This window comes from Pezoporus wallicus, unplaced genomic scaffold (assembly GCF_028554395.1).
Source record: "Pezoporus wallicus isolate ANWC-B61680 ecotype Strahan unplaced genomic scaffold, APGP_CSIRO_Pwel_v1 scaffold_7402, whole genome shotgun sequence".
Taxonomy (NCBI): domain Eukaryota; kingdom Metazoa; phylum Chordata; class Aves; order Psittaciformes; family Psittacidae; genus Pezoporus; species Pezoporus wallicus.
Genome location: NW_026641037.1, coordinates 5478890 through 5550978, shown reverse-complemented (window position 1 = coordinate 5550978; position 72089 = coordinate 5478890).

The window sequence follows — 72089 nt, the reverse complement described above, 5'->3', positions numbered from 1 at the left end:
TACTTGCACTTCAAGACTTTAAAGCCACTTTTATAATTTTGGGAGACCTGGTTCATTTTTCCCCTACTGCTTTAGAAAAAAAGTAACAGGACAAAGTGTCTTGATCCACAGCAACAAAGCAGAAGTTAAAAACAGAAGGCCTTTTCCAGTCTTAAGATTAATTGCATTTTCATAAAGGTTTTTATGCTCCATTCACCCTACATCCCTTTTCCTTACCCTTCTCATCCTGAGAGCTTTAATCGATGACTCATTCTTACTAATTTAGCCCTGCCAGCTTTCTTTTGGTGCATAATATTTCAATATTTGCTGTACTAGAAGAGAATCTTCACTAGCCAATTTGATTAGTCATAGCCTCATCTTTGCTTACCATGCTATTTTTCATATTTTTAGTCATCTGGAATGTATTCCTCACTCTGGTTCATGCTAAGTTGTTTTGTGTCAGAAGTCCTCAACAAGGCATACTTTATTTGTAAAATGCTGGAATAGCCTAGAATTAACCAAATGCTGCAAGCACTAAGCTATATGCTTTATTTGAACTTTACTAACAGCTTTAAAGCCAGCTGCACTAACTCCCTGAACTGTCCCTTTCAGTAAAATATACCTCAGAGAGCACAGACCTACTCCAGCAGCACATACAGGACCACAACAAGAGAAGCTCCACCATCCTATAAGTCGCCATTTCTCTACTACCATATCACCTACAAACTTAAGCCTCATGTGCTCCCTCAGATCTCCCCATCACTTTCAGAAAAAGTGCTCCTCACGATTCCCTTTCTCCCAGAGTACTCCATACCTGTTTCAGAACACACACACACTTTTTTATTTTTCTTTTTTTTTTTTATTGTAATGGTGAAGTTCCTTTTCTAAGAAAAATCTCAATTTGTAAATTTAACCTGCAAATTTCATTAAAAGGTTAGATGCTCATTCTAGTCATTACTGAAGATGTAACAATGATGAAAACACAATGTTAATCTCTGCAGTATAATGATACTCCCTCTCAATCCCCCCACCACCACCAAAAACATACCCACAAAAAAACAACAAAAATCCCACAAACTTAATAATGTTGTGTTATACAAAGAAAAAGTCACATACTGTTTACTTAGCCATTCCATTTTCAAGTTTCTGAGAAAAGGCTGCAAGGATAGAAGTATCTCACAAGTTTATTACATTTGTCAAATGGCAAAGTGTCACATCCCTAAGATAGTTGCACCTATTTTAATTGCTTGTTAGCTAAGCCAACCTGCCTTCAGCTGCAAAAAGATTTTTATTGCAATTAATATAGGCATGGTTACTTAAAGCCAAAAAAAAATATATATAAATTACCCTATCATCTTCATTTATAGAGTGTACTATCTCCTCAATTACAATATACCAGAGCGATCTGATCACAATTAATCTGAAAAGACTACTCATAGAAAAGGGCCCCGTTGTGATCTGATTGAAGTAGTCTAAAATCCTTGGGCCAAATTAAAATATCTCCTAAAGCATCAATTGAGTTAACATAGTTTTTATCTCTCTCCTTACCCTCCACTGCTTTTTTTTTTTTTTTTTACCCCAACACATTACTTTTTAAAAATAATTTTATCTTGGGTTTTGCCCTCCAAAAGATAAGCTGTCATTGAATAATACATTTACATACTAAAGCACAAAACATAGACTATTGCAAAATGTCTGGGAACTCACTATAATTTTCATATAGCCATTATTAAGTGAATAGAGACTACAAATCTTTGCACACTGAATTCTGAGTTGAGTTTTACTCCATATCCCACTGAATTCAGCAGGGTGTATTTGTGAATCAGTCATGATGAAGCTTGGCCCAAGGAGGTAAAGAATAAGGATTCAGTCCTGGTCTCACTGAAGTTAATGGCAAGGTTCTTCTTCAATTGGTTCAGGATTTCACGCTAGGTCATACGGCAGAATTTTAGCTTCTGTTTGAAGAGAAAATGAATTAACTGTCACATGCCAGACAGATGAACATGAAGCAAATTAATCTGTAACCAGAAAACAAGCCACAGGGAACACAGCCATCACACACAGCTCCATACATCACGAGACCTTCTGTTCAGTATGAAAGCTATGAAGGTGCCTCTTCCTCCTCCCAGTTCCATAATCTAGAAGCCTCCTTTGAACCAGCTTCAGGAGACATCTCTGCTGCCAACTTCTTTTCCATGAAGGAAATCCAAGTGAAGCACCTCCCTAATTTGTGATTAATTAGCAGGCTATCCTGCATACTCACAATACGTGTGACATGGAGAAGTGGGCTCGGGCATGGGTCCAACCCAAAGTGCAGGAAGCTGAGTGAAAAATTATCACCAGTAATAAAAACAGTTAGGGTAATGTAGCTTTTCAAAAAAGGAAAACATTTAATTTTCACTTTACATTTTTCTTCAAAACAAATGGGTATTTTGAACATGAATAAATACTAGAATGGGTTGAAAAATGAGCAAATCTTACCAAGAAACTTAAAAAAAAAGTTGTGCACTATTCAAACTTCGGAAAAAAAAAAGGGTCCAAAATTTGTCAATTCACTTTGGATGGCATTTCAAATAGTTTTAAATAGCTAACTCACATACCTCTGAATAGTCTGTCCTGGAATACTATAAATCAGAAACTGTTTCCAATACAGTTAACAAAGATGAAAATCACACTAAACCTGTATACCACTCTGGTAGGGCAATAAGCTTCTAAGAGTAGAGTGAATGCCACAGAATTAACTTTTATTTATGGGACTTCTAAAAGTGAAAACTAAAGTTCCACAACTGGCCATAAAGTATCAGTGAAACCTATCAATCAGCAGCATGTGGTGAAGGAGGCTGCAGAGCAAGCAATGCTCTGTGAGGCTTTATTTTCCTTGGTTTTCACATGTTGTTTTGCTCTTTCCTTTCCATGTGCATCAAAACTTGACCTATACTAGGCATTATTTAAATAGATGTAATTCCATTCTTTCGTTGTTGGCCTTAACATTCCTGCAAACTAAAGAAAATAAATGTGGAATCGGGGACATTATTATGACAACTCCCACATTCCATTAAATTCTCTCGGGAAAATATAAAGTGTGATAAGACAAATGGACTTGAGAAAATGGTCTAAAACCCAGAAAGTGACTAAAATAAATGGTACAGCAAATAGGCATCCTGTGAAACCCATCAGCATTTACAGGACAGCCCCCTCCAACCAGTATCAGGGGAAAGGTGAGCAGTCTCATATTGCTGATTCACCAGATATTTTATCCCTCTGCACACCATACGGGCAGTGAGAGTGGAAGGTGAGATCAGGCTTTAGTCAGCAGAAACCTGCCTTGCCACACCATGGCCTTCACTGTTTGGCAGTGGGTGCAGAGCTGGGAGCATAACAGGAGAGGACCCAGCTCTATCCCTTTGTCCTTGCTGAGACCACCCCACCTCTGGAAGATCCTACACCAGCAGCTGTAAACAGACATTATCTCCTTTGCAACTCTCAGGCAACACAAAGAGATCAAAAGTGGGGCAGGAAATCTGGCTGTGGGGCTCTTGTTCACGCTTAACATGTCATTTTCCTTGCTTTCTTTTTTCTTTTTTTTCTTTAAACTATGACAGGATTTTGAGGACTGGAGACACATCCAAATAGTGTCAGAAAAAGGAAAGGTTTTGATTACAGTTAGTTATCTGGCACTATCTATTTAGAAATATCTGAACAAATAGCTCCATTGTCAGATGCTCTAGTTCTGGCACAGTGAAGAAATACGATTAGATCTGGCTGCCCAGATGTCCCAACATTGAGAATAATATCTATAAGCACGAACTCATGCACTGCTGCTGTCATGTACTTCAACAGACTTATTTTGTTCTCATGGGCTATAATTGTAATAAAATTGAACCAGATTAATGGTTATAACTGGCCTCTCTTCTGTCATATATTATTTCAATAGAAACATGACTCCCCAGCTACAGACCTGAGTTCCTCTCCCCTTGCCAGCCTGCAGTCTCTGGTCATTCTACCCTTGCAGAACTATCCAGAAATAAAGGCTCCCAGTTCCTATTTCTTTCCACTTCTTTGATGGCACTTTTCCTACTGCCATATCTACTTATATCCATATAAACATACTTTTATATTATATATAAATATGCAAACCTATAAATTTCTTCATATTGTCATTTTTTTAATGCTTTCATTCCTTTTCATTTCTAGGAACACTGAGATGGCACAGCTCCTATCATATAGTTTTGGCTTTTTTCCAGTTACTTGTGTGCTGGTATTTTGTTTCACGCAAAGCTATGTGCACTGGTTATATTGGTGTTGTTGCATTTATGAAATTCTCACTTTTATTTACAAAAGCAAGTTCTTGAACATGACAAAGTAGATGATTTCCTTTTTTCTGATTTAAAGAAGATATCTTTCTCTAAAAAAAAAAACACTTTTTTTTTGTGTTTTTCTGAATAGCTATTTGAATGGCTATACTTTTTTATTCATTAAAAGCAGAGACAAACTCAAGACACATCATTGGGGTGTCTCATTTCTTCCTGTGCTATTTAGACCTGGTTTTCAGCTTGATGCACCCATCAGAAATGAGCACCAAGAAAGCAGTTTTGACAGTAGGTGAGTGAAGCTCTCCAGTAAAAAGTTTCAGGCAGATTGCTTTTTCCTGAAATGAATATGCAAAATGCTGCTTTTGCTTTCTCTTTAAAATTGTTCACAGGGGTCTCATTATTTGCACAGAGGTTTATATAATTGCACCCACTCGCACGATTTCAGAAACTGTTTTTTGTCTGCATGTATAAAAAAGAAGAAAATAAATATTTTAATCTTTTTTTTTTCTTAATGTCTAGCAAGAAAGTTCAATTACAGCCTCTCTACTTATAAAAATCATACAAAAGCTTCAAGTCTCAGCATGTTCCAGCAGTAAAGTGCAAACAATCTTGTGGTTACAAAGGCTACTTTGCTGAACCTCATTCTGTCTTCTCTCTCTCCCACCAGCTGAATAAATGAGAGACATATTTAGCAGCTTCAGTAGAAACTATTTTCTCATGCTCCCACTAAAAAATCAGGGCAAGAAATGACAGTAAGTCACAGGATAGGAGCAAAGTGTGTAGAGTAAGTAAATCAGAATTGATAACAGAGGATGATATAAAAGGGGGAGAGGGGAAATAAATCCAAACCCTAAATTCAGGCAGCAGATGAAAACTGAGCAGCATATATGGAGCAGGCAACGAGATGGCAGGGCATTAAAAAAAATATTACAATATCTTTAAGTCAGATTGTTTTCATTCATAATCATAATGGAGGAACAGACAGTAATGGCAATAATAGATATTTTTTAATTAGTTGAATTTTTCCATTATTCTGGATTTGACTTGATTAGGAAAAGCCACTTGTCATTAACAAAAGTTACTAAAATCTCACAGTAGAGCACTGTATTTCTTCTGATGTTTTGGTTCAGGTTCATATCTAAACAAGATAAACCTTTGCAAAGCACTCCCAAGTGCAGTCTGTGCCAGCAGCACCTTGCAGCTTCAGGAGGATGACCGAGTTTTATGGCAACCGCTTCAGGGTGTGCAGTTTCTGGAAGTCATTGGTTAACTTCCTATCAAACAGCTTTACACATTTGCAAGAATAAAAAGTCAAAACTAACATCACCCCAAAACAGCCCCCATCAACTGCTATCCAGATGGGTGCTGTTATTTGCTGTGTGGCCCAAGGAGTCTCCTCAGCCCCTCCCCAGCAGCAGATTGCTTTCTGGTACTTGCTCTTTCTGTTGGCAAGGAAGAAAATGAAATCTAGTATGTTTTGAATTAGAATGACTAAATTAGAATGACTGAAGTTTTCCCCCAAAACAGTGCATTTAAACATATACAGGTCTCACCCAAAAAATTATACAATTCAGGTTTCATTTCTATGACCTTTCCCACAGGCAATAAACTTCAGACACATGTCAGGGTGAGGTAGACTGTCCTAATTGCTCCACATACCCACAATTAATCTATAGCCTCACTACCCGGTTTTAATTTGCAGCAGAAGCTACCTCACCACATCAAAGATAGCGATTCACCTCTCCACTAATCAAAATTTGAAGAGCTACTACCAGTAGTAATTAGAGAGCTAAGGCCAATCATCATGCAATTCAGCATTAATTAAACAATATTATAACAGTTTCCATTCAACCGAGTGCACCGGGAATTTGGCCAGAAGGGGTATCATAGATTTTAACTACTTTTCCAGAAATCTTTTACTTCATGTAATTAAACCTCCTCAGTCCAATTCAACACCTTTTTGTTGTTATAAGATGAAGATGTGAACATTTGTTCTCATCTGGATGATTCTGTATTTTAATAAAGGAACTCAGCCCAGCTTTGTGCTTTTCAGCAATTATATAGCTACTCAAGGAAAAGGTGATATAATGGAAAATACATGCAGATGTTACAGATCAGACATCTATTACAGTCAGTTTGGGATTAAGGAAACTATTTCTTAAAAGCAGATGCACTATTTCTTAAAAGCAGTGTTGCTCTTCAGTAACTCTTTCCACTCTACACCATTTAAACAGGGTCCTATCTTAAACATGGGCCCATTTGTACCTGGGGAAAAAAACAGTGGTATAGTAGGGTCTAGCACTTTTTTCATGTTCCTTTGAAACTGGTTTGGGTAAAAGAGAGAAAGACCAAATCCTCAGCTTCAATAAACTGAGTCCACCTTGGGACACAACACTGGATCACAGCACCTTAAAATCTGGTTCTGGGGATGTAAATATGCAAAAGGCTAAGATAAAAATCCTATCATACATTTAAAAAGACATAACAATAATTCTGATTGTGAATAAAACACCATACTAAAGGTGGGAAAGAACTCAGCATCATAAAATGAGCCCTGTCTTTACTTGATCTATGTTTCCAAAAATCAGCATTGAGTTTGGCAAAAAGTATTATTAGAATTCTGTCTACTTGGGACCAAACCAGAGACAATGGGAGATGGTACAAACCCAGAGAGAGACATCAGGCTGATTTTATATACGGATGCTCATTCCTTCAGGTATCCACAAGGTACTACTCCATCAATGCCATACAGATAAGTGGGGAAAGTCAAAATCAAACCCCACAGGCATTCCATTTGGAGCACCTTCACATAGACTCATCCCTGGAGGTGCTGCTTGCATGGCATCCTGGTTAGCTGAACAAGGAGAGTACACAAATAACTAGCCAGCTAAGACAAAACAGTTGCATGATTAACACATAAGGACTTCAGGAGACCACAGCAGCTGCATCAGACCCAAGTTGAGCTCAGTTTGGGCTTAAGACGCCTTAAACAATGCATTGATTAAATCTACCAAATGCTTACTATAGCTGCATCTATGGAATGACAAATGTTTAGCTGTAAGTGACCCTGTTCTGCCCAGTCTTCTTTTTACAAACCCTACCTCTCTTGATACTTCGTATGCCTTAAAAGATGCCATAGATGATATGCATAGGGGCTCCAGGGTAGCTAGAAATGGCACTGATGCTAAAAGGAAGCTTTGCATCAACAGGGTACAGAGGGACATGATGTAATGAAACATGAGCTTCCAAGTCAATCTGCATGTCATGGTTTGTTTCCTAAAGAAAGAAAATGATGACAGCGCCCAGCTTCAAATGAAAATATTTTAATGGCATGACACACTGTACAAATGTTGTTGATGTGTAAAAAAGAAGAAACCTTGAGTAACTGTCAACAATAAACACAACACATTGTGCATCTGCCCAAGATAACAATTCACAGTGTTTTTGGGTTTTATCCCGTGTCCATTTGTCATTATTGTCCATTTCTAAGTTGGTGGCAGGTTGTTACATTGCATGATGTTATCCCTGCCGTCTCTTTCCTTTCTCCTAGGGTTATGCACAGTTTTCCCTCATTGTTTTTTAATGGAAAGTCTTTTATCATTTCTGGTAATGTAAGCAAATATCTTCCTAACACTGTCTTGTACTATTCATACTGGAACAGTAAGTGCCTTTTATCCAGTGTTGCCTTTTTTCACGTGGGCTGCACAATCTCTCTTGTTCCAGTTCTTTACATCAAATGACTCTGGATTTAATTAGGATGTACCTTAGTTTTGTTTTCTGACTGTAATCAACAATCGAAAGAATTTATTTACATTGTCTCTGATCTGTACTCCTAGGTTACTTGCATACTGTCTTACATGGTTAAATATGTTAGTGGAGACTGATACTTACAAGACTTTGAAGAAAGATTCAGTTCGATCTTTTGTTAGAAGCTTAGTATCATTTTCTCTCATTAACTAGCAAGACAATTTTGTTCTTGTGTCCTAGACTGCAAAACCATAAGAGATTGATGTGTTAACCTAATCCAACCTCCTGTACACTGTCCAGTACCAGATACTGGACTGCAACCACATTTTTTTAACTTCTTTGTACAATAAACAACTATATACACAACACTCATCTTCTTGTCTATACCCACCACATGCATGATTCAACAGCAGTACTATCCATGCTCAAAGCAATAAGGTTGCTTTTTTGATGCCTGCCTAACTAGAACACTAGAACGGCCATATAAAAGCAAATGATAACATATGCTTACATTTTGTTCTGCTTACAACCACTGACCTATGTCTCACAAGCTCCTGAAAATGCCCTGGGAGACCGGAAACCTATCCAAAGCTACACAACAAATAAACATTGAGATATATGATTATCAGTTCTGCTAGATTATCTGCCCCCACAGAGAGGTATATAGAGATAAATAAACTCATTCCCCATGATTTGCAAAAGTGACTGCCTGGTGGATGCCTATATTTCTGAGTGCCAAAAGGATTCTTGGTTTCTGGGAACAGCTGAGTGACTGCAGTGGGCAGGGAGCTCTCAGCCCCTTCTGTGATTCACTCTAATAACTCTGAATTTTATGCCTTTTGGGCCATATGTGGTGATGGAAGAATGTACATGTTAAAAATATAAATATAATAAAAAACACTGCAAAGTTACACTTTAGTTTGTTAAACAGTTGTTTGGTTTTTTTTATCGTCACACAAAGTGGGAGAGAGAAAAACTGAAGAGAAGGCTTAAATATAATGAAACTTTGAACTGCATGGATCAACATTTGTTACATAAGTAGGTTTTTCAAAATAAGTCATCCTGCACAATAACTATACAGAAGAGCTAAACCTCATTTCACAGGACCCCATCTGGTTTTCTGTATCCTTTTTGTGTTTTATGTTTTATTTCTTGCATCAATGAGTCATAAGATGCAAGGAATTAATTTGAAGCTTGAAAGTTAAAAGGAAAAGAAGACGATATGTGTAGTTCTGCAGCCTCAGATTCTTGTATCTAACTACATAACATATTTTATTTCCACAGGAGGTAGTTATGACAAATTAGAAGTCTGAAAATTTTCTGATGGTGTAAAGGCTCCAGCTGTCACTAGGGAGATAGTGATCAGATTTCATAGCTGCATGGTCCCATGGCACCACTAAGAGTTCCATATGGTCATCCAAATGTTTCAACTAAACCCACAAAAAAAAAAAAAAAAAAAAATTCCACCATGGTTTTCGTTTTTAGAAAAATAAAACTCTTTGTAGGAATTTTTCATAAAGTGCCACTGATAAACAAAACTTTCCTGCTTTGGTTGTCTGAAAAGAAAATCATTGTTAAGAGTCTTCTCTTTGTTTCAGGTGCAAATGGATAGAAATAGCAGCAGTACAGGACATGTGCCTGACCTCTAACTTTTTAATCTAGCACAACTTACATAACATGGAGTAGGCTGGTAAGTGGACATGCAATGAATAATTAAGTTGTGTATATGTACATTGTGATAAACAGTAATTTCTTCAAACCACTTCACGTTTGGAATAAAACCACCTCTTTTAAATAGTTAATGCTATTACTGTGGACAGAGACTCTTTCGTTCATGTCAAAGATGTCAGCATAAGGTTCACACAATAACAAATGACAAATGCATAATTTATTGATTCTTAAATGGCTATGTCCTTGGATGTGTTTCTTATAACTAATTTGCTTTGAGACACATCTGGCTCCTGAAGATAGCATCTGTTTTAAAGAAGGTCAGTGCTATATTTTAAAGTTAAAGGGAGAAGAACATAATCCTTTATCTGCTGTGCTCCTCTGCTCTTTTAGCCTGCAAATTCAGCTCTCACTCAATTCTGTCTACTGATTTTTATATCAAATAAAAAATGCAGGGAAAGAATGGATAGGTTTCAAGTGACTCCTTACGGTATGAACTGAACTATTTAAAAAAGGAGTTAAATTCCTTTTGTGCTGGTTTTGTTTTTCAGTAATACTTCTTTTCTACAAGTTTTAGTCAATCTATTTCAATAAATGGTGCTTGCTTGCCCAGAGCTTGTTTTATTCAGAAGGACTACTTATGAATGTGAGTCTAAGATCTTCTTGCATAAAATCTACAAACACTGAACACTGCAATGTTTATTTTGCTGTTAGGCCATGAACCATGACTTCTCCCCCAATTATTCTTGTACATACAAAGCACAGTCCTGAACATCTTTGTTATTTCTGCATGACATTTATGCACATACATGCTCTATGAGACTTCAATCCATACACTTTAGTTATTTCATCCACTTTTCACTGAATTTTAGCAATATTTATTTTTACCTACCTCCTGGCTGGAACAAGAAAATATAAATAAATGCTTAAAATCAGGTAGAAGTTTACATTTAAATAGGCAGACACAAGTACAAATGATTCAGAAACTGACATTTTAACCCTGTGATGAACAGCTAGGCACCTTTTGCTTTTGTATCTCACCTTGCACCACACACAAAATGTTTAATTATTTGAGGATTAATGGAGGTAGTTTATAATTAAGCTGAAGTATGAACTGATGTCATCATCTCAGTATGATGATATACATTTTTATGCCAAAGCACCTGTTGTTTTGGAAGGAAGCAGCTGATATCATTATCTACCCAGCCAGATAGCCTAGTTTCCTGCTGCTTAAAAAATTATCCTAAGGGTTACCTAAGTTGGGGTAATACAGCATTTACTTTTTCATGCCCAGAATAGGAGAGATTGCATAAAATTACTTTATTTGCAGTCAAAGGTAGAGAGGGAATGGGGGAGCAGGGGGCACATGATGCTAAAACAGTTAGTATTTATTTGCACGGAATACAAACTTTGCCATTTTTTCATGCATGAATATACATGCAAAATGATATATAGCAAATATGTAAGTAAATACATTATTGGACAAGAGTCCTTTATATAGCACAAAGGAAAACATCTTCTGCTTTGCTGTGAACATTTATCACTGTATGTTTGACTCTGACCACTGTATAGTAAAGGTTAACACCAGCTGGGACTTTCTCCTGTGTAGAGGTGGTCAGTTGCCACCCTGTCCCTTGTCCCTGATGTTATGAGGAAAAGAGGTTGCCAGGGCGATGTGGGAAGGGGGAAGCTGTGGTAGAGGTACTCTGTTACAGCGGGCACTTTACAGCCATGAGGTCATTGCACGATCTCATGCCAATACTATAAATTAAAGCTGCATGCATGAGGACTAGAGAGCATTGAATCCAGGATCCACAAACAGCCTCGGGAGATCCATGCCTCCACCCATCGAAGCAGTGCTCTGACAGAACATGGAATAAAGCCCAGAGTGTTTTTAATGTGCCTCCAACTATAAGGCTTTCTTCTGAATTGTGGCATTATGCCAGAGCTGTTTATTTGGGTTGTCATCAACCTGCACTTTCTATAAGGAAAGCTGAGATGCAACATTACAAATATATCCCCTGGGAATTTTTTGCTCTCTCCCCATGATAATTTTCTGGCTTCCTCAGACACATGATACCACATCCACCAAATTTTCCTCTTGCAATAATCTCTGGTATCTATTCTGAATGGGTGCAATATGATATATTTTCTAGGACTGGTCATCTACATACAAGCAATATTTGGAGAATCATAACAAATAAAATGTTTTGCTGGTTTTCTTCTTCCAATCCTTTTTCATATGTTTTGTCTTTTTTTCTTTAATTTCTCTTATGAACTACCTCTTTCTCCACTCAGCTCTCAGACACTCATGTTGAGTGTTTCTGCGCTTAGGTTCTTTCCAAGAATATTCCTACAGGTGTTTTTTTCATTGGTCTGATCCCATTTTAGAAGGAAGAAGTCTCTCATAGGAGGTAGATTTCCTATCCCTCCTCAGCTTCCCAGACCTCCTGTTGCTGGCAGATCATACCACTTCATAATATGAATAAAGAAACATTTGACAGAAAAATAAGCTGTGACTGAAAGAATCATGCAGCCTTTTTCCCCACATCTTATACTCAAATTTCTGTGGGACACTTTTCTGTTGATTTCTCCACAATGATCTTAGGGAAATAATGTTTCTTGAATGTAGCCTTTTGGGTCTTGCCAAGAGGGAGAGACAGCATGTTTCTGCTGTGTTTCTTAGCTTTGCACCCAATCTCTACTTTGAAGTTTTTTATTTCAACTTCCTGAACATTTCTGGGTCTTTCTTTCTTTCTCATGATCTATTATTATGCCCATAATTATGCTATGCACATTCAAGATAACAATAAGGGAGTATTTAAGTGATCATCAATAGATAACAATACAGATATTTTATTTCATAACACCTCACTGGAATTAACATGGGTTTTTTAGCACTAACAAGCATTATTAAGTTAGCACAAGTTTGGGGGCTTATATTTGCATTACTATCTGCAATACATCTACAAATAATCTAATACATACTACTATATGCAATACATCAATGAATGTTTTTAAGGTATTCTTACTGAGCTTCACATCAGATGAGAAATAAAGTGTAGTAGCTTCCTGTCAAAGGAATACTTATTATGGTGTTTTGTAATAAGGGTATGCCAGAGATCAAATTAGTACCCTAATGGGATGGAGTTCAGCATCGTGATCATCATGACATTGTGCACATTAGCTGTGTATGTGTGCAGGGGAGAAAGACACTTGTCTAGACATTTATAGATATTGAAAGCTACATCCATCAGTGTTGAATGAAGCTAATTCTTATCCTAATCTTCTTCTTCTCCCTTTCATATCATAAAACTGCCCTGCAAATTAGGTTTTCAGAAAGTTATTTAATAATACAGAAAGCTACACTGCCACACCAAATGTACAGTAATTGCCTGTGGGTATGCAATATGTTTACAGATGGTGCATTCTAAGCCTTGAATGTTATTTCTCTATTTGTTAGACTTCAAAGAAAGTAACGCTTGCTGGTTTTCATGATACCTGGCACCGGTATCTGACCAGCATAATGAAATGCTGACCATAGGTAAAAGTATAAATTTTTTTTTTTTTTTCTTCACAAACTGAAATTCACAGTTTCTCTGAAATTAGTTAGGATAAAAAGAAAAATGAGGTTTTAGAAGTTTGCATATATTTATGGAAATTAAAAATACTATTCTAAACAAGTTCATAACCACTAAGAATGTATATATTTCCATGATAATAAAAAAATTGGAATCCATCCTGCACATCCAAGAATTATAAAACTAGTTATCCCCAGTATAACAGCCATTCATTACAAATTTTTATCCAGTCATTTCAATCTACAAGTTGCATTCCCATTGAAATGTCTTTGTTGAAAATTACTTTGTTTTTAAAGAATGGACTTCAAAAGTAAAGCCAAAATAATATTAAAATTGAACCTTCATGTTGAGATAAAGGAAAAAAAAAAAGATATATTTTTAAGATGGTTTTGTATTGTTTGACCTTGGAATTATATGATGATCCCTTTGCAGTTTGGAACTCACAGCTTACACCACTGACTTTTTTAATTTCAGGATCACTAGCTGCATCAGTGATGATTACTTAAGAAATATTATGCTCTTCAAAATTTTCTGAAGATCTCCTCTAACACTGCAATTTCAGGGACATTTTGTGTATACTAATCTATAGCTCATATTCTTTGACAGAATTTCTAAAGGCCCACTCAAGAAAACTGTGACAGACAAAAATCCAGGTCTTTAATGTTTAACTGTTTGCTTCCTAAATGCTAAATTCACTGGATCAATGAAAGCTTTGTCTAAAACCTGCCTAAGAGACTCTTCAATTTAACACAAAACTGAGCAACTTTAGAGCGGTAAAAGTCTTCTACATAAAAATCTGTCTTAACCTAATTCTTTGAATTTGCTGTCTTCATAATTCTTTGTCTTTTTTACAGTAAAATGAACTTGTAACACAGAATGATCAACATATGGTCACTGACTTCTACTTCATTCTGGTCCATCACCAGTAGCAGATACTGGACCAGCTGCAACAACACAAAAGCATTCAATATAATGCTGGTCAAGTACAATAATTGCTCTTCTGTTTTCTCTTTTGAGGATGTTTGTTTTGCATTTTACTTTTATGAAGACAAAAAAGATACTTTTTGGACCTAATATCTACATTCTGGGAATGTCTGTACAAATATGCAATTCTGTCTGTACAAACATTTCTCTTCTTCTGAACTAAAAATAAAATTACTTTACATAAAAGCTTGGGAAAAATGTGAACCAAAGTGAATCATGTGCCATATTGCTCTTTGGAATATTAAGGCTAAATTCCCTGCTGACATAAACTGACGTAGGCTTGTTGAGTTCAATGGAGTTATGCTAGCCCACACTAGCAGGGAATTATGGAGCAGCTTGGTTTTGTTACATAAAATAGACCCATGTATACTAGATAATTAGGACTAGCAATTAAGCTATACATTGTGCATTATCTGATTCATGCAAATACAGGGACTGAATATACATGATCAGAGTTTAATTTTAGAATTTGTATTATAATATTCTGAAGAGACAAATAACACCTTGATTCTTTACAGTAATAGGAATGATTTTTCTTAAGTGGTGATAACACATCCAGAGAGGACTCCTGCATTTTTAACATTTATGCATCTCACACACTTTAAATGTCTCAAATGCTAAATAACTGTATAAAGTGAAAGCAATTTTCTGGTCAGTTCTCAGCAATTTCACATGTGTCTATCTTTTTGTACAACCAGGAAGTTAGATCTCTTCCCTGCTATGGAAGGGAATGAAAAAGGAGTCATGGCGAACAGAACCTGAGCTTGATGGATATCTATATAGTTTATACATAGGAAGCCAGGTTGGCACCTGTAGGCAAAGGAAGTACCATTAGAGAAACTGCTGCTTGCAGCACTTTGTTGGATCTTCACTGATGCCCTGACAGGAAGACCAGCAGATCAAAACATGACACAATATTGCCTCTGATAAAATGTGTATAACACTCTCTTCTCAATTTTACATAAAACCCTTTCTAAATATTTTAAGCCACCACAGAAAGGGTTGGCTACACAAAGAATATCCATCAACAACATATCTGCTACAGAGTAGGCTTCCAGACCAAGCTGCACAACTATTGTTGCTGTCTGGATAGAATATAAGCCAGCTAAAACTGATTTATTAGTGGCAATGAATACCCTGTAGCTATAGAGAAGCACTATTAAAGCATCAATATTATAACCATGCAGGTCTGCACTTCAGGCTGGAGTTGGTTTGCCAGGCTATGAAAGACAGACAAAAAAGACCCACCCCCCCACCAGGTCTTCACCTACTGCTTCTGACTTACTCTTTTCATTACATGTAGATAATCAAAAACAAATATAAGGAATATATCTTTTGGAATAAAACTGTTCATAGACACCCCCCCGGTTCACAGCAAACATCAGCACTGAGATCAGCAGTGCAAATACTGAAAGCTGATCACGTGTTGGCTGTCCAGATTCAGCCTGGATCATGACTTCTTTTTATCTTTCTCTTAGGGAAAAGAGGGGAGAAATATTAATTATAATAAAAGTATGAACCATGAGCAAGTGAGGGAGAAATAAGCTCTCTAAACCTAGTGAGCGCTCATGGTGGGGAACAGGGCAGTCTGGGAGGAACCAGCCAGCAGATGAAGAACTGGGATCACCTACCACCAAGAGGTCTTAAGAAGGGATCTGCTAGACAGGCAGACCACAGAGGAGATGCATTTTCTTCAGGGCCTAAAGGGGGCTGTGACATATCTATTTTACCTCCCAATGAAATACACCACTGAAAATTTTTGGACTGAGATCTAGATTAGAGAAAAGGATTCAGCCTGCAAAGATACTGTGGACAGTGCAAACATTTTTCAGACTGTTATTTTAATTTCAAACAGCTGATCTGAATTCCTTTGTTTTAAAATCTCCTTTCCTCTACCCTGCATTCAAAAAATCTACCATTAGAGGCTGAAAGCCTTTTTGGTGTCCTCACTGTAATGAAAGATACAATCGGCCTTACTTCACAGCTACACCTGGCTTGCCCTCATAACCATGTATCCCAGTAAATTCTTGGAAAGCAAAGAAAAATGAGCCTTCTCTTCCTGTCCTCAGCTTTCCCTATTGTGCATACCTGAATCCTTCAATCTTCTGATTGATAACTGTGTCTTTCCATGGCTATTTGAGATAATCATGTGGAAAATCAGTGCAAATGATGCATGTTTAATTGGGGCACTACCAGAAATCTTGCATATCTGTCAACCTCTCTGAGAGATATCTGAATCCATTTTGAAAGTCAACCAACAATTTGTGGCAGAGCCAAAGACACTCAGGCCTGTGCTAGTAAATAAGTGATATACTCAATGGCCAGAGAAAATGCGAGCCATTCAAATTGCTTCGACTTCTTATCTATGGCAAAGAAAATATTAAATTACATTTAGTTTAATTATTGATTGGTAAAATTAATTCTTTCTTGTGAATAAACCAGCAGGTATCAAGTTAATAATCACAGCCTAAATCCCAGTTGGCATAGGCCGTCTTTATTCTGCTGCTCACCGGGAAACTGTCTCCACAAACTCTTCCGTTTGTGTCCTTCTTTGAGAATACAACCATCACAAGCACAGGCCAGCACTTTACACTTCCTTGGTTTTAAACTTTGAGCCAAAGTCCATGGGGAGAGAAAACAGAAAGATCTAGAGAAAATCCTACTGAGCATTGCGTTCAGTTCTGTTTGGAGAAAACTTAGTAGCTATTTGCAAATTAATTAACTGTAGAGTGAGCTCTTTCAAATGACCATATTGTTTCACGTGCATGCAAATACAGTCAAACAAAGCAAATACTATATAATCTGATCTTGAATAACATTGTGCTATGGTCATGAAGTGCCAAGTGTTTCAGCAAAAAGGCATAGTGATACCTTTTGTGCTACAAAAGCTCTCAGAAGCTATACCAACAAGACGTTTGCTATGTCCCCACCTGAGTCTCTTTCATCATTGAGACATTCGTGTGCCTATTAAAAATACATTTCTGTTTCTAGACTACTTGTGGCAACAGGTAAAGACATTTATGGCTAGGAGGATCTGCTTGTTTGCTGAGCCTGTCTGAACACTTCTGTGTCAATAGAGAAAATATATGTGCACAGCTCTAATGGGGATCCCTCTATTGTAGTACTTTGTCATTTCGAGAGCACTTTGCCCTCCATGCCCTGTGAGCATTTTTTACAGTTAAAATCAACATGCCTGAGTTCTTGTTTCCAACTTTCAGTAATGTTTATTATTGTTTGTCAGCAACTCAGCTCTGCTGGAAAAACCTCCTTCGGTGAATAATGAAGTCATTCCCAGAGTGACTGCTGGGTTCCAAAATTTTCTGTACTCTACCTACGGCTATTTAGCTGTACATGAGAAGTGCAGAAAATCTTACTTTTCATGGCCCATAAATAAACAGCCAATCTAACACTGCAGCACATTTCTAATTGTAATGCAGCGTGTAATGTTTCAGTGCACAATACAGATGTTTTCATTCAGATGTTTGAGTTATTATATGAAGAGGAGACAATGATGGTTAAGTATGTGTTTGCATTATAGTCACGGCATGAAATCATTATGTTCAACTTCCCTGATCATTTTCTTCATAGAAAAAATAAAATTCTCTTCAGCCATGATTCTTTCCCACATGGAACAAGTTGCAGAAAAGTCAAAGACATCCATTTATAGACTACTTATAACAAAATAAAGGGTAAAAGCTCTGTTTAAGCATTGGACTCTCTCTGTCTTCTTTCCCTGTTGTTAATCATATACCACCTCTTAGCTTAAATGAGCCCAGGAGGTACTAGGATATAAGCAAGTGCAGGGTTTTCCTGTGGTATTTTTATCCTCTCTGATAACAGCCCAATCAGCCATCTCCCTTGCTCCATCCCCACTGGAGGTATAAGAGACAACTGTCGTCAATGGAGCACCAAAATGTTCTCTCTCTAACACTGGGGTACTGACTCTATTGCTTTGATACTGGTTCTCATTACTTTTTCTCTGCCTTCAGTCCTCTCTTTGTTTCTCCCCCATCCTTTCTGCCCATCAACCTCAGCAGGCTTTTTGTAAAGTTAAAAAGGTACTCAACTAAACCTTCTGCTGTCATTTCCTTTTCTACTCCAGAGCTATCTCCCTTTATATCTGCCTAAGTTCAGTAAATTATTACTTGATGAGAATAACTCATTTGTTCACTTATAAAAAGGCCTGACTTCACAAACAGATATTTTTATGAGTTCTATTTGTGTAGGCACAAATAACTATTTTGGTTATGTGAACAAGCCACATGGATACACATAGGCAATAAACATCTGGGCAACTCCAGACCACAACTTGAGACCATTTTAACTTTAGAAAAATCAAACCTTAAATGGCAAAAAATTTGATATTCCTAGATTGGCAGGGTTGGGTTTGTCTCTTCAAGAAGACTTGTTTGACACCATTTGTGATGTACAAATGCAAATGAAATAACAGGAAAAAAAAGAGTTTTGACACTTTTTATGAGTGGTTTATAAGGTACTGAAATGAAAACCATCACCAGAAATGGTCTAAAGCCATCACTACAGCAATTCACATAATTAAATGAAGTAAACTTTAAATCTTCTTGTTACGCCTTTCTTTTCTTAAAGTACAGAACTAATGTGAGACTCCAAGCCAAGACTAAAGGAGAGAAATCAGTGGCATGGAACAGAAGAGTTTGATTTTCATTCTAGCAAACCCTAAAATACTAAACTGTAGTGACATTGCATGTATAAAATGAAACTATTTCTAAAGAAAAGGTAAGGTCAAACGATTCAGACATACAGACTTGAATGAAAATTTTTACTTTCAGATGAGTGCTGTTGATGACAAAGTGATCAAAACCTCTGATTTCAAAACTAATCACATTTTGGATCCCATGTAATTTGACATTTCATTGATAAAATAATTTCACTGCAAGGATTAATTTGGCCTAATTTAGATATATATATATACTTATACATAGTTTAAAATACAAATGTTAGGGAAACTCTCAGAAAAGAAGTTGCAGTAGTTAAATGACATGACTTGGGATTGCAGTTGAATGAGCTCACAAACAATTTTTTTAAATTTAGTTTATTTGTCAAACAACTAATTATGGAAATTTATGTCAGTCTATTGTTCATCCTAATGCATGTTTCTTACACCTCTGTACCATGTGTTGCTACAGTTGGATGACTGATTATCTGATAATAAAAATTTCCATTGAAAACTTTAACCCAATCCTTTCTTCCGCCTTTGACTCCAACAGCACTTTTGGATAGTGTTCCAAACACTAAGGAAGAGAAGCAAAATTCAATGAGTTCATTACCCATCTCAAAATCAACCTGCAACTTGTTTAAAGCAGTCTTCTGAATAGGCTCCTTCTCTGAGTCATTGCCTGCAAAAACTTGTATATAAGTAACGCTCATTACAGAGGAACTTTTCAACCAGCAATGGATATGGCTGAATGCTAAGCATAAATGGAGTGACATTAACCCTTTTCTTGGTATGGTTCAGCAATCAAGTTTGAACTGTCTTAATTTTTTCTCCTTTCACTACTGTTCAGAAATAAATTGTGAACAAATGTATGTGATGTGAGGTTTTTATACCTTAAAGTTTCACTTCATGTTGACATTATTTTGTGCTGTATGTCAGCTAAATTTCGTTATAGTCTCCTTGTCACCTAACATTAGTGACAGAAGGAAGAAGGACAAGAAGTAAGTCATTAGAGGCAATTCTTGCTCATTCAAGAATAGCCCAATTCATATGTGAACAACATTTTTGGGGAGCACGAAATTAGCACAAATGAGGGGAAAACATGCATTAAAGATATATTAAGAATTTGAAGACTGGTATATATTTACGTAGTATGGGATTATTTCTCTGGGTGCCAGTACATATTTATATCTTGCTGTCCCCTATTCCACTTTTGCTCTGATTACCTGCAAACTTTGAAAATAATATTCAAAACAAGCTCCATAGGAATAACAGAGTTTTATCATGCTTCACAAACTTCATGCTATACCCTGCATTTTTGTTTTGATATTTAGTAAAAGTGATTGCAAATATTCAGATTATAAATACAATGCACTATTGTATTAATAATTGTATTAATAAGCACTGATATTGAAGTGAGGTAAAATAGGTACCTAAATTCTAAAATAGGGATTTCAATAAAGTAATCAAGTGCATTTATAACACTAAGGTTCCAAAGTAAAAATGGAACAGACTTACAGTAATTAAGCATTATGTTTAATGCATTCAATCATGTTTGGAATTTACCTTATTTACTTTAAGGATTGAATGTGGTTTTTCAAAAATAAAAAGATTAATAATCAAGATAAGATGACAGAGGGGAAAGGAAAACTGAGAAACATAGGTATTGTTTTAAAAAAGGTGCTAAATTGAATTTCTGAAGGCAGGGGTAAAAACGTACATAATTTCAAACCAGATCAGATAAAACTCTTAGGAATATGTTGACCACCGCTATAGTCTTCTGAAAATTTCCTGCATAACAGGTACAGACTAGTAAGATAGTCAAGGAGGTCATTTCTACCACTAACTTCTAGGCAACCAGGCAACACCTTGCTGTGAAGCAAACCACTGGAGAGAAATAAGTAGTTTTATACTTAAGATTAACAAATCTAACAAGAACATGTTTGTGGTCAGGTTTCAAAATGCCTTAATTATAGGTCTTTTTATTTAAACATGCAAATTGCTGGCGAGTTAGGCGTATATTGCAGAGTACGAATTCCTCACAACCAACAACTAATAATAACAATAAAAAATAAAAATAAAAAAGAACCAAAAAGAAAAAAAAAACTGGAGAAAGGCAGCCAAACCATCTGACAAAGCCTAGGGCACATGCAACCCCATCACTACAAATGACTGCAGAGCTTACAAAACGAGCCAGATGCTGCTTCTGGAAGGGTTTCATCTATAATACCCGAATCGCTTGACAGCCTATCACAACTCATGTTTGGCCTAAAGGTGTGCATCACTGGTGGAACAGGAAAATGATGCGAGTAAACAGGAGCAAAGCCTTAATACTAAGGAGGGTTTTTTGCTGTGGTTTGTAGTATGGCATTTTGGGGATTTTAATTTGAAAACTGCATTTGTTTCACCTGCAGACACTGGCACAGATGGTGCTTCTATAATATGCTGTTGTAACAGACTGATTTGTTTGCAGTGTTGCAGTCATGTCCATATTCATGTCCAAATGTATCAGGTCTTCTATAGTGCTGCTCAGGATTGGGTCAATTGCAGAGAAGATGAGAGTGTCCTTGGTGTATAACAAAGAAATTTGCCCATGGCCCCTCTGGCAGCTGCAGCACCCGTGTTCTTAGCTCCTTTCCCCACCTAGGTGGTGGCTGAATAATAAAATAATTGCTGAATGAATAGACTTTATAAAAGGATTGAAAATATACATGAGAAGCTGCATTTCACAGACATGGATACTAGTAAGGGTTACACAATCCATTAATTCTGGCTTCATTTTCCCTTTTTGATTCTTCTGCAAAAAAGCTGCTAAGTAGGGCTGGAGGCTGAGAAAGACAAGAACCTTTCCCCTGATACTGAGGTTTTAAGTAAAGAGATTTAATAGTACCAACTGAGTTCGCTCCAATATTTCTTCTTTTTGATTAGTTTGAAGTTATTTTTATGAAAGCCTTTCCTTGCTGAACAGTCATGGTTGTGTCTAGCTTCAGCTTAACCTTCGCACAACATACTCAGCATTCTTCAACCTGAATTAAATGATACTTAGGAGAATTATTTGCATCTTGTTAAATTATTTTTCTGGTTTCTGACAGATTTCTCTAATTAGAAAACAATTGTGATTCCTAAAAGTAGACAAAAATGTCCCCTCATTGCAACACTTAGCAAAGCTACTTCAACACAAAACTGATTATTAATACCTCAGCATAAGTTCATCACCATTAGGAATATGCTTAAATACATGTTTGTGTTGCCTCTTAATATGTTGATACAAGTCATAAAAAAGATTTAAGGCAAGAAACTTGTAGATCAGAGTCTCAAGGCAGAAGGAGAAACCATTATCCAATGTAACTCTGATCTATTCTGAACACTTCAGGAACAAGAATAATTTCCATATGTATACACTTTTCTTTCTTTTTATTCTTCTCTTTTTTTTTCTTGTTTTATTTTTATTTTTATTTTATTTTTGGTAGCCAAGAGAGCTCTAAGTCCTTGTTAATAATAAGTTCTTGATGAAGATTCAATCTTCCAACTGCTGTTACTTCATTATTTCACAGCAGCACATATATGCTCAGGTCTCATAAGCATTCCCATGAGAGATCTCCAACTTGCAGACAGACACCACAACAAGTGATTCTTTCAAATGGAGCATTTCTGTCCTCACTTTGCTGATTAGGAACATGGGAGGGAAACAATGTGCCAGTGGGAGACTTGGTCCTTTTACAATGATAGTTTAATTCATTAAGGCAACTCATATTAGAGAAGGTATAAATTTCCCATTATAAATTGCATTCCACTAGATTATTTCACTTGCTTATATTCCAGAATAGATAATGCCTAAAATGATTGGTCCTATTCCCTGTGAATCAGTCACTGAACAAAAGTTAAATTTAATGTAGAGTGGGTATACCATCATGGTGATCCTATCTTTGGATAATGAAATAATCTAACAACAAGCAAGCATGCGATGTTCAAATATTGGAAAAATGAAAGCCTTAATCAGCTGGAATCCATGTCCTGCTGCAATACCTCATGATTATTGCCTTTCTTAGGTAGATCTCAAAACACTCAAGGGTTTCTCGAGTCAGTGTGAGGCAGGTTTCAGCCACCTCTCCATTCCTAACCATTATCATCCTCATTGTGGCCAGGAAAGGAATAGGACTTTGTCAGAACTGGATCTGGCAACCTGCACTCAACTTTGGAGGTACCGGCACAGGTTAGTTGCCCTGTTGGATCAAAACCCAGAAACCCAGCCCTTACACGTGAGTGCCTTTATACAGTCCTGATAGCGTAATTGCACAGACAGATCCTCCTGCAGACCAATCCTGCTCCATTCACAAATGTCCAGAGGCTCAGAGGCCTCAGCAGGATGCATGTGAGCGTCACAGCCAGGCACACTACAAGCCCACAGTATGCTTTCTTATTCCTCTTTTAGGGATCAGTTAGGACAACTACTGTGCATTCTAATGAAACTTTTCTTAGTGGTTCCCACACCATTCACATTCTTTCTGTCATCAAATATAAGATACCATAGAATGACCATCTTTGTAAACATGGTATTTGCTGAAAACATTGCACATAGCCAATGTGGCCAAAATAACTTTAAAAAGTAGAGTTAGTGAGTGGCAATGGCATACTAATGAAAAAAGTTTTACGGTCTGTCTATGACCCCATTGGTAACAAAGTCAAATAAGCCAAAAATTTTGTAATGACTGTGTTATGGTTCCTCCTAGACTCCCCACCCCTGTTACATGTAATGCAAATCACTTTCTGATAAATCACTTCCTGGTATACATAAAACATAAATCCAGTTAGGAAGGACTTCTATATGGAGATTTTGATGTGTTTCTCATTTTGTTGGCTCTGTAGAAGATACTACATCTTTTATTGCCAGCAGCAGTACTATTAGTACTACTACTGGTGAACATGAATGTCCAGCTAACTGTGTAGCTAATAATCAGGTATTCTTACCTTCTGGCTTGTGAGCATCATGTTGCTTGTGAGACTTTACTCATAGATACAGAATATTAGAGAGTTAAACAAAAATTGCTATAGAGCATAAAGGTGACACATGGAATATGCAACTGCTCCTCTTCCCTGTGAAAAAGAAAAGGATAGGGATCACTAAGTTCATGTGTATCTTCTATTCTATAGGTTGTCTGCAATTAAAAGACCTCAGTGTATGTGAAAAGAAGGAACCAAATCATGTAAATATGGATTCCATAATGTTCAAACTGGAATCCTTACCATTTAAAAAGCAATTATAGGCAGAGGAATTAGGACAATAGGTATGTTGACTCTGTTTCACCTGTTCTACTGAAATACAGCACCCATAATGGATGCACACATTAGCAGAGTGGTTTGTTATTCACTCTTTTCATGTACTGCCTGATGCATCTTTGTCATGATTTATTGTTCCTAACAGTTATATCAAGTGTTGCAATTACTGCACAATACAGATTTAAGCCTATAATATTTCTAGATTGGAGAGAGAAAAATAATATATTAAGTACTTGTGATATCTTTATGTATAAGTTTGAGAATCATTAAATAGCTGTCACTCTTCCTTCCTCCTCAGCATCAATTACTCCACTCTGGTTTTACTTACTCCACTCTGTATAATGAGTCCCTAGAGCATGTTTCATTGCAGGAGAATGAACACATTCTTCAGTTGCGGTCAGTGGGATGTGGTTAATTTGAAATCACTTAAACTATTATATCTGTCAAGCGTGGTTATTTTATTTTCAAGTCACATCAGTGTTTTAGTATGCATGTCGGTTACTGGGTTAAACTGGCAGATTAATTTCAAAGCAGTCTGTTGTAATGCTCTTCATCACTGTCTTTACATGTTGCTCTTGTTGAAAGTTAATATGTTACCATTAAAATTTACTTCAGATAAATGCATATTTAATATAAATACTCATACGATAAAGACCACTGAATGAAAACTGGCAAGATCAGTGGACTTTCAGCTTTTCTCATGAAAACACAGAATAGTTGGTTTTTTTCATTGTTTCATCTTCACTTGTTTTGGAAATGAAATTTACATCATTACATGAATTTGTGATAAAAAAAATATTCAGTAACCAGGGTCTCTTTTTTTTTTTCTGATCTATTTATATATTGCGCTGTTCAAAAAAGCTGCAGGCTTCAATTCAGCATGAGCAGATTCACAATGTATAAAACTATTTGGGTTTTTCCTGTTAAAATATCATGGCTTGAAATTTACAAATAGCCAGAATCTGAAGATGCTGAAAGATTGACTTACACAGCTACTAATAACAGGATGCTCATAGAGAGAAATAGAGGAACAGCCAATTGGCTTTTTATTACAGCAATATCGTACATATTACATGAATAAATTACATTGCTGCATTATGCAGCTGCTGCATCATCAGTTTAGAGAGTAGACTGCGATCCTAAGTATTCGGGGATGCAAGCTCATTATCTCTAAACTCACTTTGGTTACAGCCACAATGCGATCCAAGCTAAACTGCTTTCATATAACATATTGCATATACCTATGTGTAATCAGGTACATGGCTCAGAGACGGACTGACGAGTTTTGGTGTCTACTCAAATTTATTAAAAAAAGTCTGTTTAACTGAATCAGGCAGAATCTTTCACTTGGAAAGGTTATTAGTAAAACTATATTACCCATAAAAAACACAAATCTACCTATGTTGTGAAACATCATTTTTTATTTGAAAGATGCTAGTAGAAAAATACGCATTTATATAATGACAATTCTTACTGTAAAAAAAAAAAGAAAAAAGAAAAAACTAAATTAAAAAAAAAAACAAACTGTTTTCTTCTATCTTATTATGATGATGACAACTGCTAATGTCTGAATGCTGCCAAGGCACTTCTCAAAACTCAGTTGTTTTTATTCTCTGCACATTGTTCTCTCGTCCCACCAAATAAAACACAAATCTTAAAGCTCTCCACAGCTGCAAATGTTTGCCTAGGACTTGTAGATTCACATTTACATATTTTATATATTGATGCAAATGTCTTTGGCTAGGCAAATAATATGTTGCCAGTTCTGTTAATATTGCTGAACCCCTGTTTCTTTTCAGTGCTATTTTTCACTTTGCTGAAACTGTTTATTTTCGTTGTTATTGTTATTCCACTCTTCTGAAAGCACATGCATTCCTTGCATTACCCACCTGGCTCACTGTGCACATCACCTCGAAGGGAATACTGTGCCTGGAGAAATCAGTCAAGGTTTTACAGCTAGCTTCAAGCTGGACAACATTTTACTATTGGGCTCTTGCCAGATGAGGCTGGTTGTTTGTTGTATGACACTTCTACAGAGTTTTTTGTAAACGGTTTCTTTAAGAGGTCCCTAAAAGCTATCATAATCATGGCGATAATAGCAGTCAATGTGAGGATAAACATATAGAGCTGTATCTCTTTACTCATACATAATAAAACCAGGTGTGAGAAAAACGTCACAATTTTAGTCTAAACAGGTTTAGAATAGAGAGGGCCATCATTCAAATCCCAAAGTTGGAAGCTGCTGTTTTGAATATTTTCAAGAAATCCCAGACAAATGAAGATCTAAGCCTAATGTGGAGTGATGTATATATGATAATGCATACATTAGTCAGGGCACTGAAAGAGCACCCAGGACTGACTCACTGGTCTTCTATCCACTGAAGACATGGCCCAGCATTGACAAAAACAGAATCAGAAAACAAAAGGAAAAGCTCTGAGGCTGGGTTTTCCCTGCACCTGGACATGTTGCCAGCATAATGTAAGAAACATCCATGCTAGACTTGAAAGAGGGAAGGAAGCAATGAAAGTGTTGATTCATCCATCAACCATGTGCCACTCTCTCTCCTTCATTAAAAGCAGAAATACATTTTTTCTCATAATTTTTTAAAGTTATGGTTCTCCCACATAGATATCTAAACAGTCCGCAACATTTCGACTTCCCTAAACTTCAGGCTAAGACACCATGACTCCTGCACCTTCTATGACATTCCAAAAGTACTGTCAGCTGTAGTCCACAGCTACTCAGCAATCGCACATCCTGCTGTAGCTGAGAAGTTATACTTGAATCCTAAATAATACTACATCATAAAGTGAAGATACCCTATGTTAATAACATCAGATCACATGATTTGTTCCTGCTGTTAGCCCTTTTTGGTCCATGTTTCTGAAAGTGAAGAACAAAAATTTGAATACACTCTGTACCTATAATTAACTCTGCATTTTGCGACTTACCAAAAACGTATAATATTGTTTCCATTATCCACATAGGGGAAAAAAAAAAAAAACAAAAGGAGTTTTAAGACTGTCAAAGAATACTTTTGTGTGAAAATGTGCTCAACCACATGTTCCTGAAGAGAAAATAAGAGGGGTGAGAAATGCAAATTTGTTAATGCAGTTGGCAGTATTCATGTATCTCTGTGGAGATACATATACCTCAAAAGAATGAAAACTGCCCAACATTTACAGGTAAGACTGTCAAGGACCATCACTGATTTACCTGCAAACCCAAACTTACTTCAAGTGACAAAGTAAAGATCTTCCCAGTTTTCTCTCAGAATATCCCTAATATTTTTATGAAAATAAAGAAAAGCTAAGTGGATAGCATGTTTTAATTCTTTTGTAGAATGAAAGAGCATAGTATTTTCCAGTACTAACCCTGATAATGTTCTGTCTATATGGCACACTAATATATGAGGGGAAACATTAAAATATTATTGTATACTAAAAAATAAAAGGAAGATAAAATTGAAAAAGGTGAATACTGCCATACTCATAAACCAGCACTGATATATATATCAATGTATATATTGTACATATACGTACATATTGTAAATATGTGTACATATTGTACATATATGTACAACACATATCCAATATATGTACATATGTACATATACGTATGCACAAATGTATATCTATAGATAATGATGCATACAGTAGTATATACTATTTTTCATAATTTTTTTTCAAGGTCTTGAGTTTATTCAGCAAAATACTGAATACAATTCTTCAGTTTTACTATGGCAATTTCAAATACCTTTGGTCCCAAATAATGCAGTTATGAGAAAGATGTTTTGTCTTTTTATATCAAAGATTTGCTGAAGCAAGCTGGATCACAGTCACCTTTTGGTGGCCACAGTCGTAAGTGGATATGAAAAATTTTGATTGCAAAGATTATTGCAGGCAAATGAGAATACCTTTCAGAATGGAAATGACTAGACAATCTTAGCTTAACTTTTATTACATGCGAACTAAAAAGGCAATCAACTCAATGGTAGCGTCTGATCTCTGCATGTCTCTTCAGAGTCAGTCAGTAACCAGTACTGTGAGCAGCTGTAGAAAGTGAATTTAATTTTGCTTGTGTGTGTGTATAAAGCAAATGTAAAGCTGAATTATTTTTTTTTTTTATTTAGCTCCTGAGCACAAGCAAAAGTTGGCATACAAGTTGCCTGTGGTTACTGGGGTAAAACAGTTAATGTGTGAGGTTTTCTTCTTCCAAGCTGTAGTGAGAGATGAAGAGATCCCATATGGGCCACTAGTACAAAGAAAACAGGGAGTAACAGGAAAAAGAAAAAAAAAATATAGATATATATATATAAAAAAAAAAGAGAGCCTGTAGGGTAACATTGGGAAATAAGATTGAAAGAACAAAACATCAACATTGTTAGTCATGAGGAACAGACAGGAGGGAGGCATTGCCTGCTGACCATGTGTACCAATGCCAAAAAATCTAAAAAAAATGCAGCATCTGTGGTATGGGATGGTCTCTATCTAGATCTGAAAGACAGCAGCAGATTGTTTTTATAGAAAGAAAAGGTGTCAGCAGAAACAAGGAGCATACACACATGGAAACATTTGCTGTAAGAAGCCACTTGAAAAACAACCAAGGAGCTGAGTGGGGGAAACATCTGTGAAACATGCAGCAAGACCACCACTAGTGCTTCATGGAAGAGGTGGGAACAGAAGGGAATACACAAGAAGTGTTGGACATAGCATCTTGTCAGATTGACAAGGAAATGTTGTCTGTACTTTCAAGAAAGTCTAGCATCTTGTAAGTCTGAGTGGAAAAAAAATGTCTTCCTTTTGAGGGAACAAGGGAGTAATCTTTATACTTATGAATAAGCAAGCATGTCTATGCTCATTGACCAAAGTCAATCAACAAGTGTTATCTGAGAAGAAATTGCACTTTTCAGGGAATATGTTGGTAATTCTGCCTACGAGGATTAGGGTACTTTGGGTTCATTTCCATGGGCTTGCTTCTTGTTTTAATAACCCTAACATGCACAGTCTTAATGCATATTAACTTAAGGGATTGCAAATTGTCACCAGTGAAACACAATGGCTGTGTAGTTTTCGGGTCAGTGAAAGCAGATATAATGTGTAACATCAAGGAGGAAGAAGTCCCATACCTTTTAGCTGTCTGGCCTTAATTTTATGATTCAGACTTTTTCTGGTTGACCGAAGAAATCAAAGGCTTCATAGCAAGACCATATCTGAAGTCACTTCAACTATTTCTCATGAAGACATCGGTCTAGATACAAGGTGACCTGTCTTTAACCCAAATGAAAAAGAAAGCACTGATCAGGGAAAATTCCACTTCTCTGGGTCTCAAATAAAAGCTTTTAATGACTTTTCAGTATTGCCAAGGAATGGTGCAGGAAAGGATATTTTGCTAGCCAACTGTTACATATAATTGTATGGAAAGCCCATGTGCTACCCAAAGGCCTCTTAAGGAGGTCACATAAAAGATGAGTCATAATGTAACTGATTTCTACCAGATCATCTCTCCATTTGCTCACTGCAGAGAAAACAAACTATGGAATGCAAAAGCACTTTGAAGTGACTGATGATCTTGCTGGTTATTAACCACACTGAAGGAGACCTTAGTAAAAAGCAATGAAGGCAAATGAGAACTAAAGACTGGGTGGCTCATTCCGACCATTGTAAAGACAAAGCGAACCTTTTATTATTTATATAGGGATGCTCTCTTATCTCTCTAGGGAGAAATGTTTCTCAAGGGAAATATATTACTCAGTATCTCTCAATATTGAGAAAAAATATTATATACTTTAATATTTTTACAAAATATATACCCATTTTAACAAATTCAGGATTTTTTGCAAGAGAACTATTTCTTTTTAAAAAAGTGCTGCTTTTTTTTTCTTCTTCCACAGATTAATATGTTTTTTCATGTATTTTTGGTGAATCCATCAAAAAAAAACACTCTTTCTAATGAAACAGAAAGATTAAATAAATATCTGAATATAAGAAAAAAAAAGGCCAGAGTTAAAAAAAGATTCTTCAGACAGAAACAGTGGCCATCTGCAGTAAGTTCCAGGTAACTTTTCTGTCCTCAGTGTCTTTCAGAACAAAAAACCTTTCCTTCCTACTATAACCTTCCAAATGCTGTTTATGAGCTTTTATATTATCAAACAGTTCTTCAAAAACTGACTGTCAAAAAAAGATCAAAAATGTAACAAAAACAGGCATCTGCTAAGCAAATGTAAAAAAAAAAATAGATCCTACTATTACAAGAAATTGATTTTTTTAATTCACTGTTTGATGTTGGCTGCTGTAGTATTAGTTATATCTCCTTGCATTGTTGTTTATTATCTAGACCAGATTTTTCCTGCATCCTTCAATACACCCACAGACTGGGAAATCAAAAACCTGCTACACCTGTGCTCAGTGAGCTGCAGGATGGGTCCCAAGGGTCATGTAACATAAGGCTATTGGTTGTGACTCACTAAAATCAGTCCTGCTTTAGGAGAGAGGTATGTCATCTCGTACATATAAACCTTAATCCAAATTCCTGGCAGTGAATACTAGTCTTGACAGGTACTGAGCCAGCTTGCCACTTGGCCGATTAAAAAGGACTGCTTCCTGGAGATTATATGGCTTGGCACAGCAAGAACACAGAGGTTAAACTATGATATTTGCCAACCAAAAAAGATCCTCTCATTTTCCCACTCTATTGCTACTCCCTGGATAAGCATTTTTGGCCTTTTGCCTTGGTTTGAAGTCAAGACTTGTTAGGATTTAGCCTAAGGGACATGCTTTACTGTTGAAGGTCAAGCTATATTTTGACTGTTGTGAAGCCCTGATATGATAAGGTCATACTCTTTCTCATTAGGGCTGATCTCTGAAGGCTCCAGGTGACTTCTGGGACATCATCAAGAATGGAAATTATTCCACACCTTGCCGAGACCAATTCCTGATGGTTTTTATGTTCCAGATTCAGGAAATACAGACAATTTTCCCTGAGACTGCAGCAGAACAGGACATAGACTTTTCAATACATATAGAATTTCAGAACATGAACACTTGGATTTGTTCCCAGCAATATACTTTGTCTTGACTCCTATTCATTGTTTGTATACTTAATCATCATGTGTATTTCTAAAACCATAAGCAATTACATTCTAAAAATGTTGAAGCCAGACTTATTGTAAAGTATTTCACTGTCAATGAAACAACAGATTCTGAAGAAACAGAGTCCTATTGTTATTTTTCTAACAAATTTTATTTGTCATGCATCAGTGGTGGTTTTTTGTTTAGTTTTTCTGGAGCTAACATCAGTACTGCAATGATGCTTTTCTGCTCTGGAGAATACCTCTGCCTCTTTGTTACTCAGTGACACACAGTCTCTGCATATCACATGTTCCTGAGCACCTGACACTGCAAAAAAGGCCACTGCTTCCTAACATGTCTAGCACCAGCACAGGAATGCTTTTTCCTGATTATCTGGCTCAGATAGTCATCTGGGTATGCCATAGTGTGATATAACTATACCCCCTCCTCAAGTTAGGCTGTCGAAGCACCTCGAAATTCACAGTGCTCATCCTGTGCTAGAGCCTTCCTCCCTCTTCGTGGTGTCTTTTATGAAAACAGAGTATCTCAGAAACAACCAGCTGTTTTGAAGTGAAATGTAATAAAAAAAAAACCTTGAGGAATCTGCATATGTTTTTATTCCTTATCTGTCTTGTTACAACAGACTCTGCAACAGGGAGAAAATTTTGCCTACCATCACACTTAACAATTTGTCCAGACCTCCAATAACTCATTTATAGCTCCAGTACACATCAGCTGCTCAGTTTCTCATCACTGTGGTAGAGTTTATTGGAATACAGCTGCTCTTCCAGAAGCATCATAGACAATCCTTCTTTTCTCAGACATTGGTGTGAACAGTCTTCTGATTGTGAAGTTGAAAAGGATAAACTATTTTTTAAAACTAAATAGTCCAAACTGGCTTTTGACCTGCAGTGAAGGTTTTTTGTTTCATTTTTCAGCTTCTGAAACATGTTTTTTATAGTTTCGATTGAGGATTTCTTGGCTTCCACCTGATTCTCTCTCTAACAGACTGAACAGCAAGGAGCTTCTGTCACTACAAAGAAAACATTCCAAATCCCCTACTCTACTGTCAAGCCCACAGTAAAAAAGAGAGAGTCAGCAACCTAAGGATGCTGCCTGAAAAGCTTCTAAACAAAGCTGTAGTTCCCAGAGTTTAATAAGACTACTTGTATGCATAAAGTCTTTCATAGCTGCAATTATGTCATGTCAGATCAGGATAATTTTTTATTTGGGTTTTTTTTTTCTAATATTTTTAAACATTCTTAGTAGTGTCGATACCAATGCTGATAAGAATTAATTTGTTGCTGTAAAAATTGTACTTTATTGAAAATCATTGTGAATTTATTGCCTTTGCTTAGTATCACTTGTTATTCTCATTAAGAATGGTTGAAATTTCTGAACTCAAATATTCAGTATTTTCACTTTACTAAATTTTAAATCGCTTGATCCTTTAAAATTCTCAGCCAATGTGTCTCTCATGTTTGCTAATAGTATCTAACCTACAAAAAGACGTCCTCCCATTATTGCAAAAAAAAAAGTAAAATGTACTACTGGAAAACAAAAAAAAAGTCTACCCAAAATGTTGTTTTGACAAAAATTAGTTTTGATGAAATATGTTAACAGTAAGGAAATACTGGAAAGACTAATATCCTACATGTCATTACACTGTTGAGAAAATGCAATTAGTACAGCAGAAGTATCTGTAATAGGACTAAAACCAGAAAATAAATGCATAGAATTAATGTCTATTGTTCCATATTAAATTAATTAATATGGAACACCACTGTACTGCAGAAAAAGTAGCCAACATACTAGAAGACACAAGAACCTCAGTTATTAAAAAGGGTCAGACAACTACTATTTGTCTATATTCTTAAAGAAGATTAAAAGCCAAATAATAAGGGGCTCAGAAGGCTGAGATGTTCCTATTTCAGTTCCTCCTCACTGAAATCAATGAGAAAATGCACACACATCTGAAGACAGGGTTTGTCCTGTGCAAGGGAACCTCACTGAGAGAAATCATTCTGCAAAGGCATCAGAAAGCATCAAGGCTCCTGCAATCCTTGAGTTCATGTCAGCCACAGAAAGAGAGAGCAGTAAGAAAAACCAAGTATGGCCCAAGTACAAGAGGAATTGAGGTAGAATGTCTTTGCACATACCATCACTGTGGAAATGAATTATGGAAAGGAGGAAAAATACCATTAATGTAAGATCTTAAAAAGGAAGAGGGCAGCTTTCAGAGGAAAAAGCACACTTTGTAGTGTACAGCTGCTAATGCGAAGGATGGGTCAGGACTGGCAAGACATCCCATCCTCCTTCTGTCAAAAAAAAAATAAAAATGCATCAATCTTCTTGTATCATCATCATTTAATCAGGCATTAAACATAACAACTCAAAGCAGTTTCAGCGTCTCCTCCAGATCAGGAAGGATATATTCTGTGAGAACTCAACATTTCGCTAAACCAATGGTGTGTCCTGAACGAGTTGAGCCACCCAAATTAGATTTAAAGGTGAAGAGACACGCTTAAATTGATGTGGAGTCCGTTAGGCGAATTGCTGCGGCTGTAGGACCGATGCAGCGATCGAGACTCTAAGCTGACATCAAAGAGGAAAAAAAATCAGCTGAAATGACAGCAGCAGCTGCAGCATCCGCCTCTAAATTAGGCTGTGTTTCAAAGTCTGTACTCAACTGCTAAGCAGTATAAAGACCCAGGAGGAAGGCTGCCCAAGAAAAAGAGTTAGATTTCTAACCTAACACATCAAAGTAACACATGCTTAGAAGAGCAATAAATGCATATGGCACGCATTCACATGCTGCCTAATTGCAGTGGGCTCATGAAGCCTAGACAAACCTTCAGCTGATTCCTACTTTTAGAAAGGATTTGAGTCCATTTCGAATGCAGAAAGCTGACATAAATTGGTAGCAGATTAGAGTCTGGCATTGTGATAATACATCCCATAATTTAAAAAGATGGCCGTTTTTCATATCATAACACAACTTCAAAATACTGAGCTCCCTCTTTATACATCTACTGATTACAGCATATCCACAACATAATAAATTAAGTAAATCTTTCTCTCAAAATTCACAAATAGAACAGAAAGCCACCAATTTCATTCTTAATTTACTTACACATCAATTTAATCATACTTGTGGAAAGAGTGGGAAACACATGATTAAATTAAATACATTGCTGAATGTTTTAGCAGTCAAAATCATTGATTCAGGGAAAATACCCATGGTTTGGTATGCATTTTTATTTTAGTTTATTCTATACATCTAGGGAAACTATTTGTAATGTTACTGATGATGTACAGATTTCTAAGAAAGTAATTGGAAATAAACCTAAATGTGTGTATACTTCGTTATGTACACCAAGCATACTTGGTGCAAAAAAATGCATATTTTTATAGTTGTAGGGATATGATTGGATTTCTTTTTTCATTTCATGCAAGCTTTCAAACAAAACCAAGTTAATTACTTGAGATGTTTACTAAAATTCCTATGAAATTGCAGTGCAGCAGTGAATCTCTGAACTAATTCAAACATACTCTCTTCACTTGTCTTCAAGAAACTGTGATTAGAAACACACATAAAAATTTAAAAAAAAACAGCAAAAAAACATGAAACGTAATTCTCTACAAAACTCTGAATCTTGCTTATACAGCTTTAAATTAATACACTTTTGTAAAGGGTTAAATTTGCAAGCAACAACAATCATCTACAGTGCACTGTTTTAACTTGTGCATTAAGAAAAACAATTCCACCAGAAATGATACGATAACCCTGAAAGACTGGCATTATTTCTCATGAAGTAATATTGCTTTTTATGCTTATAGACTTCTACCAGTTTAAATGAATCTGTTCGAGGACATCAACATCAAATACAGTAGTATAGTAGTTATCATCAAAACAATAAGGGATGCTAAAAAAAGAAAAAAACCTATATGTGGAGTACTCAAGCGAAAGCAGAAGCACAAATGTCTGTACATACGCTGCACTTATAGGATGTGCTATCTCACTCAAGAATCAACTGATAAAATATATCTGGTGAAATTATTCATCTTGAAATAAAAATTACTCAGAAGCTAATACTCAGAGACCCCCAGAAGGACACAAATAAATATGGTGCAAATTAAGGCCAGATTCTTATTTTGTCCAGATTTTGTCATTTGTGTAGTCAATGCAATATCGTATGAAGTCATTATGTAAAATGAGGTAAAACAGCACTGCATGCTGTTTCTGGGCCTCAAGCAGCAAAACATGGAGGAGTGGCATAGTGGGTACCAGGGGTTATGTGCAAAAGGATTCTGAGAGCATGAAGATCATCAAAGCCCTTCTTAAATTAACTCATCCTGACTACCTGGGTGCTCTGACCTGTGTTTCAGGTCACCACTGCAACCAACTTGGAAACAGTGTGATTTGCTAATGCTTAGTCAGATCACTTTTTATTGTTGTTTCACTTTGTTTTTCATAATACTTATTAAATGTTAGTGTTTAGTGAGCATTTTGGCGTAGAGATGTCTTTGTTAAAAACTCAACCACAGTGGCTCTCAGAAAGTGTTGAGAACTTGCAATGCAGACTTGCTGAACACTCTGAGAATAATACAAGATCAAATCGTTATGTGGTTGTCTTAATACACAACCTGCCTGGTATGGAAATTAGAAAGGAGAGAGGTTTTTTCCTGTGGAAATTGAAAGACCATAAAAGGCCAAACTCAGCACAACCTTTTTCATAAGAAGTAAACATGAAAATACTGTTTTCATTGTTAAGATTAAATGTTTCTGAAGTTATAGAGTAATACAAGCCTTTAATTTGTTTCAAACTTTTCTCACTCTGAATATTCCTATTTTGAATGCGAGGATTTTTGCTGTAGTTCTGACGAGTTCTAACAATGACAGAGTTTCTGAGAGGACCTGCTTGTTTTCCCCCAGTCTGAAGAGTATCCAAACACTGTATTTTCTGAGGATGGCCTTAGCACTATGCTCTTTATCTCCTTCATTACTAGACTATTTCCCACATACACTCTGTAAAAGTGAGACCATTTTATCCAAGTTTTCTGCTGAAAGTTCACCTTATTTTGCATTCCCACTCTTGTCCAGGAAGCATCTGGAAAACTCACAGAATTTAGGAATAGATTCTCTGCAGCCTTAGTAGTTTCCCTCTACTTCCAACTATGTCATTAACTTTCACATCCCAACCCCAAATGAGCTTAAATATAGACTCTTCTACATCTAATGAGCCATAATTAGCTCATCAACTTCTGACAAGCCTAAATAGACTTGTTAGGGAATGACAAGTCTAGTCAATCTCAGAGTAGAATGGGTGTCAACCCTCCAAGGAAAGAAACAAATCTCTTACAAGTTATTTGAAGGGTTTCCAGTCTCCTCCAGGAGCTCAAAAAGAGGGAACCTAGTTTATATCACTGCTCTCTTACCCTTCCCTTTTAAAGTTTGCAAACATTCCCACAAAAATTATCTAGATAAGGAGACTGCAGAAGTAATTTATTGTGGTGTGATGGATTACCCTTTCTCCTTCTGCTCCTCTAGATAAAGAAGGGACTGCGATGCTGAAAGGAATAATCTTTGGCTTGTTTCTGTCAGCTCTGTCTCTGCAGTTGGCAGAGCCAAAATTAGCTCCTCAGCTCCTGATGACCCATGCTGCTGTTACTACTTAAAATGTTAATAACTCTTAAAATAATAAGAGTGTAACCATCTAATCTTTATTTCTCTGCACTAAGCTCAACTAGGTGTGTTCAGGGAGCCAAAACATACTTAACTTATTCCAGGTTATTTATTTATTTGTTTAGCTAGGGAATGCAAAAGTCTCACAGAGTTAACAGAGCATCGGGACTGCTGAAAGATGTCTTTCCTATGTAGGAGAGCCATAATGCCTCAAAGGATCCTGCCATTTTTGGCAAGCGTTTTGGTGTTTTGGTGCTTGCATAACTCCAAACTGAAATGTGGAAACTGTGCCGATATTTGCAAGTTTTGAGAAATGGGCAGACCTACCATTCAAAAATAGCACATATATGCCTCTGATGTTAAACTTATTTGGACTCATAAACCTTAATAGTGATCTGTCAGTTTCAGAGTCTATGCAGTTTACATGGTTGTCTGTCTAAATGCTAATGTAAGAAAGATATTACCAAATAAAAACATTGCTTGGATGGCTAGAACTCTTCTTATTTTCAGAAGCCAGCTGAGGTTCTGGGAGTGGGATACCTCTGGAAATCTGTATTAAATTTACAGCTTAAACACTATTGGTCTACTGACTTCAGTGGAATAATGCAATTTACAGCAGCTGATTCAATGCTGAGTGTCACAGAAAGCCTGCAGAGAAATTAAAATTCCTGCTCTGATAATAAAATGGATCCGAAATCATGAAACTGCAATAAAATTAATATGATGCTCTTTTGCTTTTTTAGCAGTTATTACATCTCGGTTTCTGAAAAATATCTATCTTTTGTTTCCAAGCTGTGTTTGTACAGTAAGATTCTGCCCTAGGAGAATCTTATCACCAAGTTATAAATCTCAGAACCCAGAGAATTTCAACAGAAATATTTATTCATTCCTAACAAGTTTGGATTTAACACTAGCACTGTAATTAAATTGTGTTTTCTTCACTTTTCCCCTGCTGTTTGAGAGAGAATGCATTCAGCTGTCTATTATACAATGAGAACTAAGTGAATGCTAATCTATTTTAACCTCAGTGGATTTGAAAGAAAAGATAGACTTTGATTTTATTAATTGTTTTCTAAAACAGGGAAAAAACTCAGAACAGTGCCTTCACATACTTATGAGGAATTTCAAATAAAAATCCTGTTTTCATTACTCTAGCACAAAATAGCAACTGATTCTGTCAGACTTTAATTGATACAACTACTGCATGTCAAAATATTTTATCAAGACTTCATTTATAAAGTCAAAGTTAATGAGAGAATATGCCTTCTGCTCTCACAAATACACTTAAAATTAGCTATATACATCGTCTTCTCTGCTGCCATCATCCCGCACTATGCTATTTAAATTATCACAAGGCTATAAGTGCTCCCTTGAGGCACCAAATAAGGTTAAAACGTTCAACTACTGTTTCTTTTTGTTTATGTTTTTAAGTGAATGCCATCAAGCAATGGCTCAGGCATGTCTGTGAGGGGATAACTACTGGGAGGAGACCCTGGTCATATGGACACAAAAAACAAAGCAAATGGTGGAAATTATTGGGAGTGCCTTCAGCTACATTTGAATAGCCTTATTTGGCATGTTATTTTCTCCCTGATCCTGGGTTGTCCTGGATATTGAGTCCTCACGTTTTTGGAATGACAGTAGCACCAGACAGGCCTGCAGAAAGGCTGAGGTTGTATGTGAAATTTATAGATATTTAGGTTTCCTGCTCAACCTGATAGTGCAACCAGGCGTGCATACAAAGAAAGCACTTTGACCAAATATTCAACACACACAGACCAAGATTCTCTGTTGGTCAGGAAGATGGTGTGATTGTCACTGAACCATCTGACATACCCTGGCAATCAGAGAAGTTTGTTTAACTGACATCTTTCATCCCCTCCCACCAAACAACAGATCCAGAAGGACACATTTCCCTTCCTCACTACAAAACCTCACTTATTCTGGGGCTGTCAGGACAAGAGGACTGCTGTGTTATTCCTGTGCACCCTCTAATACAAAACATCGTTCATTTAATGGGTTCAGACAGACAGAACTTGAAAGTGACATGGCTCTAGTGAAATGTTTTATTATGCTCCTTGCAAGTGGAATAAAAAAATTGCTGCTTTAAACTCTTACCTCCTTATTTTTAAAGTCAGAAAATGCGACAATGAAAGTTGGAAGCATCATATAAAGCAGTGTGATGTCCATAGAGAAAAAGTTACACTATAGGCAAGTTGCTTACTCAGCAGAATACACTCTTCAGAAAACTTGTGAAAAGTAGTACACTAAGAGCAGATAAATGCTTTGAATAATCAGGAGCAGCAACCTCACAAAAACACCAGTCTTCTGGGGATACTGGAGAAGACAGAAAATCTCGACCTTTGCCCTGGTAGAAAATTAACCATCCTTCTTCTTGAGCAAAGTACAAGCAAAGAAAACCTTGCCCAAATACAGGAAAGAGAGTGCATAAACTCCCTCTGCAAAACCCAACGACAATATGAGGAGCAGAAAAACACAGCCTTAATAGTAGCCTCAGAAGTTCAAGCTCACACATGGAATCCTTTAGATAGCCTAAAAGAAAGTGAAATGCTCTAGCTGAGATCTCTTTCCCACTAAGATCAATGACAAAGCACCTGCTTTGTCCTCCAGATCTTGATGTTCTGGAAGCAGAGGTTGTAACATCAGAAAAAAACACCAAGGACAAACTTACTTACATTACCTATATATCTGCATCATAAGGGGGGGTTCTGTCTATTAAAGATGTTTCAGGAACTAAATAATGAGCTACAGCATTCATTTCACAGTGGCATAGTAGTATCAACTTACAACAAGGTGTCTAGGAATGAAGATGTACAGGAGCATCGAAAGAGTCAACACAATTGTTTTACAGTATCTCCTCTTTGTAAGATTGCCCTTTCACATTTTCAAAGCTTAGCAGTGCTAAGACTTATGTATTAAGATACACGGATTGAGTATTTTTGCACCTTCTTGCAAGCTGTTTGTTTATGCAGCACTAACTCCATAAGAAAAATACTACCTACCTACATTGAGGGAACTAAACCTTATGGCTTCCTGAGCATAACTGTGATGCCGGGGCCATGCATAAATGAAATACTGTATTTTTACTTAGAGCCTTACAGTCTGTGTGTGTACAGTATTTGTGTATCCTTATGCTGTGTCCTGTCCTTGAAGGAGTAGAAGCAATTCTGGAGCTACAAGGATCCAGAATACTTAATTCAGAACAAGGGCTTGATAGAAAAATCTGTGGAAATGAGTATTTCTTTCTCTCTCCCACAATAACACAGGAGCCCCAAGTTAATTAGCTCGTGTTAATTACCTAGACAAAAAAAAATAATAAAGCAATGAATATATGGTGAACAAAGGTACTCAGATAGTTTGTTAAACCTTTTGTGCACCAATATGTGATGCTTTGGAGCAGAATATCCCAACCAGTTGGACCATTATATCACCTGACCTTCTATGGTGGGATGTGCTCTAACAAAGCCAAGATCCTTTATCATTCCATTGGCCATGTGGTCACTCAGTAGTCTGCCCTTTCCTCTCACTGTCACTGCTTCACTGTAATTTCCTGATTTTCAACAAACAAATAAATAAAATTGCTCTGAATTCTGTTTTTAAAGGTTTCCTTATGACCTGGGATATAAACTGAGACTTGAGTACAAAGAACTTAAAAGCTTTCAAACCTCAGGTTTTCACCTACACTGAAGGTATGGAAACTGTATCTTTTGTAGTGGGCTTTGGGTTAAAACACACATAGTATCTTCAAGCAGAAACAGGGCAATATAGAGACATCCAGGAATCAGTGAAAAACCTCTTTGAACCTTCCATGTGAGAAATACTGGTTTTATTACTCTTAATAGGTTACATCCTGTCCCTTCTGTACATCCCAAGTATCCTTTCATCCTGCACTTCTATGACTTTGTTTCCTAAGCATCCACTAAAGTGAAGTAATCCTTGTACTTTCTGTGATATGCCGCCCATGCATGAAGGAGAACAGGCAATAGCTTGGCTGTATCTTGAGCCATGAAGTGTTAGCCAGAAAAAGATTCTCAGAATACATTTTAAGATCTGTATCAAGTAAAAACATAGTACACTGGTGTGTATGTTATTTTCCATGTGAATGACACAATACAAAGCATATGTCTACTTCATAATGAAAAAGTCATTTTTGTTTGATAAAAGATAACATTCATTGTGAAGTTCAGCAGAATGCCATTAGAGGGCATAAAAGAGTAGTTGTGTAAAGAAGGGAACACAGCCTCAAGCAAATAAACTAAAGAAAATAAATGGAATCAAAATAAAATTAGAAAAACACTTTAAGTGAATCACCTCTGTTGAGCAATCAGTTCTGAATGCCATCTCTGCAAAACCACACTCTCTTCTTCCTTCTTGAGTCTCCTGTCACTGCAGGGAGTGGGTCTTGGCCACCAGCAAAAGCAAGATCAAACCCATTTTGGTCCAGCAGCAATATTTAACTTCTTCTGGAATTTTTAAATCATATATAAAACAAGACACAAACCCAAAGGTTTAGTAATCTAACTGCTGTGCCAGTGATACAGGCAAATCAGAGGGATTACAAATGCTCAGTACAAGGGGAGCAGCTGATGTCTAAAAGGCTCAGTAAAATAATAAGAGATTCACACCAGGAAACAGCCACAACAACACGTGAAATGTATTTTAAAGGCATTTAATAGATTTCTATTAACCCCTTGGATTGTTGGAAAAGGCCTGTGGAAATAGAAAGATGTGTCAGAGCAGAACCACCAGCTGAAGAGAATGTTAAACAAAATTCCAGATTTCTGAGAGACCTGGAGGAAAAGAAATAGTCCATCACAAGAAAATCATCATTTTCTCCTATGCACCCCAAAGCGGATCTAGAGTGATACATGGGAAATTATTTTCTGCACTCCACTACTCTTAATAACCTCTTAAAAATAATGGAGGAGGTAATTAAAAAAAGCAGAGAAATCAAACAAATATTGAAAATATCATTTCTATTCTCTTCACTTGGGAAGGCACTACAGCCATCAGAATCATCATCTTGAACCCCTAGAGATATGGTGACTCCTTTGTTGTTATTAGGGTACTGTTTGCCTTTTTTTTTTTTTTAATGTCCTACTTTTCCTCCCTCAAAGTTCTGTCTGAGACATTTTTTACAAAGGCAGCCAGTCTCTAATTGTTTCTATTTTTTACTCCCTATCAGGAAATGTTAGGGCTACTCACTTAGTCTTGTACTTGCCAGAGAAGCTATCCAAGATTTATTCAGGTAAATAGTTGTTGCAGCTTGTTATGTCCTTGGTTCAGAAGGACCAAGGCCAAAGCCATCATACATCCTTTGTGGAGTTTCTGCCTGGTGTTGGCAGACATTTACAAGGGTGCATTAAAGTCCTATTGAGTGAAGTAATCGTGAAGTTGCCAGTACTATGACAGAGATAGAATACAGTCTGAAGACATGGAGGGTGTTTGTACAAGACCCCAGTATTCTGAACAGAACAACTTGTGAAAAATAAGGTTTCTTATGTGAGGTTTTTTTAAATATTTTTGTCATTGTATGTCATACTAATCTTGCTCCTTTCTAAATAATTCATCCCACTCTGAACTTCATCTTCAGTTATGTCCTTTGACATGTAAACTATATGCATTAAGACAAAAATACAACTCCTGATGTGGAGGAACATTAAGGCTTCCTAAAATATCAGGTCTTTCCAAACTGAACTGGATTATCCATGAAGTATAAGCATAGTGTTTTTACTTCCCTCTCCATAAACTTAGTATTCAGTTTTTGCAATGTCTACCTCTTTGCAATAAAAGGTGCAGACAGCAGACTGATTGCCACAGAAATACTTTATTTCTTAAAAATAGTGAGGTATGAACATCAGGATAACTATTCCCATGGAGTGGAAACAGACTCTGGATGTGTGATACGGGGATTAAAAACATTAAGTATATTCTCAGTTTATAGGATTTTATTTCCTTATCATGTGACTTTTCTTTGCCTTCAGTTTTATATGTGATTGGAAGGCTTAATAAGAAATGAAGACATTTAAACCCTTCTCACATTATTTACTTCGTGCAGTCAGCATTCACAAGCATCAAAGCTTCTGTTTCAGTGCTGTATCAAAAACCATGAAGCTTTAAGGTTTGGCCAAAGAATCAACAGAAGCCTAAAGCAGAGACATCAACTCATTAGACTGCTGACAGAATGGATTAAACAGACTTTTTTAAGTATCGCCAGTGCTGTGGGGGGAAAAAAAATAAAATCAAATAAAAGCAAAAAAAGCCCTCAGTTCTACACATGCTTTTGAACTAAGAAGTCCAAAGTAAACTATTCACTTTGTTGATGGCCAAGAAATATCTATTGATGAGATGACATCATCTGCTAAAGGAAATAATTGCCCAAAGGCTTAACCCTGTTTTTGCATGCAAGACACAGGCCAATCATGCTTTGACAGGAAAAAAAAAAAAAAAGACAAAACAAAACGCAAAGAACAGCAATGGATTTCCATGATCAAGGAAATGTCATAGCCTTTGCTTGCAAATAAGAACACTCTTTATATGGAGCTTGACTGCTTTCACAAGCAGAATTGGGTCCAGGAGGAATAATTTCACTGTGGTGTTCCACAGGATTTCAATACAGGCTCAAATTTTCTTCTTCTTTGCTTATTTATTATTAACTGGTTTAGTGTTGACGATAGCTACCATGGTATTTTTTTCACTTGTCAGAAATGCCATTACATGTGCGTTGTTCATACTGGCAGAGATTATGCTTTCCCGTATGTCACGCTGCTGTTTCCTGTCTGCTGGCTCCAGTTTTCTTATCTACAGGCTGCCTGGTTTCTCCATTCAAAACAAGGCTGGCAAGGAACAAAAAATGATCTATAAAGATCATTTATAGATCTTTAGGAATGAAAATTCTATACTGTCTGCTCCATAGCAGGGTTGCAGCATAGATGGGAGTCAGAGGGGAGCGCTGCTGCTTGCTGCTTTACAAGATATCTTGTCAGCATTAGCTGTCCTGTTTGGCGATGCATTGGAATAGATGTAGTTTTCACCTATCTCCTGTTGCCTGTTTCATATTTCATTGTTCTCCTGAAGCCAACAGAAGAGCACAGGCAATGGACTCATACATACAAAACATACAGGAAAGACAGTTTTAAACTGAAAGAAGAGAAAGCTACAAAAAGCTTCTTGACCTCCTTCACAAACACTGTGACAGGCAGACAGACCTTGGAAGGCCTTCTCCAAGAAAGATGTACTTACAGTAACTCCTTTGAAGAACATATTAGAAGTATTGGGTAAAAAAAGCTGTACATGGATAAATGGAACAAGACCACAATGTGATGTTTATAATATAGATAACGATGAACAAATACTGAACTACATTTAAAAAAAAAAAAAAAAGAGAGAAAATAGTAATAAAATTGTGATGCCCAAAGCAGTAATGGAATTTCAGCAAATGCTGCTTTATTGCTAAATGATCGAATCTGGCTCAGGGGGACCCACAACTCTGTCAGCCTTGAAGATAACTCACAAACTGCAGGCTTAAACATCAGATAAAAAAAATGTTTATGGCCTTGCTAACCTTTGAACAGTGGACAATAAAATGCCATGCTTCCTTTGACACTGTGTCATACTTAAGATTATTCTTTGAAAATTCCTTTCAAATTGAAAAAATTCCTTCCTTTTGATGTAACTAGAAAAGCATTTATATTGAACTAGAATAAATCTGTCGTTCATTTCTCAGAGGACAATGACTTGGCCAAATCCTAGGTTATATAAAGCCCTGAACTTGTTAAATGCTTATTTTAAGAACTGGATGAGAACTACATTATCTACAAGAATTTCTTGACGTTTCCATCTCAAAGAACTATTAAAAATCATTTGCCTTGCTATAGTGTTGGACATACACCTCTTTTCAGTAAGATCCACTAGCCTATGCCACTGAATTTGAGGGTTTTCACATGTGTTTTTTGTCTTTTGAGTAGTAATATGTCATAAAAAAAGCATAAACTGAAGTTTGGTAGTACCATTTAACACCTCCAATCTTTCACCTTCGTAAGATTGATTCTTCTGAAAGTGCTCCCTCTGAAATTCAAGAGCAGAAAACATAACTAATTTCCTTAGTTATGCTGTTTGTTTCTTTAGTTATGCCATTTGCTTCTTCATGAAAAAATAAAGTCAGACTTCTTCACTGTGAATAGAACTTGGTCCTTGAGAACCTGAATGAAACTGATTTATTCAAGCAATATGCAATTTGAAAAAGTAAATATATAACTTCAGCTGTCAATATCAATCAGTTAAATTCCATTCCTTCCATGGAGTTTTGTTATTTTATGCCAGCTTATACCTTTAGTCCAGATTTGCTTAGTTATAAAATACAATTATAATTGTGCAACATCTTGTGAAATGCTTTGTTTAGCAACACTGGCATTGCTTTGAAAGTGGTAGAATAATTTGGGTTTAATTCTATGACCTTGCTGGTGGACTTGGACTTTTTTCTTTTTTTTTTTAAGGCCTTTATCTTATGGGTAGAAGGAGAGAATATCACTGGCAAAGGTAACACCCTTGTTCAAACGTCTTTAGATTAATGATCTGTACACAAAGCATAACTGCAGAACTTATATTTTCTTACAAACTTCAAACAGTTGCATTTATTAATGCATAGATACAGAGCTGATACAGCATTATCAACATTTTCTAGCCACTCTTTCATTTTTCTTTCATTATTTCTACTAATAATCCTTCTTCTCAGGTTAGGTTTATGAGTGTTTTGTTCTTCATCTTTTAAGGATCCTCTGCAGGACAGAGAGGGCTTTTTAAGTTTTTTCCTACTCAGATATATGAAAGATGCTGATTTAAAATAATGACACACTAAAACACAGCTATAACCAGAAACACCCAAGATTGTCACAGCTGCCTTGAGGAACTATCATAAAGGCTCCCTCCTTCCCTGTTCCCCTTGCACATTGCTGCTTCTGTATTCAGCAACTATTTCCACTCTTTGATTAGATGCAAGCTATGTCTTGCTCCGTGGATTTGCAATATGACTTCAAATACCTTAGCACTTAGGAGCCAGAAGTGTTCTTCAGGCAGAATAGCACATAAATGTTAATTTAGCATGTTCTAGACTTGGGACATGATTCCTCCCATTCATGTACACTGCTTTAATCCTGCCAACTTTAGCAAAGTTCACCTGGATTTAAATTGTTGAATAAGAGCCAGGATAAATCAGGCCCAAATTTTTATTTTTTTACATATATATTTTTATACTTTATTATCTATATAGTAGTACTAAGCACTAGTTCCTCACATCCAGTTACATGGACTGTTGTATTTCCTATTAATAAAGACGACAAAAGACAGAGGGACTGACTGACTTTAGTCAGTTGACAGCTAGCTAACAGCCAGCAGTAACAATGGAAAAAGTTTGAGCCCAGGTGTTAAAGCTGCATTTGTGTCTGCTTTTCATTGTGTAATGAATTTGTATCACTTTCTGAAATGCATCTTATGTGGACAAAACTTGTTGCATTTTATTTTCATCTTCTTATTGATTAATTTTTAAGTATCTGTTTTTTTCAAGGTTCAGGTGCATGGTGGCACAACTTTGCCACAATTACAGCTGAGTCTGCTAGGTGACAGGGAAGCAGTGAAGATGAACGAGGCCCAGCTGGATGGGGTAAGCATATCAGCAGATCCAGAATTCAAATTTATGGAAAGGAAGTTTATGTGCTTTGGGCTACCTCCAGCCATGGTAAACTTAAGGGCAAATTCATTGAAGGCTCTGGTGTTACACCAGTTTTGCCAATGAAGAGTTCCAGCTGCTTAAAATGCAGAAGCTCACTTAATAAGGGAAGCTACCATGATGTATGCCTGCCTGCCTCTTCATTGAATATCTGGTTATAGTAAGGGTCTTACTCCTCATCTTCAAAGCCAACCATCAGAATAGGGTAAGCTACCGTGGACGACGTCCCAGGAGATCTCCAGTCCACTGAGCCTTCTAGACTCAAAGATAAAAAATGGAGTTAGGACTATGGAATACAAATCCCTCCTGACCACTCACCCACAGTGATGTATCTCCTTCCTCAAAGACATGAACTCTTCTGGGAATCCCAGTTTTTTCAGATCAAAGTATAAAATTGCCTTCCTTAACATGGTCTTCCCTCAGAATAAAATGTAAAAACTCCTGATGTCAAAGAGATGATGAGAGAGCTGTGGGGCTTTTTAATATGTTTACTTTTAGAGTCTGGAATGTGTTCACACAGCACAATGTTCAAGTGTGGCAAAACTGCTTCAGCAGGCAAAGAGGTCATTAATGGCATGCTTCTGTGCTGGGAAGAGACTAAACAGGAGTGAGGCACAGATGGATGAGGGACTGTGTCTCAGTGTAGTTTAACAAGAGACTTTGGTGGTCTCCATCTTGCAGTGTGCTCAGGGTGGTCTACCTAAATTAGCAGACTAGCTTGGGCTAGTGAAGTTTTTCATGTTTTTTTCTCTCAGATAAAAGGTAAATTTTCAGATTCAGAGGCTGTCATCTAGTATTTCCTGTGCCATATATTTTATTTCTTACACCCTATGCAAAGGAAACCAGGGCTGAATGTGAAATACAAAGTAATCGGTTTATTATGCTGTTCGTTAGTCCCCACTAGTGTAGGACTGGATGATTTTGAATATAATCACACACTTACTATATAATTTGTCTATATATACTCATCCACTCTAAAACAGGTTGGTCTTCGTGGTGTATGTGCAAAACAAGGATTAGCTGCAAGAACCTTTGAAGTTTCAGTATTTCTGCTGCTTCCATTAGTAAAAGTTTAGTAAATTCTATGTAAATCATTTAAACTATATATTACTAGAAACAGCGTTATAACCAATGGCCACAGTGTATTTACAAAACAGCAGAGAAAACTACCAAGATTAACTAAGACTGTACTGCTATTACTTCACTGACCCTTACTTACATGTCTTTTCTGTAAAGTACTTTTATCAGGATTTACCTATTACAGTTAGCAGTAAAAAAAGAAGCACATCTGAGACCAACTGAGATGCATTTATACTACAGACTGCTGTAATGCAAAGGTATCTCTACTGTCTCTACAAACATATAAAATTAAATATTCTTAGCACTTACTTAAACCAGCTTTAAAAGAACTCAGTCTAGAATCAGTATCTTGCCATGGCAAGGCAGCTACCATTTTAACTCCTTTCTAACATATTAGCTGTAAATTAGGTATAATCGTTAGGTTGGATTTTGGTTCTTTCTGTTTTGTCCATCTGGGATTTTTGTTCGTTATATTTTATTTTGAAGAATATATTTTATTATGAAGAACTAGTTTTAGTGAAGGCTTTGAACCCGCAAAATTGAATCTGCTTGTATCCCTGTTTAATCCATCTGAACTTCCATGGAGTTTCTCAGGAGCACACAGTTAAGCATGTACCTTCATGTTTACAGGTTTCAGGCCTCCACTGTCCACACATTTTCACCATTCATTTGTGATTACATACTTATTTGTTATATCTTCTCTAAGATTTAAAGTGAGTGTGCATTCCAGATGTATAATTAAACGATATGCTGGACTAAATCCTAATTTTGGGTTAAATCTGTGTAAAATAAGAGCAGTGTAATTGAGATGAGGCTGCTGATTTCAAGTGCACTATCCTGTATTTTTACTGATGTAGAAATTAAAATTGTGTTTATAGTAGCTATAGTTTCTACCAAGAAAAAAAAAAACAACAAAAAAACCAAAACCCAACCTTTCTCACAGCTATTTTTAATTGGCATTGATAGGGTGCTAAATAAGTATTTAGCCCATAAAATGAATATGGTACATGAAATACTTTCTCTTTGTATGCTTCCAATGTATGTAGCCTAATACAACTATAGAAATGGATTAGGCATTCCTCTTTAGTTAAGAGATATATCAGTGCATAAAGTCACAGTCTGGGTTCATTTAGCCTTTTCATTTGTAGTGCTCCATATTACATGAGTGCAGATCTATTTGAATCTCTTTAATATTCATGATCCTCTCACCAGTCTGAGTGAAAGAGATAAAGCTTTTGATAGCAATCTCAGCAACTTGATTAACAATGCACTAATCATCACTACCATTGACCTGATTCAGAAATGTTTTCAATTCATCCATCACTTTATAACCAAAGATGATTGCATTACCTTACCATTTTTCATTTAAATAAAACCACATGAGCTGTAAATATCTTGCCATTTTACTAAATGCACCTTGGTACCAAATTAATTTATTTTTTAAACTAAATACCAAAATGACCTATAATAACCAATTAGGGCAGGAGCATAGGGAAAGTGTATCACAAGTGGTCTGCAATAAAATCAATTCACTTTGACTTCACATCAATAAATGTTAAATTGTGCCAAGGAATTAATTTTGCAATAAATTGTTATTGTTGTTATAAAATCTAACTAACGCATATTACCAGGAGTAATTATCCATATATCAGAATGCATTGAATGTAGAGTGTGCACTATAATTACTCCCAAAATTGCTTATCATTCAAATGGTAATTTTAGGGATAATGTTTCTTTAACTATAACTTTATAAATTTCATCTAAAATTTATTTTTAGGGGTTTTTTTTCTTTGTACTGCAAATAAAAAATGGACTATGAAAAATGCAAGAGATAATTATGCTAATATAGTTTAATCAGTATTTCTTACTTTTACATATAATTGCCAAATGTTGCAATAGCATTAGTAAAGTAAGATATACCTCATTTTGAGTGGAATTTCCTTCATGAGTGCTAACTGGAATCTCCAAGCCTATTCATAACAATAGCTAGAGTATAGCATTGCAAGATGTATTAGCATGCAGGTCTGTGTGAATATAAAAAAAAAAACCTGTATTGGTCATTAAATGCTACTATTAGATATTACTTTTTTCATTGTCGTAACACCTGTGTTAAGCCTGTAGTCCACTCCCACAAGGACTTGGTTCTGAATTTTGAAACTGTAATATCAATGACCAAACAGATGAAAGAAAAAAAAAAAAAAACCACAACTCTTATTTGAGTTGCATAACAGGATAGATGAAGAGTTTCGTGTCCTCCTAACATTTTGCAGGCCATGAATATCATTCCTATGGCACACTGGCATTATTCAAGACTAGGACAAACTCAAGCAGTGTACTCCACAATCATCCTGGTGGATGGGTAATTCTAACTTTGAATGTAGAAGAGCTACGTAGGGATTCAAGCCTTTGTACTAAATTACCTTTTCTAGACCTGGGATCATTGAAGGGTTCATTCCACAATGCAGGTATTATCCTCCTTTTAGTAATTCTTAAATACTGTGATTATATTTGTCCTTACTACAGTTTTCAGTTCACCTGAAGCTTTCTACTGGGTTTGTTGCTTTTTTCTTATTTTTTCAGGTGCCTTAACAACATCATATATCTGAAGTTCTAAACATTCTGCATCAGAGAAGAAAACACCTGGAAAGATATCAGCATTTTATTTGACTGGGTCATCAGACATGGAACAATTAATGTCTAGGTACAATTCCTAACAGTATCCAGTTGTTTTTTGATAGATTTTGTCTGAGTTAGTGGTACTTGTTTAGTTTTATCATCACTACTTGAATTAACTTTAAAATCTTTATCAATTCACCTAGATAGGGCAGGGAGTCTGAATGATTTTATTTACAGAACTGGTCACTGTGGTTTAGACATAGTGACAATTATAAAAGGAAGAGATTAGAGAAAGCAGCTCAGCTGGTATTACTGTGTGATGAAGCTCTTCTATGCAACTATGTTATTTTTCTGCATATAACTACAAAAAGGAAAAGAACAGTGAAACAGAAAAGTTCATTACAGATTCAAAAAGAAATTAAGATGATGATTAACTCTGATGATGAACTTTGGTTTTTTTTCTTGTAACATTTGTGTTTTTTTCTTATAACACTATTCTTTTGTATATATGCTTTATGCCTTCATAACTACATACAGTAGCTCAAACTAGACAACAGAAAGGATTTTGCAAAGTATTTTAGAAAAATAGCTTTTAGAAAACAATTGTAAAGTGGCATGAATAGAAAATATCAGATTCTGTGGGAGCTGCTGAATTTGCAGTTTCATCAGAAAGTATTTGTGAAGACTACCAAACCACTTGTCTTTCAACTGTCTGTAACACACATCGTGAAGATGTGACATAATTTTCTAACATTTTCTTTATTCCCACAGGTTGACTGCTGATGTCTAAAAACCCACTGTGCTAAGAGGGAACCCAATCATTAGCAAGAATTGATCATGATCATGAAAATGCACTTTCCTTTTGGAACTGAGCAACACATTGTGTAATGAATAAATGCACAATCTCTTAATTATTACCCACACATTTTAGTTGTAAGGAAATATTTCAGTAATGAGCAAAACATTTTGAACTTCCTGGAATTTCATTCTGAAAAACTTCATAATAACTGGGTTCATGGCACTTCTCATATACCACTTTGGACACCCAGTCGAAGCCCACCAAGTTAATCCAACTTAGGTAACTGATGTAAACCAGACTCACCCTTTAGCAGCACACAGAGAGGCTATCTGATATTACACACCTATGGTAGCTAAAATCTGGTGATGAAATTTTTATTGTACTGTCTTTCTTTTTACATTTTTTTATTCTTCCTTACAGAAAGTTTGAACTCTTAGAGATGCCCAAGGGTTTTGTAACCCAGGTGCTGTTAAGTCCTTTTGAAGATCCTGATACAATAAATTGTTAAGAATATTAAAGTGACATTTTGAGAATGAAACACAAAGAAAAAAGTAAGAAAGTTAAGGTATCCACAAGACATACATAGTACTTAAAATAAAGCCTCTGCATGTGAACTAGATAAATGCACCTTTGACTTCTAGTAGGTGCTTCTGATTCAATTATTTTGTAGGTGTGAAAAATAGTTTCTTTTCATATTACTTCTTAGACCCTTCTGAAGTGACTAGTTTTTATCCAATGTATAATTTTAACAGATTATCTAAATTTAATTTTGATAAAAATGTGTATCAGCTTAGTTATTTAATACGAAAATACATGGCCTAGAGAAATGTTATTTTAAACCTGTTTTTCTTTTAAATTGTAACAGTCTGTATATCTATTTGTCTAGACTCTGTCAAGAGGACTATTGTAGCTAGAGGCATTGGTTTGAAGAAGACTAAAGGGCCACATCATGTCAAAGCCTCAAGTAGGAATTATTGCCTTTCTTGCCTCAGTTCGCAGCTGTATTATGTCACCAAATCACATCACAGTGTAATCAAAGATGAATAAAATATTTTTTTTCTTTACCTTAAATGCTTTCCCTGTCAATTACAATCAAAGGACATGATTTCAGGTCTGTCAGTTTGCTGGGTTCTCTCCTACTGATGACTCCAAAACTGTAATCTGCTAAATATAAAGTGAATCATAGAAGTCTTAGAATGATTCTGCTATTAAGAAGAAGAATGTTTTTCTCCCACAGGGGACAGGAAAGTAATTGGTCTTTAAAGAATGAAATCAAAGATGTTAAAAATGACCTTTTCTGGTTTTGCTCTCCACCTTTGGCTTTTTGGGTTTTTTCTGTGCTAAACGCTCAGCCGTTCAGTATTCTCCTCTTAAGAAGATAGGCGTAAGTATTCTAATCAAACCCGTCCAGTTTTGTGTGCCATTAGAGTAAATATTTAACTGGCATCTTGTTTGCTACATCACACCTCTTTTTCCCTCTGTATTATTGTCGATTATGTGGTTTGTAATGGGCAGTCTGTACGCCTGCTGCAACTCCAACTTCTAGGCAGTTTACTGGCTTGATTACATCATTAACCATAATCAAAAACATCTCCCCAGAATGATTTTAGCTTGGTAGTAGGAATTGCTTCCTTTGATCTCAGTAGCATCATTTTACAATAGGTTGCTCCTCATTTACACTACAAATGCCAGCAAAAATGAAAGTGGTATCTTCACTAGTAATACCAGATAAAATAAAATAACTGGTTCAGCAGTCATGCCAGCTGCTTTCATCAATGACAATCACTTTTTTCTCATAAGAAAATGTATATACTCATATATATGTATGTGTTATTCTGCATATTACAATTTCCTATGTATATCCTTGCAATGTACTTAACAACACATCCCTTCCCAGTTTTTAAAATGCGGCAAATAGCATGTCATTGGATTGCATTCTTTCAAAATGTTTTCAGTCACAGCAAAAGAATTACACCTGCATTGCTTCTGTATAGGCCAAATGTTTATTTTAGTGCACTGTAGTCTTCTCAGAAGCCTCACAGACAGCAGATTTAGTTTCTACGATTTCTAATGATATGTCCTTTTTATAAGGCTAGTTCAATAGTTATACCTCACATCAGTTACCTGCACTATGAAAACACTGAGTAACCACTCCAAAAGTGAAATCTGAGATGGCAGACTTACCTTCTACAGTGAAATTATACATGTGCTATTCTAGAGCACTCACAGCAATATACCAGATGCATATAATAAAAAGCATGTTTGATCTGTACTGTCTCCAGGACTGAGCAAGAGCTGACCCATGTGGGTGTGACAGACAGAGGATGTTCAAAGACCATTATACTGGCAATGCCCTTGATCTCTCCTGCGCTCTTCCTGTCATATTTTACAATTGGGGCTTTTGGTCTTTTACGGTAGATCTAAAGTTTACTGGGGGAAGCTGGGAAGTGCTTTGTGGCCTGCAGCACGTGTCAAAGGGATAGGAAGAGATGTTTTGTGGACCTCTTCAAGATGTGCATCTATGCTTCACTTCTGGGGATTAGATTTGATGTCCCAGCTGGTGCTGTTCAGTCCCATGTCCCTACCTTACTACCATTCAACTGCTTTATGTACAGAAGGGTCATAGGACAATGAGGATTTACGTAACCACTCACCTTCCCGTGTTGGAGCTGAGCAGCCAGGAGCTGGGCACCTCTAGCTACTCTGCATGCCAAGTTTCACTTACTATCAGATTTTGCAGCTGAATAGATTCCCCAAAACCTAATTTCTTTATTACTTTATTCCCATTTCAAAGCAAAAGTGCTGCACTTTACAAATATCTAACAGGCACTTGTCTTCCAGATGCTTGCTTGAGGCAAAGTAGAAAAGGAAATCAGTGCTGTCTTCTTGCTAGTTAAGCTAAGGATATTTGTTTGATGTTCTTCAGTTGCTGGTAGTTTTTAGACTCTTGTATAAGCCTGAAAAAAAAAACAACATAAAAAATCTAAAACCTAGGAATCTGCTGAAATTATCATTCCCTTACGCCATCCAGAGCGGCAGAGGACTAAGGTTTTCCAGTGATACACTTTACATTTCTAGAGATGCAATGAATAAAGGAAGGGTAACAACAGTGTGCCAGTGAATAATAGACAGGTAGTGACTGGGTCCTTCCTTGGCAGGTGTCCAAGCCAGCCATGATGTACTCTGTGGATATTCCCTGGCTTTTCAGAAAAAGAAAAACAAATACAGTCTCTAGCGACCATGTCTAAAATGGTCAGTGCCTTTAGGATGATGCAACACACTATCTACAAACACAGAGACACAGGAAGCAGACTGCCTGCATCCATCAACTGAGTAAATGCCTCCAGATTAGCAGAAATATTTTGAAACTGCCAATAATTATAAAAGAGTTGTTTGCCATTGCATAATTATTTTATAAACCACATAACATACAACTGTTACTTACTCACAGAGGCCCTCTTCACACTGTACCATATGGCTAATGGCTTCTATCGCACATCACACCATACTGAGTATTTCTTCTCATCATACTGTATTGGCTACTGTCTCAGTTTGCTGCTAATGTCTGTGTTACCCTTTCACTGCATGTTTATTTTATGAAATTGTGGCATCTGTTTTTGGTGTTTACTCTAAAATGACAAAATGCTATGTTTCTAGCCCGAGCCTGAAAATTACCTCAGTATTAATTTCCCAAGGTAGATTTAAAAATACATTTTTGTTGTCTTTTTCCTGAGTCTCTGACAAACAACTTTTGACCTTTTTTTCATTTTGATTTAAAGTAAGGGTGGGGTTTTTTTCCTGATTTTTTCCTAGAGGATTTGCTCTGTGTAATATTGGATTTCTTCTTTCAATTGATTATAAACAAGCTTCACCCACACTGACCAAACTGCCAAAATGTTAAAACATAAATAGCCTTCTTTGTCATTCATCTCCCAAATACCTTCATAATCTTTTCACAGAAAATATCTAATTCTAGTATAAAAACACTATTGCAGGACCTACCACACACAAAGAACATTTTTCAAAGTTTTGATGGCATCATAGCAGCTGGAATATAATTTTAAAGCAAATAATTGAGTACAGCAATCATAAGCTATATTTTAAACTTTCTTAACAATACTTTGAATGAGTGATTAGAATTGGAACAGCACCAGAGATCTGAATTTTGTGTCATCAACCAGTGTGTCTGATTCAGGCAAAACATTGATTCCACCCCAGATATCAAGAACAAGAAGTAAAAGCACAAACAACTTCCATTTGAGGACCCAGTTCCAACAAAAGTCATGTTTGACATCAGCCAAGTGTATGCTATGGAGCAAGGTCATTTGCAGTCATTCTCCTGGAATCTCTTCTTCAGTCACAGACACCCCCTGACAACAGAAGCAGCAACAATCTGCTGGCAAGACAGAGAGGTCAAGGGTAGCTACAAGGCTGGCAACAGTGCAAATGTTATGCACTTGCTTCTCCTAGGTGAGTCACACACAGCTCAAAGCTCACCTACCTCATCCTCCAGCATGGGTCCCCTACAAATGGCCTGTTCTCTCACCCTATAGACCATTACTAAACTAAAATCAATTTGCTCAAACAGTTTATATCTGCTGACAGATTACACAGTAACAGAAAGCTAAATGGTAAATTCAAGCATTTGCAACACTTGGCAAAATTAATCAAATTAGTTCAAGTATTTCTGAAGCTGTCCATTGCTCATGGTGTTCCTCGGGCACTTACAGGAAGTGATACCAAGGGAAAGGGAAGAAAGACCCATTCCAGCATACCAGCTCTCTGCTGAATACTGCATGCAGCAACTATAGAGCCTTAACTACATCTTAATAAGTCTTTTTAATTGACCTGTTCTAGTTTAAAATGTCTTGTGTTATCTTTTGCTTGCCTTTTTTCTTTTTCCTAAATGGTAGAGTGAAATAGCCTCAGTGAAGCAAAGAGTGAAACAGCCACACACCATGTGTGCAGACTAAAGTAGAGGATTCCCATGCATCAGTCATGGAGTTGGCTACACTTCCAATTTGTCATTTGTAAAACAGTAGAAATGCAAAAAGTAGAAAACATTCCAGCAAGAACAAGGAAGAAGAAAGTGTTTGTTAAATGCCTGATGGACAGTTGGAGAACTTTAGATCTGATTTCATTTAAAATCCTTGTATACCTGAGCGCAGTTTATTACTTATTAACATGACCTAGTGCTTGTTGAATGGACATGACTACAGTTTTGCCAACTACATTGAAACAGATACAGGTCCCCACAGTAACCTCACAATAATAGCACAAACTAAGGGCCATCAGATGTGCATTTTTATGAAAAAAAAAGAAAAAAGACATTTTATTGTATATTTAATAGGAAACTCACCCATTTTTCAGTTTGCAGGAAATCACACAATTTAAGTTTGTTTTTTCATTTTTTCAAATTTTGCAAATCTAGGTTGGGTTTGGTGTTTTTTTTTTAATGGAAGAAATCAACACAGTGCACTGAATGGCACAAATAAGAGAAAGAAACCATAGGAAAATAAAGTATTAAATTTTTTTTTTCTAAATATTCTCGACCAAATAAGAGAAGAATTATTTCATAATATATTGTCCAGGCAATCTGTCTGGATTGCAAGCAGGTTTTTCATGAAATGAAGATTCATAAGGAGCCAATAGGTAACTTAAGCAATATAAATGGTCATCAAATAAAGAAACTTCAAAACTGACAAAAAATGACAAGAAGTGATAATTGGACTACTGACTTCATGGAAAAAAAATCTTTACATCATGCATTTTGGTCTGAAGAACCATGGAGATATGCTTTAATGCATTTGTTGTTGTCACATAGATCATGGAATTGCCCTGAGAAACAAAGTTTGACTTTACCTTGTGATTTCCTTTGCATCTCTGATATTTGAATTAACAGTTATTCAAAAGTTATGCCTCATTTCCTTCCATACCTCCATCTTCAGACTGCTGTCAAGTATTATTTATTAAGTCTATTATAGTACCACATTGAGACCCCAATCAAGATTATGCCCCTACTGTGTTAAACTCTGTACATTATGAAATAAAAGATAATCCTTCTCCCACATTCTTACATCAACGTAAGTGAAAAATGTTAACATAACATCTCGTGATGGTATAAAAAGAACTTAAACTATTTGATCCATGGTCAATGGTAGGTCAGTGGCAGAGCTAAGGCCAACATAACTTTCCAGCTCCCAATCAGCAAGGATTTAAGAGTGTCATCTACAAGAGAACTTTTATCTTATTTTCTTGCAAGAAGAAGCAGCTTTACTTCATTCATTTATTTGCTTTACTTCATTCACTTATTTCACTATTTAACAGTTACCTGAATTGTCCCTTTGGACAGGCAATTCTTTGGCTTTCAGAAATAAAGTAGAATGTAACAGAATACTTCTTGACAGAAGGAAGAACAACAAAACTTCCTGGTTACTTAAAAAGTCATTAGTATGAGAGCAAATACCTGTTCTACATTATCTAATGTTCTTCCCTTTTCAGTGCCCAAGATCCACTGCTTTATTCTCTATTCTCTCATTGTATTTAGATGGAACAGAGGCTGCATGGTCTCACTGACCCAATGGAGCAATAGATACTCATATTAAAGGAGGTGTGGTTACCCTTAGCAGGAAAAATACATCCCTTCCCTCTGTTTTTTAAGAGATACAGCATTGACTGAGTACCAGATAAATAGCAGAATCTGTTTCTGTTGTGACAAGCTATTTTAACAATTAAAACATATTTTAGGAAGAACTGTATTTGGTGCTTAGTATGCTAATCTGAGCAGTATGTGTCACTGAATTCCTTGATCTTAGTTTCCTTTCCAATAACAACAATTAGTACAGAAAGGTAGCTCTTCACAATAGGGGTAGATTTACTGATGATGATCTTAACTACATGATGAACAAGATTAATTCCTGAAAGAAAACATGTAGGTTGCCACACTGGACTGGAAATAGCCAAATCAGACACAGCAGCAAGCAGAGCTGGGATGACCACTTAAGGTTGTTTCCAAATGAGAAACAGCAAGGACAAAGAAATTCTTCTACAAAACAATTCCTGTTAAATAATTCTTCGAGTAGCTTAACTTAGTCAGGAACTTGGATATAAAATCAGATAAATCCTACTGCCTACAACTAGGTTTAGGCATCTGCATTTAACAAGAACCTCAAAACCTTTTAAAGATGAATTGTGGCTGAGATATATGCAGTCTGAAGAGCTCTTCAGAGTCTGTTCCAATGAAAATATTGTCTAAGTACATAAGCATTAGAGCTGAACAAATAATTCTCGATGAATAATTTATCTGATTGATTTCCTCTTTTTATTCTCTCTCTCTTCAGAGGCTATGCATGGACAGAACAAAAAGTATATTGAATTTATTCATTATTTGAAATTATTCACAATCTTGTTCAGTGAATAATTCTAGGCCTGCAGATCCTTTGAACTGTGGACTTTGAGTAGCTAATTTGCAGCTCACACCATAAAGTGTGTAATAACTAAGTAGCTAGCCAAGCACAGTTTTTAATTGCAAGAGTCTGACATCTGAATGAGTCCTGTTTGAAATTCAGTTCAGTAAGTGTACAAATGCTCAAGCTAAAAAGTCATTTTTCACAGGCATTTTCCCTAATTCACTGCAAGTGCTCCAAAGATGGGTTTCAAGCATTTGGAGGATACAAGGCTGCCCATTCACACAATTCTGATAGTCTCCTTTTCTTCTATTGAACCTTAGCAATAAATAGATGAACTTATTCAGAAGAAACATTCAACTTAGTGTGAAAGTGCATATTAATAAGACTAATAAGAAGGTTCATGTGATAATTCTGCCTTGCTGAGAGCTCACATGGACAAAGAAGGGAAAGGACAAATACTGCCTTGAACAAGTGAAAACACTGAGTTGAGTCTGGGAAGTCTCCACAGAGCCACAACCACAGCCATTTTTCATGCTTTCTTCCATCTCTGCTTTGTTTATTCCTGTCCATCCTTGACAGAATCATCAGTTTTAAAAGTGAACATCTTCTGGGTCTCCATATCACTCTTCTCCTTGAAAGACTGGCTACAGAGAGCTGATCAAAACAGAGGTCAGATAGACAACCAGAGCAGGATTTCAAGAAAGGCTTTAGCATGCTTTAAATTGTTTCGGCTAGGGGCTTGCTGAGGTCAGAGGCAGCATTAACTGGAATTTGTCTGCCACTTCTTTGGTGTTTCTGGGTGTCCCTAGAGGCTTTCTCATATTCTACCTTTGAACTTCAGACTTTGCATGCTGATGTATATCTCATTCCACAATCTTGATTGTTAATCTAGCCAAAGAAAGAAGCTAGAGTTTATTTACCACCCATCAATCAGAAAATAAATTATTTACAGATGAGTGCTCATTTATTTGACTCTTTCATTTATTTACTTATGACTACAGCAAATACCACCACCAGACAGTGTCCAGATGGAAAACAATTACCTCACACTGGAACCGTATGCTTCCTAAAAGAACTTGAGAAATTACTTGAATTTAAGACAGTTAGAAACACTCAGAAGTTCAGGCCTGGTTTTGCAGGAAAATCCCCTTTGGACATCGGTGCTATTAAATCTTTCTGACATATCCAATAAAAATAAAAAAAATCAGAAAGAGGCTTGGGACACTGAGAGTCCAGACTGAATGGTAATCCCATGTAAGCAGCAACTCAAGAGTAGACTCTAATCTGTGCACTGTGTCAAGTGCGAGAGTAAGCAACCCACATTATTCATCCAAATACATGCCACATAACAGTCAGAGTATTGCTAGAGGTAGCATGTCAGAATTTACTCAGAAAGGAAGAGCCCTTTGATTGCATTGGAAAAGAAATGACTAGAATTATACTAGCAGATCAAATTTCAGTATAAAACCTTACACTACTTGTAGTTGCTTAATAAAATTTATAACTACTTACAACACTATAACCACTGAGGTAAAATGGGAGCACAGTAAGATTGATTTAATATAGACCAATAGAGATGGCAAGGAAGAATGCATCTCTATATTCTTCACTGGCATCTCACGCACTTCACAAATGCAGGGAAGTAACAGTTCAGCAGTAATATCCAACACCAGGAGTCTGCACTTTGAGACCTTCTTCTCTGCATCTCCAGAGTGCATTGAAACAGAATCCAGCCTATCATCTGGATCATTAGAGTCCAAAACTCTACAGGCCCCACATCATTGCTCAAATGGTAGAAACGATAGCTTTCATCTGCACTCCTCCGAATCCAGATGCACTGTCATTTGCTCCTGCTGTGGCATTGCATTTTGAACTTCATGTTTCACTGGGTTGTGCCTTACAGGCAAAATGGATCCCTTATAATTCTAGAGAAGAATTGAACTCAGTTTCCAGGCATCCTTTAAAGATGTTTCCATTCCCAGATATGTGGCCATTTGGAGGGATGTTTTTTCAGGCCTGGCTCTTTCTGTTACTTCTTTCAGGCGATTGAATGGGATCGAATCCTTGCAAAAATTCTCCCAAGGAATGGTATTAGATGACAGCTTAAAGCAGAATGCACTGTTTGAGCATTTAAATAAAGAAGAGTTCAGGAAACATATTCTACATATTAAAAAGAGCACAACCCTCTACTAGAAAGAACTGTATGACCATCTTGTTTAAATAAGAAACAAGAAGATGATCAACATCATGCCTTATTAATAATAAAACTGGAAGTAATAACTGTGGAACTAATCTATCTTGGAGGGAATAGTATATTCCTGTATTTCCTGTCTTGGAGGGAAGAGCAGATTTTTGCGACAGAAACTCCTTTCCACATCCAAAAAGATGGGTTTCATCAGAAAGCTTATTTCTTGTTGTAAAGAAGCTGAAACATTCTGGAGGTTTGCCAGACATCATGAAAAGCTAGGTTTCCGGGGGATTTCTTTGTATCATGGAGTATGAGTCCCATTAACAAGAGAGGGGAAAAAGATATTAAAGCCTGGAAAATCCTTACTTATTCACACACATTATTTCCAACAACTACACAAATAATATTTCACTTTTTAAGAGAGTCTAAGGTGTTTTCCAAAATGGAAAGAAGCAGCAGATAAAGTTTGTTAAACTAAAAGTGATTTGGACAGGGCCATCTAACATAAAAGAAAGTCTTAGTTACAGAGAGAAAGGTAAGAAGTCCTTCCTTCAGTTTTTCCTGTCCAGGAAACTGGGAACTGGCTTTGCCTTGACTGACCTTCCCTAACAGAATACAGATCAGCACAGGATATTTCTGGATGCTGTTACTTATGGATTGGAATACGGCTTGTCAACCATAGACTGCAGCTGATACATAATGTAATTTAACAGCTATGAATTCCTTCACTTGCCAAGCACCTTCAGAGAATTTCCAGTATTCAGATAGAAGGTGATCACCATAAATTTAATATCTTACAGAACTTTTTTTTGTTGCTCATGGTCAGCTTTTTGCATTTTCAGATTACAAAGATACAGATGGGATTCAAAAAAGAGTAGAGAAGTTAAATATACTTTTGCCCTCCATTATACTACAGTATTAGTTTACAAACATGAAATTAGTCTCTGATCATTGAGTAAATTAAATATAATCTGAAATCACCCTACCAGTGCTACAGTTTTAAATTCCTATTTTCTTTTCTTTTTTGTTTTGTTTGTCTGATACAGAATTACTTTTTCCAAGGCTAAATAAATAGAAGATGGGTCAATCTTTAGGTCGCAAGTTCTGTCTTTTCATTGCCAGGTAATATTCACAGCACAGCAGGGCTAAATGATGCTCCACAGTTTGAGGACTTTTAATGGAATCTTTGCAGTGATTATTTTAAGGGATGATATTTAAGTGGTATGAAGTGGACATCTAAATCTCTGGATTTTGGAATGAAAACCGTTGTGGGAATATATTTTCAATGTCACAAATGAGCATCAGTTAGACACCTTCCTTTTTGACTAACCTTATTTGCTTTGCCTAAAAATAAACAATTCAAGTCATCTTGACAGCCATAGCATCTTTTTAAAGATTGGACAGCTTTTCACTTTATGACACTATCCTCTGAAGAGGGGAGCCCACAGCTGGAGCCGGCACCCCAGATGTGGCCTCACCAGTACTAAGGAAGAATCACATCCCCCCATCCACTGGCAACAACCTTCCTAATATATTGCTGGCTGATGTTCAATTTAATGTCCCCTCAGAACCTCTATGGTCTTCTTTGTAAAGCTGCATTCCAGCTGGTTGGACCTCAGCCTGCACCAATGCCTGCAGTCGTTCCTGCCCATGAACAGAACTTAGCATTTCCCTTTGTTTCACTCCGTGAGATTCTTGTCAGCCCATTTCTCCAGTTTACTGATGCCCTTGTGAATAGTACCACAGCCACCTGGTGTGCCACTCCAACAAGTTTTCTGTCATCCACAAATTTGCTGAAAGTGCACTCTGACCCACCATCCAGATCATTAATGTTGAATACTATCAGCCTCAGTATTGACCAGGGCAGTATACCACTGGCCTCCAGCTGGGCATCATGCTGCAGCTGAGCATTCAGTCAACCTCACTGTCCACTTATGTAGCACATACTTCATCAGCTTGTCTATGAGAATAATGTGGAAAGAAGTGGCAAAAGCCTTGCTAAATTCAAGATAAACAGTATTGACTGCTCTCCGCTCATCCACCAAACCAGTTATCTCATTGTCGAAGGTTGTCAGGTTGTTGAAATATGATTTCTGCTTTATAAATCAATGCAAATTACTCTCAATCACCTCCTTGTCCTTCGTATCACCAGAAATGGTTTCCATTCAGCAGAAACCTTTTTTAGTTCTTTTATAATATTGATGAGGTATCTCATATTTACCTCAACATTTTTTATGGATTTAAAACAAAATATCTAATATTAATACTGGTATATCACTGAGAACAACAAATAGTAACTCTAGAAGTTGTGAAATATTCCTGGTTCAGAACTTCAAAGGTAGGGCAGAAATCTAGGCTAGGATAACTTATAATTCTCTTAATTAACAGATTTATAATGGAAATGCAAATTCTGAGAGAAATGATAAAAGGAAGTGTAGAACCTAATTACAGCTTATCAGAAAAATATTTTAAATGTTGAAGTAATTTCCATTTTGCAAGGCTGAGAATGATCATAGTCTATTCACAGCAAAACCTTTCCAACAATCTTCCAAAAGTTTTTTTTTTGCTTTAGTTTGGTTTTATGTTTAATAGAATAATTTTTTTGCTAGTTTATTCATTAAAAAAAATAACAGTAAAATTAGTTTCTCTAACAGATCATTAAAAGGCATGAACCTGAACATGGAACAAACTTTTTCTTAAAAACGTTCCATTCTGATGAACAATTTTGTGCTGACTTCATTTACACAGCACTTCATAACATTAAACTCAGGTAAGGCCTGGGGTTTTATTTTTTCTAAAGAAGCGATGGAAATCACATCCTTGAAGTGCTGGTTCTGCATTAGGAACCCATTGGTTGTGATCAACAGGAAGAGGCTCCAGCCGACCCTCGATCTCCTCTGGTGTTGTTGCTATGGCAATACTGAGCATCAGATTAGACCAGCTGTAAAGAGAGACATGCTGTGTGCTCCTCGAGTCTCTACTTTGCTCTTTCTTTTGTTGTTTGTTTTATTTAATTAAAATAGCAATACAGATTGTTTGCACTGAACAAGTAAAATAATGTGTGAAAGAATACACTCATTAGACAGCAGAAGCTACCATCAAGGCAAAAATCTAGCGGCAATTAAAAAGAAAAAGATATTTTGTACATGTGATAAACCCTCATATGTCAAGACAGAGACAAAAAATGAATGAAACCTCTCTGCAGTTACAGTAGCACATTAATATTCATCACCAGTGTTTAGGGTTTTTAAACTTTCCTTTGAACCCATTGTCAGACACAGGAACACACTATTTGCAGCACTGACCTGAAGTGGTGCATTACCTTCTAAAAGAAGGTTAACATCAGCCTGCAATGGAAACCTCCCAACTTAAAGCATCCTAAAAGCAAGAATTGCAAAACAGTAATTAATAAATGAAACATAGAAACTTCATTTCCATTGTGTATTAGTGTGTTTCACCTTAAAAACTGCAGTTGCTGTCTTGCACTTATCAACACCCATTTCTTTAAGGCCGCTTATGTTTAACATTAATGTATGGTACACACACAAAATAATTCTAAAAATTCCCTGTGTGCATGTATATACATAAATACAGACATAAATATGCTGACATTTTTGCTGTAGAAAAAGAGCACAATGCTTTAAGAGGCTGCATGTACCAGAGATGTATATACTGCAGGAATCAAGGAACCCAGAAAAGGTTCGCTCTTGTTTGAGTCTTGTACATCCGGTCTCTGTCCTCTTGGTAACTCAGGGTCTGGCTGGCACACTGACAGTGTTTTTTAAATTCCATGCACCCTTTTAATACTTGAGCACTGTAACTGAATAGCTTTTACTTAGCAGGTTTCCTCAATAAAGTACTGATTGAGCTGAAAGAAATTGTTTAATCCATGACTTGGTCTAAGGCCAGGTCAAGTTGGTCTCATTTATCATCTTTTAAAGGTGGGCCTTTTAAATATGGACAGATGATATGGCTCTAAGTGTTGGAACCCATATGGAGAAGGTATGGTTCCATTACTATTAACAAGTTGTTGTTAATACCTCCGTGCCAAAGTAGCAGAACACAGTGCCCGGTCAAACATAAAAGCCTTTGAAGATTCTTATGGGAATTCAGTTAGACTTTCACTGTGTAAATGCACAATTTGTTTCTACTATATAGACCTTGAAATGAGGTAGATCCCAAAGGCTATAGTAAAACATCTGCAAGATCCTGTATGGGTCAAATATTCTACTGATATGATTTTTTCTTTGAAAATTGGTTTACAGATGGTTAGCAAGGTGTTCACAGTGTTCAGTTTTATTATTTCATTGTTGACATTTGCGTCCACTGCTCTGAAAATAACTTTGTGAATTCAATATGATAATTACTGCCTTAAGGAAACATTATTCAGATACATGAGGAAATTAAAGTGAGTCATTTCATTTCTTTTATTACCATTTATTAACTTTTCTCCATATGCAAAGCATTGGAGAATTTTGAGGGGAGTTTCAGAAGAATTACTCTTTATGCCAAATCCTGCTACTTTTATATTTGGGCTTGGCATCGGCCAGATTTATCAGCCAGATTTTGCAGAACAATGCTTTGTCCTGGTGTGTATCACCATCAAATTCTGGCTCTCCATCAATACAGCTAGCCCAGGGAGAGCAGCGCCACTTAAACAGTGATCGTCAGGGGAAGAACAGCTAGTTTAAGAGCGCTTATACTAGAAAACAAGCACTATGGATATGGACATTCTCAACAGAGAAGATGATCAGAAAATGGTAGGTTCAAAAGAAATATTATTTTTCTCCATGATGAGAAGGGGAATAGTTTCTTAAGTTGTTGTTGTTTACTGTTGAGAAAACTTTGAAAGACTGAAGGTTTTCATCTTGCGAATTGCCTTGTTTCATTAAAAAGAGCAAGTGGGCTACTTTTCTAATCTCGGCTTAATACTATGAGCTAATTTGAGTTTTCTCCTTAAAAGGTCTCAATTTACCTTGTAACAGCAACACTACAAATGTAGACATTCAGTCAGATGTGTTCTGTGGCAAACAGCCAAGAAAATACAGTGCCAAATATCAGTAAAACTAATAAATCTGAGTAATTAATACACTGATCACAATCATAATCAGCTGTCAGGAAAAAAAATATAATTCAGTAAATAAAAATAAGTTATTTATTGCTAATTGGTTTAGGTTTATGTATCTGGTTTAGATGCACGGAAAATTGGACAATGAGAAAGACTGGCTTTCCCCTTCTTATTTCCCCTGTTTATTAAAAATATGCTTGAGAAATACAACCTGAGGAAGCAGGGGAGGGGAGAAGAAAATATATTATGCCTCAAAGGAAAGTGAAATTTGCTGGATGCAATTGAAAAAAAATATTAGTTTCCCATGTGGGAATAATACAGCTACAGCCAGTACATCAAGCCTGATTTCAGATCAGCATCATCTGTTGTGTATGAACTACTCATGTAACACAAGGGATTGCAAGGATAAATTCAGTGTCAGCCTGAAGGGTTAGCTTTACCCTGCCTTTGTTTGGAAAATGTGGCGCTAAAGTTTTTGGAGGGTTTATTGTAAAGCTTTGTTAAATCAGCATTTGAAAAGTGTAAACAAATAGAAAAGTGCCTTCATATCAGATAAAGGTAATTTGTGCCTGACAAGCATCTATCTGCCCTATTCCAAGCAACACAGGAACACTACATAGCAAATGTGGTTTGAGGTAGGAGAAACAGCACCAGTTTTGTTTGCCTGCAACGCTTCAGCTGCTATTAGCTGTAAATCATTCCAGTGCATAGATTTTCAGCTGGCCTTGGCTTAGGCTCTTCCCACCTCAGTTAGGAGCACACCTGCAGTTACTCACTTCATGGCTGATGAAAGGAGATGAACAGCTCCAAAGGGCAAGTCTAACTGCAGAGGAAAGGAACCTGATTTAATCACCCAGATGAGGCATCTGAACTTCATCCGGATAAATTAAGGGGGCCTGATTAATTTTGTCATGTTTCTGAGGGAAGAAGAGTTCTGCACTGTTTGTAATGTGGTGAAATTGTTTTACAGTACCTGTGGGTCCTTGAAACTGTACCAGAAATGGTGCCATGCTTGGGGGAGGAAAATCAGGGCTCCACGATACCTTGCTCCACTCTTGCTTGAAACTGGGATGGCTACACTTTGACTCAGAGCAAACATAAAAAATACTTACTTCAAAAGTGCATGCATGGCAGCACACTTAGTATTTTAATAATAACAGCTCACTGCTGTACTATTTCTAATTCTTTTTTACAATTTTTTATCATGAAAATGGATTAATGGTCCATTTTATGAATTTTTAACACTATTTGTTGCTAGGCTCAGGCATGCCACACAGCTTTACAGTGGGCTCCAGTGTGCTCTTTTCAGTCTGCTGCATATTGAATATTTATCTCTGTTTTCTTTCAGTCCACCTTCAGATTTCTGATTCTTGTGATTCATGACTAAGGCTTAAATGACAGCCACTTCAATCTCATTGTTTGCACGATCAAAAGATCATAATCCATCTGCTATAAATCTCAGCTCTGTGAGAAATAATTTGGCTGCTTAAACATGACATGAATATGTTACAAAAGTCTGTCTTCGTTTCTAACTTGCAGCTTGAAGCTAAGAGCAGTGGCTGAGATCCAAAGTCTACAGTGTACTTTTTTGGTCTTGGTGTTTGAAGCTTACTAAGACTTTCTCAAACTGCATTTTATAAGCCCATTATATATTATTTTATTGTAAAGCTCACATATTTTCTTGTCATTTTTTCCCCTCCCTGTCCAGTTGAAACCAGTACATTTGTAGTACGATCAAAGTGCAAATGCTGACATTTACACTGCTGGACATTTAAATAAAATTCTCATATAAGTATCTATTAGGCAAGATTTACTTCATGCCATTTTCAATCAACTACATAGGCAAGCAGTATATACAGAAAAATAAATCCCCTATTCATACTTATACAAATATTTCATGTACTCTTTGTTTATTCATTGGGAGAAACTGAGCATATCTTCCGCAGCTTTACCACAGGTCATCTGAAGGGCAGTATCAGGATTCCTGTGATCCATGTAGGCCTCCCAAGGGGCAAAGAACAAGACCTGTTTGATCCAGCACCTGCTGTGAAACCATCACTTGGATACTTTTTTGTAAATTTTTGCCAGACTGTGAATAGTATAAATATGTAAGAAAGACCAACAGGAAAATCAGCTGGATATTGACAAAAAAGCCATTAGGTGCCACTGATCAATCATTTCAGGCTACTCTTTTTTTCTGCTGGGTCTGCAGCTTCAGCAAGGTCAGCAACTGACATCAGTATTAGCAGACTGAGGCCACCAAATAGTTTTTAGCTGCACATGTTACCACATTGCGCTTTTGAGATAGTTTACAGGGAATGTGCCCAAAATGCAAAAGACGGCAACTGGCATTTTTATGCGACGTGTATGACTGGCAGGCAGTTTGGAGACTATTTGATAAGCATTCAAAAAACCCTGTCTGGGATTAGCAATACAGCTTCTAGGAATCATGAGATTCTAATTCCACAGAAAAACCAGCAAAATTCCTCTTAATTGCCAGATAAATTCTTGGAGGGTTGTTTTGTTTTGTTTTAAGTTTAGGTCCTCAGGAACTTGACAAAAAGACCTTAGGGAATGAATCTGAGTAATGATTTTCTGAAGCTATTAAACTTAACAATGACTTCAAAGATTTAGCATCTGCTTTTTAAATGTTTGCATGAGGCTGACAGTTGGTATACAATGTTTCACCCCATTGCAGTTGGCAACTACCAAGATATTAAATGTTACATAAAATGCAAACTTTGCCTGAAACCATGGTGCTGATCTGGAAGAAGACTATGAAATATGGCATTTTTGTGTTCATCAGCCCCAGGTGAGGGTTTAAAGTCTGCTTGACTTACTGACAAACATACCTTTATGACCTTAATCATTTGTTTGCACCAGAAAAAGGCAGTGGAGTGAGAGCAGACTGTTTCACTCCCTTCTGGCTCACGTATGAGGAGCTGTTAGCAAAATTCCAGCTCCATGGTGGTGATGTGAGAGTCCAAAACAAACAAGATGTTTTTCAGATGCTAGACTGTGTTTAAAACTTTGACACTTGGCAAAATTTATTTTATTTTATTACTCTAAATTGAACGAGTTTAATTAATATCAGCTTACTGACAAACAAGTATGCTGGTTTTTTAATGGTTGGTTTTCACACTGCGCAACAAATCCTGACACACAAGCCTTTATAGGAGTCCAAGACCCAGACAGCAGAGCTAATGTGGTTCCACTCTGTAGCTGTATGAAGGGTGTAAGAAACAAACCTGTGCAGCCCCCTGCCTGTTGTGGACAAGCTTCTCCATTCCATTTCACAGGCCTAAAGCGTGGCCAGGGGATCTCAATTTCACCAGTCACATGGAAAAATTTAATTTTGAAAGAAACTGACATCATCTGTTGCTGTTCCTGTCCTGGGTGTCCATGGGTAGTATGAAAAGTCAGTAATTTACCATTCTTAAAACTCACATTCTCTCCTATTTGTCCTTTCACCCTCAGCACCAGCTACACCTGGTAGTGGAGTAGGCAAAGTAAACCTGTGAGTTAGCTCCGCTATTTGACTCCTAACTATACAGGCTCTAGTTGAATCAGTAATTTTATCCACAAAAGCCATACAGCAAGAAAACAAATGAAATGCTGACCTTTCAGTGCTGCTAATCACAAACTGTGATGGCACTGCTTTCTCATTGTTTTGATAACTGATTGCTACTTTCTGCATAAGTAGCCAGTGTTTGTGATCAAGACACTAAACAAATACTTTTATGCATTAGTGTAAACTGTAAAGCAGGGCACAGTCTGGGCACTGTATTTGAAAGTAAGTATGTAAGTTCTTGGGAAAGGAAACAAGTGAAATTTCAAATCTTCAAAACAACTGTTCCAACTTTTTATTGCACCTCTCTCAGTTTATTTGGTTCAAAGGAAAACAAGGGGAAAGCTTTTAATAACTTGCCTTTCATGTCTCTTAATCTGAAGTAAAAAAGGGGGTATTCCTTAATTTTGGGAAGCCACGGCACAACTAAGGTTGGGCTGCTCCTGCTCTCTCTTCTTTAAGCAGTTTATTGAAACTGAAGAGTGGAAAGAGGAATCCTACTGAAAGTCTGTTTATGCAGAGCTCATGGACGAAAGTGTTCCAAAAAATTAATTTATTTTAAAATATTGCCCCTTAATAATGCCAAGATTAATGAAATCAACTGTCATATGCAAATGAAGTGCCAGTTTACAAGCCAATGCTGTTATGAATTATGTGCAGGATTTTTTCAAGATTTCAGACAATTCTGGTAGAAACCTTGTCTGTAATATGCTTATTTGATACAATTCTCCATTATTTAGCTCCTGTTTTTTCCAGCACCCTCTTTGGGTATGGATAAACAACTATCTTCACAGACTGGGAGGTGTACAAGAAATACTGAGATAAATTAGATGCATTTTCCCTAGGGATTTAGGGTGATATGAAAAGCTAAGATACGCCTCAAAGACAGATATGAACATAAATGCAAAGTACAACTGTGTGAATCATCAACTCTGCCTGCTGAAGTCAGTTCTCAGCTTCTTCTGTGGCATAAAATATTCACTGTATCTTTCCACAGCATCAAAACTTTCATCTGTTTTGACATCAGGTTTCTTGTACTCCCTGAGTATTAGTGAGCATTAGCAAAAGCTTTCACCAGGGCTCATTTCCTTTGTCAAGGTCATAACCTATTTCTTATTCTTTCATTGACTGAGCTACTCAGCGTCATCTGGAAGGTCATAGATAATTTTTTCTTTGTAGCTTCTCAGAGGGAAATTCTGATCTTTTTTGGTTTAAGTCACTTAAGAAACGCAGATCCTTCACCCATACTTGTTATATAGAGGGCTGTACATTTGGCTGGTGTAAAGTAATACAAATCTAATTACCTTCCAATTGCTATATACATTTAGAATTTCTAAGAACTTAGGGCTGTAATTACCTTGTATAATGCTACCATTATTACTACCTGGAATTTTCACTTTTATGACAATATATATTCTGTAAGAAGCATAAGACTGTAGTATACAGTTTGCCATAGCCAGTACAATTCCACTGATTTCCACATAATTCTGCCATCTATAACCTACATAATCCCTTTTTGTCTGTACTGAAATGGAAAAGGTTATAAAGGTCTTCATGTTAGTAAATATTTATTTAACATAACGTTTTCTCTTTCTTTGTGATCATGTGTTTCAAAGTAATGAGCCACAGTGAAGAACATTTCATCAGGGAGTTAAGAGTTATACACAGACTGATCCTTGATTTGAAATTTTACCCTTAAGTGTCCAAAAGTCATTGGAAAGGAAAAAGTGAGTATCTGAAACACAATTGTTGCATCAGGTAGAACATAGATGGGCTTCAATCCCTAGGGAAGCTGCATCTAGGAAAGAGATAAGGTTACTCCCTCAGCACCTTAAAGTTCAAGAGTAATTCACAGGCAACAGGAGCAGGTAGAAAAGTTAAAAATCCTCTTGGCAATGAAAGGGAAGAGTGAGACAGAAATGATCTGTAAATATGGAAGCAGGGTATCATTTAGGTGATCAGTTTTTGGTAGGGATCCCAGAAAGACCAGAGTCTTTACCCAGGTGAACTGCTCATCACAATGGGATTTTGTCTAATCAGACAGAAGAGCGTACACACAGCTCTGTCACTACCACACACACTTACACAGATGAGCAGGTATGTAGGAGGGATGGAACGTACACCTACAAATGATGTCAATCTTGAGACAGACAGACTGAACTAGTAGAGAAAGACTTTCCCCGTGGAAAAGTACCCCCACGGCAACTAGCTAGGAACATCATTCTTCTCACTGTATTCAACCTTTACCATGCTCTAGTAAAGACTGTGAAGGCAGAGTACAAGAGATGATAGTCCCAGTTGTTTCAACTGGTCTGAGCTAGGGTGAGTATAAAATGAAGCAATATGATGCCCTGGCAAACCCAGTACTGTACTCTCCATGAATATAGTCTCATATCAAGGCATGTGCAGGTGCTACACCTAAATGGATAGGTATACAATTAGACAAGCAGACAGCAGATTTGGATTAACTTCTGGATAGTGGACTGGAGCTAATTTTATCCAAGTAAAACATTCTCTGAAATTATTGGTGAGGTTAAGAAAAAGAAATGGATTGATTTTCATTAGACCCCTGTGAGCTGTGCTGCTTCTCTATTTTCCAAATACTGCTTAAAAAATT